The sequence below is a fragment of the Pinus tabuliformis genome, chromosome 5_1, assembly GCF_031772625.1.
Source record: "Pinus tabuliformis cultivar Carrire ecotype Pingquan chromosome 5_1, CPIR1, whole genome shotgun sequence".
Taxonomy (NCBI): domain Eukaryota; kingdom Viridiplantae; phylum Streptophyta; class Pinopsida; order Pinales; family Pinaceae; genus Pinus; species Pinus tabuliformis.
Window position 1 is genome coordinate 755,387,083 of NC_142305.1, and position 72,089 is coordinate 755,459,171.

Genomic DNA, 72,089 nt, shown 5'->3' on the forward strand with positions numbered 1-72,089 from the left:
CTAGTAGCGGAGATGGAACCAAAAAAGAGAAGAAAGAGAATGATAACAACTATGAGGCATTATATATGGTGAATTGATAAGGGGGAATTCCACAAAATAACGCCTCCTTGAAAGAGAAAGATAAAAAAATGGTATCAAATCCAAATCTAGAAAGTATTGATGAAAATATGTTATTGTTAGAAGAAGATCTAACACCAACACAACAGATGGTGGAGTCTTCTATGGAGGAGGAAAAATTCCTCTCCCCTAAAAACACCAAGATGGGGTCATCTTTTCAAAGTTCGGCAAGTGAAAAATTGGAGGCTAAGAAGGCAAAAGGACTAGAGAGGCTCTAACGAAAGGTAAGTTGAAATACTAATAGAGAGCTGAGATTGGAGAAATCGGAAAAAGATAAGGAAATGGGCACTCAATCAATTCTAGAGAGAAAAATCAAAAGATATAGAAACATCATAAAAGGATGAAATTATGCCACTTATCAAGGGGGAACTCATACAAGTAGTAATTAATGAAGGTTCTCTTTTGGAATTGCAGGGGATTAGGGTAAAAAAAAAGAATGGAAGAGGTTAATTCATTAATCAAGAAAGAATGACCCTTAGTTCTCCTACTCCAGGAGACAAAAAAGGGGGATTACGGGATCCTTAAAAAAACCATAAGATTTGAAATGGTAGTGGGACTATTTTTTCAAGAGGAGCCTCAGGTGGTGTGTCCACCATATGGAATCAATTGTTGCTTCATCATCAATGATTCATCCACTAGTTGGCTACCATCTTTCTTCATATCCCACCAAATTATGTATGCTCTTTGGTCAATATCTATATTCTAGTACAATTTTTAGAAAAGAAAGAATGTTGGGATTCTTTGTTGGCTCTTGGGGATTCCATTTTTGGCTTTGATTGCATCTTTGGAGGAGATTTTAATACAACTCTGCATTAGTGGGAAAATAAAGGGGGATCTCAGGTTAGAGATCAATTTCAAGAAAATTTGGAAGATCTCATCTAGAAATTAAATTTGTTGGACATAAAACCTTCCTCCAACAAATTTACTTGGAGAAAAAAATATTTGGATTGGGCCATATTTCTACTCATTTATATAGATTCTTAATAGCAGACTCATTCTTGTCTCAAAATATATTGGTCTATTCTCTAATCCTTCCTTGGAATATTTCAGATCACAGACCAATTTTTCTTGAAATCACTGAAAATATTGATTTTGGCACCTTCCCTTCCGTTATTTTCCAATATGGGCAAGAAAGATTGGTTTCATTCATTTGGTAAAGGAAGTATGGAGTGAATCGATTGTGGGTAGCCCAGTGATGATCTGGGAACAAAATATTGAGCGATTAAAAAGAACATTATAAAAGTGGGATAAAGAACAAAATATAGAGAAACAATTAGTGATACAGGCACACGAAAAGGTAAGGGAATTTATTCAATCCAGTATAGAAGATGTGCCTGTGATAAATGACCCTGTTAAGGAAGAAAGGGAATAATTTGCAGCTTATCATAAAGTGTTAAAAGAGGAAGACAAAATTTTGTGTTTAAATTCTTGGATTATTTAGTTAAAGGCAAGAACCTTATGAATACAATATTTTTCCATAAAAAAGTAAATAATAGACTCTGGCCCAAAATAACATTGAAGATATAACAAAAGGAGGTACTAAAATATCATACTTTCCTAAACTCAAGGATGAGGTAGTCTGTCACTTTAGTAATTTGTACAGTGCCATAGCCCTAGGTAGCTCTAAAGTGAAATTATCAATGTTGGAACATATCCCCGAATATGTATCTTAAGAGGATAACATTCTTTGATAAAATATCCCACCAAAGAGGAAATTTGTTAGGTAGTACTCTCCTTCAACCCAAAAATTTGTCGAGGACCAAATAGATTTTCTACACACTTCTATCATCATTTTTGGGAGGTAATAAAATTTTATTTTTATAGACTGATGGGTTACACTTTTAAGATTAATTGCATGGGGGGTGGAATTAACTCTTCCTTTTTAGTGTTGATTCCCAAAAGAGTTAATCTGTGATTCTTTTTCAAGATTCAGGCTTATTTCACTTTTTAATATTTCATTTAAAGTGATTTCTAAGATTTTGGTTAGAAGACTTAAGCCCCTTCTTCCAAAAATAATATCGAAAAATCAAGGAGGTTTTGTGCATCAGAGGAAAATATTTGATAACATCATTCTTGTTCAAGAGGCTATCAATTCCCATCAAAATTGGGGATACAAAGGCATTATTGTCAAACCTGACATGGAAAATGTCTTTGACAGAGTGAGTCATGAATTCCTATTTAAGGTGATGAAAAAAAATGGATTTGATTCTAAATTCATTTATTGGGTTTCTCTTTCAATCAAATCACCTTGGATTTCTCCCCTGGTTAATGGGAGAGTGGTTGGGTTTTTCTGTGCCTCGTGAGGCATTTTCTAAGGTTTCCCCTTATCTCCCTTGTTGTATATCATTAAGGAATATTCCCTTAGCTGCAAATTGGAATTTGAAAGAAGATGTGAGCACCTCCTATGAATAAGGCTTTTTAGAGGTATCAAGAGAATTAATCACTCTCAATTTGCTGATGATACATTTTTTATGGGTGGAACTTCCTCAATAATAACAAGAATATTCAAAAGGGTTTAGGATCATTTTCTTGAAGCTTTAGGAGGTTGAAAAAGTTCTGGGAAATATCATATTTATATATAGAATTTTCATTTAGAAAGTAAATCCAAATTATAAGAATAATGGGCTTCCAATCAGTGGAAACATTGAAAGAATTTAAGTATTTAGGAATTCCTATTTGCCTAAAATCACACTCAACCCAATCTTGGGAAAGTGTTCTTTGAAAATTCAAAGGAAAATTCATTATCTAGGGAGCTAGATGGCTCAATATTGCAAGACATGTTATTTTGATCAAAAAAATCCTCTCTGCTTTACCACTTTATCAATTCTCAACGATTCTTTCTCTGTAAAGCATTCTCTCTATTTTAGAAAAATAAATTTGCAATTTTCTATGGGAAGGAGGCAAAACAACTACAAAGAAATTCCATATGATTAAATGGGCTACTAAGAAACATCCTAAAAACCATGGATGGCTTAGAATTAGGGACCTTATGCTAATGAATAAAGTAAATGGGGAAAAAATGGTTTGGAGATTCATCACCCAAGAAGAATATTGGTGGAAGGTAGTTCTCAAGGAAAAATACCTCCAAGGAGAAAGAATAAGAAGTTTGGATTCAATTCAAGCCTCAAGAGGGTGCTCCTCGATTTAGAAATTATTTGTATCAATGACCCCTCTCATTCATTCAGGTCTATATTGGAAGCTAGGAAATGGGGAAAATATAAACTTGTGGACTGATAAAATAATGGATCAACAACCACTGGAACATTTCCAAGAGTTTCTTCCTCTAAGATAATTTTTATGTTCTTAAAGAAAATTCACCCTAGCAGATATTTCTAGTTGGAACGAGGAAGGTAATTGGACTGGATGGGACCTTAGAAATATTCCATATAATCTTCAACACATGGGCTTCAAGTTTCGTGAGTGACTAGTGGGATGTGAGCCATGGTAAAAAGAGGAAGCGAATCAGTTAGGTTGGAATGTGTGGTTTATTCAGTGAAGCCTCATATGTTGCTCTGCTCTTCCAGTATCGAGTGTCCCCAAAGCTCAACATTTGAAAAAAATATATAGAAAACTAACACCAAAGAAAAGGTAAACTATTTTTGTTGGATTATTGCTAATAGAAAGATTCTAACATTTGAGAAATTAAGAAAGAGAGGAAGTCATGGCCCCACTCAATCTCCTTTGTTCTTGCATCAAGCGGAACAAATCTCCCATATCTCTTTGGATTGATATTATACCAAAGAGGTTTGGATGGAATAAATTGTTCCACTCTCTAGAACAATGAAATGGCCTTTTGATTTTCAAGAATTATTCTCTTCTTGGACAAAAAATTATTCTAGAATCTTTTCACAGAATCCTCTCTTCATAAATTATTAGGAATCTCTCCCAAAATTTATATGTTGGAAAGTATGGTTAGCAAGGAATAATGTAGTCTTTAATAACATAAATATTCCTCCCCACGTAATTGAAAGCAATCTAATTATGTGTTGCGTTTGGAGCTCAAAAGATAAACCAAAACTCTTGTCAACAAACCTTAAACAAAATGGAATGGGATTGGTTCAAAAAGTTTATAGTGTTGGACAAATTTTCCCAAAACAAGGGATGGAACAAACCTAAAATAGATGAAAGCTGGAAGCTAAGACTGATATAGGCAAAATTAAGAGCATGGAGGAGCTTGTGACAAGGTTGGATTCTCTATTTTTATAGGGCATCCAAGTGAAACCCAAGGGTGCCAGGAGGAGGATGGGTACTCTATGGCCTCGATGAGGACAAAGTTTTTAGGTACTCATGGGCTCTTGGTCATATGACAAATAATCAAGTAGAAATATATGGTATCTACCGGGGACTTTTATTAGCCATAGAACATCAGGTGGACACACTTATGGTTATGGGATATCCTCTCCTAATCTTGCATCAGCTGGTCAAAGTCTCCCTCCCAAAGAAGAAATCTATGGAAAAAAATCATGAAAAGAATCAGAAAAATTGTGGAATATAGCCCATCCAAAGCATATTTACATGTCTTAAGAAATTTCAACAATGAAGCAGACAAGTATGCTAATAAGGGGTGTAATTTGAAGCTAAGTGAGTTATATGTTGATAGTCAAACCTGGCCTACTATAACTCCCTAATGGAGGATGAAGTCTATTAAAAAAAATCCCTAGTAGTGTTATGTGTTGTAAATTTGTGTTTTGTTGGGGCATTTTTGTAAGTTATTCGCCTAAAAAATCCCTCTTTTTGTTGCTCAAATATATTGTCCACGGGAAAATCATGTTCCTATTGTAAAGGAGAAAACAATTGGAAAATTTTAATGAATTAACTATATAATGCCTGATGTATTTATTGTGAATCGGGTGCATAATTATATAATACAAATACTCTTTTTGGTTAAAAAAAGTAATCATCATACCATACTTTATTCACCCATTGTTTTACAACATTTTTGTTATCCACCACCATACCATTTTCCATCAACCACCTATACAACATTTTTCCACCAACCGCCACTATACCTTTTTCCATCATTATATGGACTATCTTTCATCCATACTGTCACACATATCATATGCTTCAAACACCACATGAATTCTACAACGTACAATTAAATTAAAGCATCATAATATTAAATTTTATATTTTTAAATTAAATTTAAACTTTGTATAGTTAATTAAGTTTATAAGACAACCCATTAATTGTGTCATATAGATTTTGGATGATAAATTGTACAAGGAATCAAGAAATTGTTGTACAAGTCCATACGGTTGAAGTTCATCAACTAATTAATTCAAAATTTCTAAAAAATATAAGGGGAATATCAATACATTGTCTCAATTAAATTTGATCGAAAGAGAACTCATATAACTAGAAAAATTGTTAAATTAATACAAGTATTGAAAAACAAGAAAGAGATTCCAAATAGAATTACAAAAAACTTGAGGAAAAATAAAAATAAAAACCATGAACAAAGGGAAAAAAATTGAAGATCTTAAATACGAGTGAACACAATCTCAAATAAGATCACAATAAACATAAATAATGAAATGAGACAAAGCATGCACAAGATGTTAAAAGAAATGATAACATAAATCAACTTAAACATATTAGACAAAAGCAATTTTGAGATAGATATATTAGAAAATAATCTTTGGGACAAAGAATCATTAACCCACACAAACCTCTTGAATACAACTCCTTAAAAGCCAATCTCTTCAAACATCACTAACACCATTCTCACACAACCTAGCCCTATGAGTGAATCTAATATGCAACCAAGCATGTTTCCCAATGACTTACCATTGTTAATGTCAACCAACCAACACCATTTTCAACTCAACTAATTTTCAGATACCTAATGGAATAAAAACTAGAGTTAACCAAATTTGGCACAGATGAAAAGTAGAGTGTGGATTGGATCAATGAGGAAAAAATATACTTTGAAATACATAATGCTAACTTCAACAAGGAAAAATTAAAGTATGCTTCTATGTGACTTTAATGCCATGCACACAATTGGTACATTCAGTCACAAGTCTATGACTAAGGTGAGCTATTATAGTTTGGTCAAGATTTAAGAGGTTTCAAGATATGATAGCGAACACATTCTTTACATAAAATACCAAAATTCAGTTAAAAAGGTGATGTAGATGAGTACACTCAATGTAGTGTACCTGGGGGGTACTATGGGGTGCCTAGGGAGGTATCCAAGGGGAATAATAATAGAATAATAATGGCGGATGTCATTCAATGTAAGGTGGACTAGGTCCACTATATTATTAAACAAGGCCCATTATGACTAGTGAATAAATGTAATGGGGCCTCATTAAAGAGGGTCCACTAAGTAGTTAGGAAATTGCTATGATTAAATTTCTCCATAGTTATCTTGATAATTATAATTAGTGATGGAGAACTCCATATGGCGTGTGTGAAAGATTATTATCATTGGAACATTAGCTCATAAGGAGGTTTCCCCTTGAAGAGGCAAGTGAATAGGAGTGGATTCCTTCTGTAAAAGGATTATTCGTAAGGTGGTATCATATATTAAGGGTTTTCATATTAATGAATTATTGAGTATTCTTAGCCCATCGGGCTAGGCCAAATGGTGGATCTCTCACATCAAAAGGCGTTTTCCAACCAATATAGGGGCCCCACTCATGTTTGAAACTTGGTTTTCCCGCCTAGCATGGTTTGTGGGAAATTGCACTAGGCTCATAAGTATAGTGGCAATACCACTAACTCAATCCCAAGTCTCCTCGGTGACAAGTGGTAGGTCTACTGACTCTCCTGGCTAGAAAAAAAAATGAGTATTCTTGATATTTTGTATGAGATTCTATATCCAGATATTGGGTACTTAACAAATGGTATGAGAGCCCTTTCATTGGCCAAAGTGGGGCATTTTATTTTATCCATTTTGAGAATTTTTTCTAGCGAAAAAGTGTGGGATGTGACATTTAACTAAATTCTTATAATTTTCTTGATTGAGTTTGTATAAACTAGTTGCAAATCTAAAACCTTTATGAAAAATAATTAAGTAAAAAAAGTCTCAATCGAAGTTTAGGAGGTCAAGATATCAATAATTTTAAATTACCAATTTCAAATTTTCACAGAGTAGATCTAAAGATAGAATAGAAATTCTCTTTTAATACTATCAAACCTTTAAGATAGGGAAACACCTTAAATTTTATACTTTTATGGAATGAATCCACTCCTATTCATGTGCCTCTTCGAAGGGGAAACCTCCTAATGAGCTAATGATTCAATTATAATTATCTTCCACACACCCCATAAGGAGCTCTCCATATTTATTTACAATGATAAACACAATAAATTGGTAACTACCTAGTGGACCATATTTAATGAGGCCCCATTACATTATTCACTAATAACTACCATAGCAAACCTAATTTAATATTGTAGTGGACCTAGTCCACCTCACAATGAATGACCTCCACTATAATTATTCTACTATTATTCCCCTTGGGTAACTACCTATGTATTCCATATTTCCCCACCCAAGTACATTATATTTAAGAACGTGAAGCATTGGTAACATGAGTACTTGAATTATCAGATGAATAACCACTTTAGACGTATGTGTATGAATTAAAAATTTACATAATGGATGATTAGAAGTGCATAATATAAAAACCACGGATAAGACAAGATGTAAGAAATTTTTTTTATTATCGAAAATAAGTTAAAAAGGTCATCCCAAAATTTTGACAAGGTCACTCAAGACAAAAGCTGGTTTGAAACCCAAAGATGAAAAATCATAGATACATTCCTTCATCACATTTAAGAGAAGAGAACAATTACAATTTGGAAGCCCAACAATGAAGGGAGGAAAAATGCAAGTATTGTGGAGACAAGTGGCCACCATGGCACAAATGCAACAATGTAGAGTCATCTAAATAAAAAGATGAAAGAGAATTAGACACTTCCATTCACAACAACGATGACAAAGAAAAAAAAAGAAGGAAGTAATTGTCATAGATGTGATAAACGTTAGGTTCCAAGTTATAGATGTGCATCCAATCGCTTATATCACAATGAAAAATATGCATACTGTTTTTTGATTAAAAAAAGTTGTTACACTCTTCCAAGGATGGAAAATCATTGAAGACATCATTATTAATTATCATAAATAAAAAGAGAAGAATCAAGGATTTGTAATAAATTTATATGTTGAAAGGAAGAAATGTAATCATCTATAGTAACACATAGTTCACCTCATCTAAGAAACAATGGTAATATCCAAAACACGTGGGATGGAAAACCTATTTTATCGCTTGCGATAATTATAGAAAAAAGTTGAACTAAGAACATTAAAAATCACAGCAAGTATATAGAATAAAAATATCACTCTATTCCTCATAAATTCTAGAAACACACAATTTTGCGAATAACATATCAAAATAACTTAGCCATTTTGTAAACTTATAAAATATCTCATTGTTAAGATCAATAATGATCAAAAAGTCAAAAGAATAAAAAAGTGTCATAAAAATTTTGTACATTAACATAATAAAAATTACAAACTAAATATCATGCTCTAAGATAGATATGGTGTTAAGAGTGAATGATTGATACAATTATACTACAAATTTATAAAAACAGTTTATAGAATTCAAATAGCGAAAAAAATTTCAAAGCATATAGATTGAAAATCCTAAATAATTTGTTTAATAAACTCAAAAATAATAAAAAAAAACATGAAATTGAGATGACTCTCCACCATGGAAGAAAAATTCATCTAAAATAACTTTGAAAACAAAACATTCTTAAAGAAAAAAAGTAATATTCTATAGCTGAAGTCTCATGCTAATAAATACAATAAAAATAATAATGGAGGCAAATTACTATTATTACTTAAAATTCATAACATTTCATTAAGAGGTATTTTTGCTATATTTATGGTCGGGACCATTTAAATGTAATATATCTATATATTCAAACATTTTTTTATTCATTTCTTTTTTATACATCTTTTGTATCAAATTTTTTTGAAGAATATTACAAGTAATATATCTATTTTATTTTTATATGAATTTTACATTAAGTTTGTAAAATGTATAAAAAAAAATAAAAAAAATTAATATTTATGAGATTAAAGATAATTTATGGGATATATTGTTTTTCATATGAATGATGGCTCACAATAAACGTTGACAAATCTCTCGTTGTATAGATTATTTCAAGAGCTAGTTGCCAAAATATTTGTATAACTTTCCCTGTTGTCTTTGAAGGTCTCACATTCTAAAATGAAATGTTTTTTTGTTTCCACTTTTCCAGAAAAACAAAAAATATAATATTTTCTCCCACACTTCTTTCGGCGTTTTCCAATACCATATTATAAAATAATATTATAAAATCTTTAAATATATAATTAATATAATATAGAATAATCAATCACCAAATATTTTGCTGAGACATTTCATATTGATATTTATTTTACCGAGACATTTCATATTAATATTTTGTTGAGATATTGTATGGTAAAAAATATTATTAGTTCAAAATTTCAATAACACCAACCTAATTAATAGACCAAGTATAAATTTAATAGCATAAATGCCTATATATTACTCCATTTTTCAATGAAATAATTGAAAGACAATTAAATTTATCTTCAAATTTATTTTCATAAAAAGGATAAATGAAAGTTAATTAAATTTATATTCAATTTCACTCCCTTAAATAAATAAATAAAGATTCATATTTTAAATAAATAAAGTAAAGAAATAATCATCCTCCGAGAAAATTCAGTCTTTATGCATTTAATGGATAAAATGGATTCACTTTCGGATACTATCAAATATCAAACGAGGTCGTCAAAGTATGCATTTAATGGGTTCACTTTCAAATACAAATAAATATCGAACGAAGTCGTAAAAATATTCCAATCGTAACTAACGGGTATTAATGTGGGTATTGCCACATTCCAGGGTAAGTTAATAATAACCCCCCCCCTTGAAAATAAATAATTGTAAACAGATCCCATGCATTTTTTCCTTAAGGATGAATGATGAGTGTAGTTTTTTATTAAGGATTATCGAGGGTAGCTTAATGAATTTAGTTTAATTGTTTTAAGTTTAGGTTTTTGGGATGGTTTTATTTATTTTTTAATATATATTTCTGAATAATTTTGTTTGGGTAGAAATTTGTTACCATATCTATATGTATAGTTTATACTATTTAAATTTTTAAGAGTTTTTTTCATAATGTTAAATTTATTTATATATTAAAAATACAATTTAAATAATACAAATTATATTTGGAAGAAAAAATTGTATTGTTAAATTCAAACAAAAAAAAAGATCATAGACTATATTTGATGGTATATAATTTCTTAACATAAACAATTTGTTAACTAATCCTTCGAGATTGTTATTGTATAATATGTAATTAGTTTTATATTATGTTTTTACAGTTAATAAGTTAACGAGACACAACTATCTTGTACCTAGATTGCACATGTATAAATAAGTAATTTTATCATTAATATGATGCTTTTTCATTGTGCTCTTTCATTATGGAGTTTCTTTGGGCTTGTACAGTGGTATCGAAGCCCCTGTTTGAGTTGTTTCTAAACTCCATGTATTTGAAGTTTAAAGGAGATGTGGAGGATGAAGACTGTGATGATAGCTAAGTGCAGGGAAAGGATAGCCTAGTGGGACACTCAAACTATTGACTCTTTGTAAGTTTTATATCTTTCCATCATAATGAAAGACGATTGGAGAAATTTAGTGGTATAAAGAATTTTTTTAACATATCCTTGGAATTTAGAATACATGTTGGTGTTTTGAGTGCTTGTTGTTCCCAATAAAAATTGCAAATACCGAGTCGAATACCGATAATTGTTGGATACTATTTACATTCACTGCAAACTGAAGTTTTTACTGCAAGATTTTTGAAGCATACAAAGTTTTTACTTAGAAGATACTTAAAATAAAAGATATTTTTTGGTGGTTTGAATTAAATTTTTAATTGAAGAGTGGTCAATTTTCTAGTGATTTGAAATAACTGAAATATTTCTGAAGGCTAATAAGATTTGAACCTAGCTCTTTGCTAGGCTATTTTTGAATCTTACCATTAAACCACAAAGCCAACTTTGTTTGAAACAAGAGGAGAAACGAATTTATATTTGTTCAAAAGTATTTCATATATTTTGAATTTGAAAATATTTGAAGAATATTTGGTTGCATAACAATTATGACTTCAATAGTTTCCATAGTTGGAGTTGTTCTTAATGGAAAGGAAAATTATCAAGTATGGTTTAGAAAGCTTAAAAGTGCCCTTGTTTTTAATGATTTGTGGGAAGTTTGTCAATGCAAGAAGAATAGTGATGGAAAAGAAATTGCACCAGAGTCACCTTATAACGAGAAGCAGCATGCAATTTGGGAGACAAAATACAACAAGGCATATGCATTAATAGCTGCATCTTTGACAGAAGAGGTAAGCCGATATATCGTTTCCTGTGATACTGCATTCAAAGCTTTAAAGAAGTTGAAAGAACTATATGATTCACACTCAGAACTCGAAATTATTCAGTTATTGTTAAAGTTGTTTAATTTGGAGATGAAGGATAATGATCCTTTAAAGAGTGCCTCTAAAATAAAAGCCATTTTTCATGATATAGAAGCCACTGGAATTAAAGTAGATTTACAACTTACAACTTTTATAAAAGTCATTCACCCTGTCTATTCACATTATTTGGAATCTCTCCAAGCTAGTGGGCAGTTAAAAGACATTACATTTGATAAACTAGTAAGCAAAATAGTTGAGAGAGAAAAAACCATTGGGAATAAAGAGGCGCCACCTAACTCTAATGTAGAAACTTTGTGCCTTGCACAAAAGGATCAGAAGTCTCATGCTGAAACTTCTAGAGGTGATAAAAGTAGTAGAGGTCGTGGTAGGAGAAATTATAGAGGCAGGGGGGGCAAAAATAATCAGGGAGACAGACAACAAAGGAATTTTAATGATAGACTAGCTATCAAATGTTTTAGATGTGGTAAAATTGGTCATACTGCTGCTAACTGTAAAATCCCTTGGGAGAAAGTCAATGAAAGGAGAGAACAGTTGAATGAAAAGAAAGATCAACCACCACCAGATAAGGGAAAATCATCGGAGTCTTGCTCACTGTAATTTTAATATTAATGATGTTTTCAACACTACAATTTCTTCATGGCGAGATTGTTGGATTTTGGATTCAGGATCCACTTGTCATATGACATTTACACGAGATTTTTTTGAAACTTTTAGTGATGATATTGATGGTGTTATTTACTTTGCTGACAAGTCTCAAATTAAACCATTTGGAATTTGGTCTATTCGTTTGAAGATACGGAATCTTTCAGATTATGTTCTATAGGATGTACTTTATATTCCATAGTTTTAGTGAAATTTGATGTCTCTTATCCATATTTGGCAGCAGGGGCATTCTATTCATATATTTGATGGCATCATCAAGATAAGAAGAGCATCCGATCATGCGTTATTATGAATGGTGTGGAAGAAGGTATGCTTTTAAAGTTAAATGGTACTTCATCTACTAATTCTCGTGAAATTTCTACTTTTTTGGTGCAACAAAGTGATATCTTGTCTCGTAGCTTGTTGTGGCATGCTCGATTTGGTCACATGAATTATGGAAGCATTAGAATTATGAAAAAACAAGGTATTAAAGGTATTCCGACAATTTCGAGAAGGATTACACCTTGTGATGCTTGTATTTTGGGAAAACATTATAAGAAACCTTTTCATAGTTCTTCTTTTAGAGCTTCACGAAAATTAGGTCTTATACATTCAGATTTATGTGAACCTATGCCTGTTGCAACTTCCAATGGAAATAAATATGTGTTGACATTTATTGATGATTACTCGAGAATGTGTTGGCTATATTTGTTGAAGAATAAGTCACAAGTGTTTGAAGTTTTTAAAACTTTTCATTTGATGGTTAAAAGTGAAACTCAACAGAATATAGGCATTCTCAGAACTGACAACGGTGGCGAGTATACTTCTCATGTTTTTGAACAACATTTGAAGGAAAATGGAATCAAACATCAGACTACCATACCTTATAATCCACATCAGAATGGCGTTACAGAACATATGAATAGAAATTTTCTTAATATGATTAGATCTATGATGTTGTTTAAGAATGTTAAGTTGATGTTTCGGGGAGAAGCAGTGCTTTGTGCAGCTTATATTTGCAATCGTTGTCCTTCTTTTGTCATCAATAATAAATCTCCTTATGAAATGTGGTTTAATCTTCTTCCTGTTGTTCAACATTTTAGAGTCTTTGGTTCTCTATGCTATGCATTAATTCCTAAACATCAGCGCAACAAGTTGAGTGTTAGGAGTCACAAATGTATTTCTGACTCATGGGATATTCTGCTACTTCCAAAGCATACAGGTTGTATGATGAAGAAAAAAAAAAATCATTCTTTCAAGAGTTGTTATTTTCCTTGAATCAGATAAGGATTAATCCATTGTTTATAGGAAACTGTCTCATTTGGAGAAATTTGCATCTAAGAAGTTCTATTTTGAATCTAATAATGATGTTCCACATATTGAAGGGGAGTTCCCATTTTGGATTAGTCTGTGGTTTTTCCATCTTTGACTCATGAGAATGATGAGGATGTTACTGCTGGAGAAAACTTGGAGGATAGTGTTATTTCTGCAAGTTCAGGAAGTGTTCCTGAAGAACCTGTACTTCAGGATGAACAACTATCACAACCACTTCAACAACCTTTACAAAGATCTACATGTGCTCGAAAATTTCCAAGCGAGTGCGATGATTTTGAAACATGAATGTCTTCTAAAGGTGATTCAGGTAATGTTTCTCATGACTGTGAATTCAACCATTGTACAATTAGTGAACCCAATTGTTTTGAAGAAGCTGCTAATTGTGATCAATGGAAGGATGCAATGCAAAAGGAATATGTGCACATATTACAAATGGAACTCGGAGGTTAGTGGATCCTCCTGTAGGTGTCAAACCCATTGGTTGCAAATGGGTGTATAAGATCGAATACAAGGTAGATGGTTCACTTGATAAATACAAGGCAAGGCTTGTAGCAAAAGGCTACACTCAAAAGGAAGGTGTTGACTACACATAGACATTTTCTCCTACTGTAAAATGGGGCAAAATTAGAACTTTGTTTTCTCTTGTAGCTCAAAATAGCTGGAAGATACACCATATGGATGTTAAAACAACTTTTTTAAATGGCGATTTGAAGGAGGATGTTTATATGTTTCAGCCAGAAGGTTTTGCTGTCAAAGGCAAAGATAAAAAGGTATGTAAGTTAGTGAAGGCTTTGTATGGATTGAAACAAACATCTCGTGCATGGTATGAAAAATAACTGAACACCTTCTCAAGTTGAATTATAAGTTATTTGGTTTGGATAATGCAACTCTTTTTGTTATGAAAATTGGAAAGTCAGTTGTATATTTGGTTGTGTATGTATATGATTGGATGATCATAGGAAACAATGATGACTATATAGCGTCCGTTAAAAGAGAATTATTGAAAGTTTTTGGCATGAAAAATTTGGGTTTATTACATTATTATTTAGGGATTGAAGTTGTTCAGAAACCCAAATATATTTTCATTTCTCAGAAAAAGTATATTGGACAGGTATTGGATAGATTTGGGATGCATGATTGTAATCATGTCGCTACTCCTATGGAGAAGAATTTGAAGCTTACTTCCACTGAAGGAAGTGTGTTTGAAGATCCAACAAAGTACATGAAACTTGTTGGAAGTTTGAATTTTCTAACTACTACTCGACCTGACATAGATTATGTTGTAGGGATTGTTTCCAGGTTCATGCATAAGCCATGTGAAAGTCATTAGAATGCAACAAAGCGAGTGTTCAAGTATTTGAAAGGCACTTGAACATATGACATCAAATATTCCAAAGTTGCAGATTTCCATCTCACCGACTATTCATATTTTGATTTTGATGGAGATAAGGAGAATGGATTCTCTACTTCTAGTTATTTGATAAGTCTTGGATCAACAACCATCAGTTGGAGGTCACGCAAGCAATCCGTTCCTGCTGATTCTACCACCGAAGCTGAATATGTTGTAGCAGCTCAAGCTACAAAAGAAATCATTTGGCTTCACAAAATACTTGAAGATTTGCAGGAGAAACAAAAGGCTTCAAGTCCACTACTCGTCGACAACTCTTCTACAATTCAGTTGGCCAAGAATCCCAAGTTTTATGATCGAAACAAGCATATTAACACCAAATATCACTTGGTTCGACATTATATAGAGGCCAAAGTTATTCATCTGACACATTGTCCTACTTCAGACCAGATCACAAACATATTTACAAAGCCACTGGGACATGAAAAGTTTGAAAATTTCATAATGTTACTCGGCATGTCAGGTGTCCCTTCAAATTAAGGGGGGAATGTTAACTAATCCTTTGGTATTGTTATTGTATAATATGTAATTAATTTTACATTCCGTTTTTACGATTAATAAGTTACCAAGACACAATTGTTTCGTACCTAGATTGCACATGTATAAATAAGTAATTTTATCATTAATATGATGCTCTTTCATTGTGCTATTTCATTATGGAGTTTATTTGGGCTTGTACACAACTTAGATTTATCTAAATTCTGGATCTAAGAAGCACTGAGTAGGATCAAATCTCTTGAAGTGCAACCCTCTTTTAGAGTGAAAAGAGATTTCATCCCTCTAAGCACTCAATAGGATCCAGAGTTAAGATTAATCTAGGCTGGTTATATATATATATATATATATATATATATATATATATATATATATATAGGCGGACGAAATAGCTTTTTTCACCGGAATTCTCTAAAATCTGGCAATACAATTTCAAGATTTTTTGTTGTTCAAAATACATTTTTGACTGCATAAATAGATTCAACACCTTGAAAATCCCCTGGGGCACTAGAATTATGCAGTTTAAATAATTTAAACTCAAGTTTTTAAAAATATCTATCAAATTTTGTTTAAAATTAACAATGAAAAATGGTCAAAAATCTATATATATATATATACCATTCACAAAACCATGAGTTGTCAAATCCTGTAACCCAAAAACCGTTGATAGTAAAATAACTATTTTGCCTCAATTTTATTTTAATTATTAACTCTTTTTTATGATTTGACCAAGTCAAAATATTTATATAATATATGTCAAGGAAAAACAAACATCTCTTCGATATTAGGCTAAAGAAGGCCTCTTGACACAATGAAAGAAATTCAAATTAACTAAATGATCAAATATTAGGAAATTAAACAAATTAGAAAATAAGAAAACAATATTATTGTATAAAGCTAAGCTTTTAATAAGAGGAATTCTTGATGTAGAAGGTCTTAGTGAATATATTCAACCCTAGGCCAAGTTGGTTGAAAGTGTAGTGTGATTTCTTACTACTTGTTGGCACATGCATAATGTCAAATTGATATTTAAGAAGAAGATGGAACTTCACTCATTGATGAAGAAAAGTTTCTTTTGCATATCAAGGATTATTGAAGGATTTTTGACTCTATTCGAAATTCAACTTCAGTTGAGATATGCATAATATAATTAGTTGAGATATGCATAATATAATTTAGGAAGGATATTTATCTTTGTTATCATTTTTTTCCATGTAACTAATCACCTCATCTTCTAGCTTGTAGGAAAGTGTAAGATATTCTTCATCGTTAAGGTCATTCAACAACAACGTTGGAAGTCATTACACAATATACTTGATATGAGTTTAACATGTCACTTGTGGAAATTGAATGTAGGTAGAGAAGATAATAATTATTCCTTTTTGCCACTTGGAATAAAACCAATTCACAAATCCTCATTATTATACATATATGCCTTTGCAAGTCTCACTAGATCTCTTTTGTATGTTTCTTTTATAGGTTTTTTCTGTCCATTACTATCCTTAGGATATTGTGTTGAGTTTTTAGTCAAATCCATATTAGTTTGAATTTGACTAAAAAAATTGACAAAATTTTCCTAATTTAACTTTGCACAATAAAATTTAATATTATTTAATAACAATTTAATTTATTTTTTTTAATTTGATTGCCGATTAAAATGAACATGTTATTAATTTTGCACAATAAAATCTAATATTATTTAATAACTTTTTAATTTATTTTTCTGTAATCTAATTACCCATTAAAATGAACATGTTATTACTCAATTTATTAATTAATGAGTCAAAATAGACAGGCTCCATCATGCCAACCTACCAGATGCCATGACAAGAAAAGCATCTACATAGCACGGCGAAGATTATGGGTTTTTTTGGTGTCGCCGTAAATTAGTCGTCAAAGGTTTCATGACATTCAAATCAATTCAATTGATTTATTTGGACAGGCTACGACATTTCCAAATTATAATTATTGAGATATTGTATGATATTTTAAGTTACAGTATCGGCTATATGTCTATGTATATTTTTTAATTAATTTAATATATTTTATTAGTTTTATTTAAATTTGTTTGAATTTTTTTAATAATTTAATTGTTTTGGATTAGTTTTATTTAAATTATTTAGAAATTTATTATATTTATATTTTAGATGTAAGTGGTTTTATTTATAGATTTTGTTTACTAATTAAAGGAAAAATATTGATGTCATATTGCAATTTATAATAAAAAATGTATCTATTAAAAAATTCACAATTTATTAATTATATAAATTGTAATTGTATTATAAGATAATAAATAAATAAAATAAATTTATAAAAATTTATGGTAGCAGTTTAATTAGGGATAGTTATAGTTAGATATCAAGTATTATATAAATAGTTATAGTTAGATATCAAGTATTATATAAATAATGACTTTCATTGTTAAATTCCTCATGGGTTAAGCTAACAAAAAAAAATACCAAATTTAAAATGTTTAAATTAGTTATTATAATTTAAATTTCATTTTATTGAAAAATTATAGTATTTTTCAATTTTGTTGTTAGAAATTTTTGCAACTCATTTAACAATTGTTTTGTTTTAACTGTAGAAATTCTCTCAAATTCTCTACAAATCTCGCTCCTCTGAAACCTATGTAAAAAATCTGACTATAGGTTAACCCGATGTAGAAACTTTTTCTACAATTATCTAGCTCTGATACCATGTAGAAATTTTGAATAATTTAACACATATTCAATGGAGATTATCCTGATCATGTACTAATGCGGAAAACATACACAATACATAAGCTCCTCTACGTTGATCAAGAATATAGCAGCATCAATAACAATAAAACACCAAGAGCATTCACACATTAACACAGTATGTATCACGGGGAAAGCATCTCGCTAAAAACCCCACACTATCTGTATATTAATGATTGAGTCATGTAACATTACACAGCATAATACTTCTCACAAGTATCTCCACCTCTGTTACACACAATACAGCTCAGATCTGATCTCCAAATCTCTTCCACTGCTTGCCTGCCTCCACTGCTCAATACCTGCTCAAGACTGATGAGAATTGCTTCCCAAACTCGATTTTCACCTGCAAAATAGTCACTCACTCTTTGTGGACGTGAGCAAAGGCTAAAATGCGGGCCAAATACGTGAGCAAACTCATTGGCATACTCAATCCTTTTGATTGTGCAAGATCTGGTGCACAACTATAGTCACAACTGATAGCAATCTGATTCTCTACCACCTGTCCCTGTTGAACTGAACATGCACTGACATGCAACTGAGTTAACTGATGTATTCTTTAGTTGTATTATGAGTTAATAATTAGTTTAACAACTCATCATTAGTCTATCTGCAGTTAGACTAACTACAACCAGTTTAACTAAGTTAAACTGAACACAACTCCATCAACTGTACCTCCAGTCCACTAAACTCAACTCACTTGAGTTCTAACTGAAGTCATGCATGCAACAACTCAACTGACTCATAAGAAAAACGAATTTCCTTCTGACAGCTGCATGTGCCACTTCCGTAGCTCAAACTGAAGTGCTCCAAGAGAATAAGATTAAGTTTATAGTCCAAATATTATTGTGAGATAATAATATTTGACTTTTCTATTTTTGACAGCCAGTCTAAAAATAGACTTGATCACTCACACTGTGATCACTCACACTTTCATTAAAAATAGAAGTCCATCTATTTTTCCCAACTTGATCAATCATCCATAAACATAGACATGATCCATATGTCTAAAAATAGACATAGTCTAAAAATAGACTTGCGCCAAAAATAGCCTGCGGGCCCACTTAGTGAAGGCGACTCTTTTCACTAAGCTCCATCATCTTGTTGCAATCTCAACACTCCCTCTCGACAAGATATGGATTATCAGCAACCCCTATCCTGCCTCGGTGGTACTCGAATTTGCTCCTGGTGAGAGCCTTCGTCAGAATATCAGCATCCTGATCCTCCGTTGGAATGTACGAAAGTAACATGATCCTCCGCTGCACACAATCTTGATATGATGGTACCTGATGTCAATATGTTTAGATCTATCATGAAATACAGGATTAGCCGAGAGTTTAATGCAACTCTGGTTATCACAGTAAATCACAGTAGGATCCAAATGAGAACCGAACAAACCAACCAGGATCTTCCTCATCCATATAGCCTCGCATGCAGCCAAACTTGCTGCCATATACTCGGCCTCCGCTGAACTGAGTGCCACAGATCTCTGCTTCCTGCTGTACCAAGAAACTACTGTCGATCCGATACTGAAGACCCCTCCTGATGTGCTCTTTCTGTCTGTTGGGCTCCCTGCCCAATCTGCATCCGTGAAGCCACATAGCTTCACCTCATCCTCCTGTCTGTACCATAAACCATATCCCGATGTGCCTCTCAAGTAGCGCAATACATGCTTGCCCGCCTTCCAGAAGAGCTTGGTAGGCTTAACCATAGCTTGTGAAAGCTGGTTAACTGCATAGCATATATCAGGTCGTGTATTGACCAAATACATCAGCGACCCCACCAACTGTCGATAAACAGTGGCATCCACTTCTTCTCCCGAAGTGGCATCCTCCTTCCTCCAACCTCCAGGAAGAGGAGTATCAACAGGCTTGCAGCCATGCATGTTGAACTTCTCCAGTATCTTCCGAGCATACTTGCCCTGAGAAACAAACAGTCCACCACTGCGCTGCCATATTTCCAATCCTAGGAAATAGTGAAGGAGGCCCAAGTCCTTCATCTCAAACTCTGTAGCAAGATCCTTCTTGCATGACAGTATCAACAGCTCATCACCCGTTAGAATCAAATCATCAACATACAGTACAATGATAAGCAACTTACCCTCCACCACAATCTGGTATAGGTTCGGATCCGCCTCGCTCTTGGAGAATCCAAGTCCTGTGAAATAGCTGTCTATCCGTGTGTACCAAGCACGTGGTGCTTGCTTCAACCCATACAGCGCTCTCTTGAGCCTGCACACATGCGACTCGCTGCTGAAGACTTCAAAGCCTTCGGGTTGCTCAATGTACACCTCCTCCTCAATGACTCCGTTGAGGAACGCAGTCTTCACATCCATCTGATGAATGTGCCATCCCATCTGCGCTGAGAGAGCAAGAATCGTCCGTATGGAAGAATACCTTGCGACAGGTGCAAAGGTCTCCTCATAATCGATCCCCTCAATCTGTGAAAAGCCTCGGGCAACAAATCTTGCCTTGTACTTCTCCACACTCCCGTCAGCTGCCTGCTTAACTTTGTAGATCCATCTCGAACCCACCACTGATTTCCCTTCCGGTCTAGGAACAATCTCCCATGCACTGTTTCTGACAATAGAATCATACTCTTCCACCATGGCGTCTACCCATGCGGGATCCTCCACAGCTTCCTCGAAAGAGGATGGCTCAGTCACAACACACTTGCTCATAAGAGCCATGTATCCAGTGTACCGATCAGGTGACTGTCTCTGCCTGCGTTGGGCTGTAGGTGGTCCTACAACTTTCTCTGCATCTTGAGCCAGTCGCTCAGCTTCTGTCAAGCGCTTTCGCCCTCTGATGGTTGGCGCTGCATGAGTGGTCTCTTCCACTCCATGAACCTCGTCCTGTGGCTGATCCACGTCCTGAAGCTCATCCTTAGGAACTAATAGCTCCTCATCTGCATGCAAGTGTAGCTCCCTCTCAAGCGAACACTTCATGGCTTTCTCCTCCTGAAATTTTATATCCCGTCGCACAACAGTTTTACCACTGTCTGGCAAATACACACGATAGTTGTGGGGCGTATCAGTGTACCCCACAAATATCCCAACCTCTGCAGTCGGCTCCAACTTCTTTCTGGCATCCTTCGTCACATGCATGTAAACGTTAGCACCAAAAATCCTCAAATGAGAAAGATCAGGCTTCTTACCAGAATAAGTCTCCTCAGGTGTACTCATGCCAAGTATCCTATGAGGACAACGGTTCTGCACATAAACTGCTGTATTGCATGCTTCCGCCCACAAGTGAAGGGGTAGGCCCTGATCATGCAACATTGCCCGTGCAGCACCCACAATCATTCTGTTCTTCCGCTCAGCTACCCCGTTCTGCTGTGGGTTATGGGGAGCTATGAGCTCTCTACGAATCCCTTTTGCCTTGCAGAAATCCTTGAACTCGTCCGAGATGTATTCACCACCATTATCGCTCCTAAGAGCCTTCACCTTCTTCCCCGACTCCTTCTCAACCAGTGCTTTGAATTCACAGAACTTTGAATATGTCTCGCTCTTCTTCTGCATGAAGAAGATCCAGCACTTACGAGAGAAATCATCAACAAAAATCACATAATACCTGTGTTTTGCTGTCGAAGCAACTGAGAAAGGTCCACACACGTCTGTGTGAATTCTCTCAAGGATCGTCGTGGCGCGACTATCCTTCTCGTGAAAGGTGGCTTTCACAAACTTCCCCAAAGTACACCCCTTGCATTGATCTGACTGCGCAAGTGTGCCTTTAGGAAGCCCTGTAGTGATCTGCTGCAGTATCTTCAAGGCTCCATGGTGAAGGTGACCCAATCTCCTGTGCCACAACTCGCCATCATCCCGGCTCACCAATCCTTCTGCCTTGCCTGCCATTGCTGCACATCCATCTACATGCAACTGATAAAGGTTCCTCACTCGAACCCCTATCTTCCGGGTCTCACAAGTTGTCTTGCTGCGCAGGAAGGCCTTTCCCTCGCTGAAAACAACATCATACCCCTTGTCTTCTAACATCGCCACTGAGATGAGATTCTTCTTCAATCCTGGAACATGCATGACTTCCTTCAATACAAAGGGTTTACCAGACTCCCTCTCAAAGGAAATGGTACCGATACCGGTCGCACTGTATCTACCATCATCGCCCATCTCGATGTGCACTCCAAGATCTTTGTCCTCCAGATTAGAGAACAAATCTCTATCTCCCGTCATGTGAAAAGACGCACCACTGTCCAGAAACCACACTGATCCCATCACACTTGAAACCAAGCATGCGATCAATGAAAAATCAAGCTCAAACTGAGAAGCTAAAGCCTCTCCCCCTGCAGATCCAGCAGCTTGCTTGTTTTTCTTCTTCTGCGGACAATTTGTGGCATAGTGTCCATGCTGGTGACAGTGAAAACACTTCACCTTGGACATATCCTGCTTCTTGCCTTTCGCACCAGACTGAGAAGCTTTCTTGCTCTTCCCTTTCTTTGCTTTGGCAGCCAAAGCACAATTCTCTTCATCAGCTCCCTTTGACGAAGATCCGTCCCTGGTACTCCGCCTGATCTCCTCCTGCACAAGATCTGACCATAGTCTTTCCCATCCTGGCAACTTCTCCCGACCATTGACAGAGTCCTGATAGGAATGCCAACTCTTCGGAAGACCAAGGAGAGCCAAGCTCACCAAGTCCTCATCATCGACAGTAACCCCCACACTTCCCAGCTCATCTCGACACTGAGTGAACTTCGTGAGATACTTGGGAATACTGTCTCCCTTCTCGCATTTGATGTTTCTAAGTTTATCTTTGAGCGTCAGCTTCCTTTGATCGCTCTTGCTTTGGAATAATTCTGTTAATGATTTCCACATCAAATATGGAGTAGCCTTTCCATGGAGGCTGGACACAATGTGATCCTTCATGCCCTCCAACAGAATTCTTCGACATTTTGCGATCTTCTTTTGCCAAGCATCAGCTTGAGTAGCATCAGTAGGCTTTGGGATATCCGTATCTATGAATTCCTTCAGCCCGTTATCATCCAATACTGCCTCCATCCTGTCCTTCCATGCAATATAGTTTGAGCTGCCCTCAAGAGCATACTCCAATCGCAATCCGTTGAAAGACATTGTTGCGTTGTCACCAAGAAAACACTGCTGCAAATTCGAATTCCACCAGCAACCAACTCAACTGCTTCCGATCAACCCTCGCTTGATATCCTGTAAAAATCTCTTCTACAAATCAAGCTGCTCCGATACCATGTAGAAACTTTTTCTACAATTATCTAGCTCTGATACCATGTAGAAATTTTGAATAATTTAACACATATTCAATGGAGATTATCCTGATCATGTACTAATGCGGAAAACATACACAATACATAAGCTCCTCTACGTTGATCAAGAATATAGCAGCATCAATAACAATAAAACATCAAGAGCATTCACACATTAACACAGTATGTATCACGGGGAAAGCATCTCGCTAAAAACCCCACACTATCTGTATATTAATGATTGAGTCATGTAACATTACACAGCATAATACTTCTCACAAGTATCTCCACCTCTGTTACACACAATACAGCTCAGATCTGATCTCCAAATCTCTTCCACTGCTTGCCTGCCTCCACTGCTCAATACCTGCTCAAGACTGATGAGAATTGCTTCCCAAACTCGATTTTCACCTGCAAAATAGTCACTCACTCTTTGTGGACGTGAGCAAAGGCTAAAATGCGGGCCAAATACGTGAGCAAACTCATTGGCATACTCAATCCTTTTGATTGTGCAAGATCTGGTGCACAACTATAGTCACAACTGATAGCAATCTGATTCTCTACCACCTGTCCCTGTTGAACTGAACATGCACTGACATGCAACTGAGTTAACTGATGTATTCTTTAGTTGTATTATGAGTTAATAATTAGTTTAACAACTCATCATTAGTCTATCTGCAGTTAGACTAACTACAACCAGTTTAACTAAGTTAAACTGAACACAACTCCATCAACTGTACCTCCAGTCCACTAAACTCAACTCACTTGAGTTCTAACTGAAGTCATGCATGCAACAACTCAACTGACTCATAAGAAAAACGAATTTCCTTCTGACAGCTGCATGTGCCACTTCCGTAGCTCAAACTGAAGTGCTCCAAGAGAATAAGATTAAGTTTATAGTCCAAATATTATTGTGAGATAATAATATTTGACTTTTCTATTTTTGACAGCCAGTCTAAAAATAGACTTGATCACTCACACTGTGATCACTCACACTTTCATTAAAAATAGAAGTCCATCTATTTTTCCCAACTTGATCAATCATCCATAAACATAGACATGATCCATATGTCTAAAAATAGACATAGTCTAAAAATAGACTTGCGCCAAAAATAGCCTGCGGGCCCACTTAGTGAAGGCGACTCTTTTCACTAAGCTCCATCATCTTGTTGCAATCTCAACACCCGATAATGCAATATAACCAAAGCAAAATACTATAACCTACTTCTACTATCAATTTGCGGAAGCTTAAAGATTGAGCTAAGCAATATAACCAGAAGAAGAAGAATCAATGCACAATACACATGAAAATACTTTGGGGAAAGCCTCAGCTAAAAACCCCACTATCTGTATTATCATACAAGGTGGAAATACATAGGAATTATACAAAGCCTTAGCTCTGACAACTAGCCTGCTCTTAGTACAATCCTCACAGATGCTCACAGGCAATCCTGGTTTCTCTCAAGCCTTCTCCTCTGCCCTCCAAAGTCCTATTTCCTTGCGGTGTTCCTTTGGGATGATTCTCCTTCAACCAAGTGGAAAACTCTTATACCTGGTGGATGATCACCTGATCTCACACACTGTCAGAACTGCACAATCCTCAAGGAATTAATTCCTTTGCATGCATGAGTTTTCTTTATAGGAAAACACATGCAACTGATAGTACATTGTCCTTGTCTTTAATCTCAACTGGGTCTTTCTCAGAATAGACATGCATGAGTTTCTAATGAGGGAATCTTCAGTTAGCTGAAGTACACTGGTTGAGAGCATGCATGCATCAACTGATTGTTAACTCTCTATTAGTTCCTCAAACAGTTTTGGAACTAATTTAACTGGACTTAACTCAATAAACTGAGTTAACTAATTACAACTCAGGAATAACTCAATTTTATCTCCTTAATTTAAGGCTTCTCTCCTTAATTTAAGAGATAACTCTTGCATGACTTCAGAAAGACTTCTAACTTGAATTTCTCCAACTAATTAATCCAAAATGAATTAATCAATTATTTCCAAGTAGTTGTTAAGACTAAATTCGATTTTAATTCACAATTTAATTTAAGGACAAATTAAATTGGAATATTTTTGTTGCCACATTTCAACATTAATGATAGAAATTTATCTTAAAGTTTAGAAGCCTTCCCAAATCTTACTAATCCATGTAAAATGTTTGATAATATTTTTGTAAAAATATTAAAAAATTTAATGCCTTTATATAATAATTATAAAATATTAGCCTTTTTAAAGGTAGAATAATTTTATGCTATAAAATGTGGGTCGATTATTTAAAAGAAAAAAAGAAAACTAGCCCATCTTTTTTCTTAAAAATAAAAGTTAAAAAAAATGAAAATTGTATTATATATATATATATATATATATATATATATATATATATATATATATATATATATATATATATATATATACACACACACTAGTCCCACTAAATTAATTTCTATGGTTTTTTGCATTTGCCAAAAATGTGGGGTGTTGAAGTTTTAAAATATCAATGTTAAATCATTATTTACAGAAAGCATAACCTACCTTGGAAAATGTAGGGTACTTGGACTCCAAAATGGTCATTGATTAATGAATGGTTTTGATCATGTAGGACACTAAACACTCCACATTATATATACAAATATTTTTTTCAATTTATTACTTGATTTAACTATTTAAAAAAATTAAATAAATATTATTATATTCTATATATCATAGCCGTAGTCTAACCGGACTGCCTTTTTTGCCCTGAAAATATGGAAATTCTGGTTATATTATTTGTCTAAATCCTAGTTATAGTTGTTAATCTTCAATATTTTGGGTGTCCAACAAGTTTTTGGTGGTGCTGAATCCATTTCCACCATCAAAAACATGATTCAAACACTACTACTGCATATTATTTTGAAAATTTGGATGCCCAACAAGTTTTTGATGGCTTTGAATCCATTTCCACCATCAAAAGCATGATTCAAACACTACTACTGCATATTATTTTGAAAATTTGGATGCCCAACAAGTTTTGATGGCTTTGAATCCATTTCCACCATCAAAAACATGATTCAAACACTACCACTGCATAATTTTTTGAATTTTTTTTGCCCGGATTCCAGCCACTTTTCCCTGTTCGGGCAACCCCTGCGTCCTTCCTATATCATACAATATCTTTTTTATATATAGATTTATATGAAAATTGATATCACATGTTAAAATATTTTTGAAAAGTATAAGATTTAAACATCTTACTCACATATTTTTTGAAATTATATTAGGTCATATCAACAACTAATATAACATTTTTTTTCCTTGTTAATTATAGTGAACTATTTTCTATTTAAAAAATATTTTATTTTTATTTTTATTTTAATAGAAACATGTGAACCTTTAATCTCAATAATAATTTAAATATTTTATATAAATTTAATCAAACTATAATTTTTCTAAAAAAATCAATTTTTATATACATTTATTTTTATTTTATTTAAGTATCCTATATAAAATTAATTTTAAATCAACTCATCATAATATCTATTTAATTTTAAAAATAATTAAATAAATTAACGAATCAAAAAAATATTTATATATATAATGTGGAGTGTAAATGTTTATATCTATAATGTGGAATGTCTAGTGTCCTAAAAAATCAGAACCATTGATTAATCAATGACGTCTAGATACCCTACATTTTCCAAGGTTATTCTTGCTGCAAATACAATTGATTTAACATTGATATTTTAAAACTTCTAACACCCCATATTTTTGACAAATGCGAGAAACTATTAAAATTATTTAATTGGGGCTAGTAAATATATATAAATACAATTTTCATTTTTCCTTAACTTTTATTTTTAGGATAAAATAGGCTATTTTTTTTTTTAAATAATCGATCCACATTTTATAGTATAAAAATATTCTGCTTTAAAAAACATTAATATTTTATAAATATTATATAAGGTTGTTAAAGTTTTCAATATTTTTACAAAAATATTGTCAAATATTTTATATGGATTAATAAGATTCAAGAAAATTTCTAAACTTTAAAATACATTTCCATCTTTAAAAAAAATGTTTATTAAATGAATTGCAAAAGTTTCTAACAACAAAAATTGATACTATAATTTTTCAATAAAAAGACATTTAAATTATAATAACATAATTTATAAATTGTAAATTTAGTGTTTTTTAATTTAACTCGTTAGAAATTACTTACTGAAAGTCATTGTTTATATAATACTTTCATATCTAGCTATAGCCATCCTCAATTGAACTACTCTCCTAAATTGATTTTTTATTTATTTTTCATCTATATTAATGAATTGTGACTTTTTTATTATAATCTTCAAAATATAAATAAAATCAATATTTTTCATTAAATATTTAATAAACAAAATCTAGAATATAACACTTAAATCTAAAATACAAATATAATAAATTTCTAACTAATTTAAATAAAGTTGATAAAAAATATTAAATTAACTCAAAAAAATATACATGAACATAAAGCGAAAATACTCTCCAACATCTCAATAATTATAATTTGAAAATCTCGTACCCTATCAAAGTAAATCAATTGAAATGATTTGAATGCGCTGACGTCACGAAACCTCTGATTGATTTACGGCGCCACCAAAAAAATAACCTATAATCTTCGCCTTGTTATGTATATACTGGTAAACATCGTTAGCATTCCATGTCTTTACTGACATGTAATAATATTATAAATTTATATGATTTTTAATTGTAAAGTGCGTGCCTTTACACTGTAACAATTAGTGATAAGAGTTGTTTTAATGAGAATTTTTGGATTTTAATTTGAAATGAAATTTTGATTTGTTTTATTTAGTTTGTTTTTTATTATATGTATGGATTCGGTATCTTGAAAAATTTAGAGAACATTTGAATTGTGCAAGTGTTACACATCAAAATTGTGATTTTAATAAATTCATATAAAATTTTAAAGATTTTTTTAGATCAGAAAAACTTCCAAAAAACTATATCCTTAATTTATTTTAAAAATTCTGATTCTAAAATTAATGATTCTAGAAATTATCGTTCCAATGCTAAATATTTTTAATTAACAAGTAATTTTTATCTTACAACCTCTCAGGCTGAGAAATTTATATCACATACAACCATAGTTACCAAATTCGCCCAAATCGAGCTAAAAAAATTCGAAAATTCGCCAATTCGAATACCATATTATTTGATGAAATTCGATTCGGTTTTCAACAACGGTTAAATGAAAAATTAAACGCCTCAAAATCTGTGGTTGGTGGTTTACTAGACGGAGCACATTGTTCATTCACTACCAAAGAATGTGAATGGTGGAACAAATAGTGGTAGGATGGCATCCGTGCCCAAGGAAAGAAACTGGAGAATCAGAGTGGAATATGACAATTTATAATTTCTAATTTTATTATTGTTTTTATGGGTTAAAAAGCCAGTAAAATAAAAAAAAGAAGAATCTGTTCACTGAATTGGTAACAGTTTGTTAATTTGTAATAGATGTTAATTTTGCAATCACTGATCTTATGGAATTTCAGATATTTTTAAAAATGATTATATTTATTGAATTTTAGATAAGTCAGTTTTAAAATTAGAAAAATATTTTAGATTTAAATTTAGAAATAAAAAAGTATGGAAGGGAAGTGAAGTTTTTTTTGGTGAATTGTATTTGTAAGGTTATTATATTATCTAGTTTATTGGATTTTATTCAAAATTCAAAATTAATTTAGAAAAAATGGACTCAAAATATCCCATTACAACAAGAAATTTTTTAAAATGATAATTTTTAAGATGTATAGTGTCCAATTTTTTTCGAATTAAAAATTTTGTATTCGAATTTTTATCGTATCGTATCGAATTTGAATCGAATATTCAAACTTAATATCTATACATACAACCAAAATTTCATACTCTAAAATTTTGTCACCGTCAAAATAAGGTTAGAGAAGAAATGATCTCATAAATGACCATTACATAAATTTTGGAAAATTTCTTGACACTATCGAGACTCCGCGTTGTACCAACTAATAAATCTGACCGAATTGATTGGAAAAAACGGGCCTGTTGATCTCTGGTTGGAGTGAGTACCCAACTAATAAATCTGACCGAATTTTTGAATTTTTGTTTAGGTAGGAGAAAGCGGGCCCGTTTATCCAACTTTGATTGGATAAACATTTCAAAGCTTTTTGAACTTTGTACGTATTAAATTCACTTCAATGCTTTTACAAGCGGTCATCTTACATTGATAATAATATTATATTCTTAATTTTTATATTTTGGAGGGTTGATAATTTGATTTTTATATTATCTAAAATATTAAAACAAATAATTAAACTGTGTTTTTTAAAATATTTTTTATTATGAAACAAAGTAAATACCAGTAAATATTATTCTGGTCACAATTTAATTTCCAACTGTTACATAAATATTTGTGGAAAATTTTTAAAAATTACATTTTTCATATATATTTTTTAAATGCATAAAAATTCAAAAATTTAATAAATATTAAAACAACTAAAAATTTGTTACTAAATAATAAAATATACATATATATTTTTTATTATTATATTTATATATAAATAATATATATAACAAATATACAAATATATCTTTTACTTGTGTAGAATCCTCTCAATATTTTTATTTCTCAATAATATAATTAATAAAATAACCATAATTATTAACTAATCAATTATAAATTATTTTGGAACACTATAATAAAGTAGATAGATTAAAGAGAGTATAAATTTAACATGAAATTCTTACGATAAACATTTTAATGAAATCACTCTTTGACTTAATCATGAGAATGAGTTATGATGGATGAATTCATATTTCAACAAATGAAATTAACAACAAAGTTGTTCTTACCTACAAACAATACATAATTACAATTAACAAAATAACCCAATTTACTAATCATTAAAACTTAAATTAACGGGATTCTAAACTTTAACACTAACTTGAATTCAATATTTTTGCTTTAATTTAGATATATTTAAACTAAATGGCAAAGACAACCTACTCCATAACACTTATTTTATTTTGTTGATCATCTTTTATATATTTTGTAATTTTTTTCTTTTCATGAATTAGTGTAGATTATCTCTTATATAATTTATTTTTGTAATTTCCTTCCTTTCATGAATTAATTTTATAACCATGTTTCATTGCAACAAGATATGAAAAGTGAATTCTACAACCTTATATCCAGTGGATTGTGTGATATGCATGCTTAATGTTGATATGACATATAATTCAACCCAATATAACAATTTTTTTAAATAACAACTTTTATCAATGAGATATTTTAGAATACAAAACATTATTATTATTAATGTAACCAATCTAAAAAGAAATTAAAAAAATAGTATATATATATATATATAAACTAAGGAGTATTGAATGTTAATGTTGTTGGGAATTTAGCTCCGAAGTTATGAGTTATTGTTGTAGTTAGCCGTTGAGTTGTCCTCTGGTTAGATATTTCAAGAAAAAGAAAGATTTTATAAAAATTATCTTGGAAGATATACATGGACATTATTTTACCTGTGAAAATTTGGGATATGATGGATCTTTTATCCCTAATATGGATGGCCTTATGATTAATATAGATTAAAAGATTTTCGTAAAGGGTTTGGGGAAATAGTTTCTTATACCTGCTTAAAGGTAGGTTAGTATATTTGTGATATTGTTTTTTAAGTTATTATACTTGTAATATTGTTTTTAGTTAAAAAAATTGATTTTCAATTAGTTTTGAAATTTCTAAAAAGATTTTATAAAGTTTATTAAAGTTTTGGAAAAAAAATATTAAATTAAATATTTTGAAAATCAAAAATAAATTTTTAAATTTTTAATTTGAATTTTTAAGTTTTGAAAAAAAAATAAATATTAAATTAATGAAAATCAAAAATAAAATTTGAAAATTTTTAAATTTGAATTTCTATTTTTTGATTGGTTCATTTATGCAATGACTAATTTCATGGTGTTTAAAATTAAATTGTCAATTTTTTTATTTATTTAAAAAACAAAAAAAAAAAAAACAAAAAAAACAAAAAATTCTTGTATGCAACCAAGTGCCATAACAACATCTATCAAATCTAAATATTTATGAAAATGAATTGTCATTGTAAGAAGTACCAAACCATCTGTCATAACATTTATCATAACATTTAATAAAGAGTACACCTATCAAATCTAGATATTTATGGTCAGTAATTTATTTTTACACTTTCACTTTTCAATATTTATTTTTACTATATAGTTTTACTAATAAAAATGTATAAGACAATAAATATAGTTATTCATATATTATATTATATTATTTTTAATTTGATAGTTTTTAATTTTTTAATTAATAATTGAATAATGAATTTAATATAAAATAAATAACAACATATTTTTAAGTTACAATATTCATTTAAATTAATTTATTTGTATAAACCATTTAGATTTATTTGTAGATATAATTTATTTAGATAATGTTTAATTTATTTAATTTTTATGTTTTTTATATGAAAAATATTGATGTTGCATTTCAAAATTTATATATTTATAACTTTTAATACAAATTTTTAAATAGTAATATTAATAATTTAATTTTAGGAGATATCAATATGATATTATATGTAAGACTATTTAAAATTAGGGTTTATGATTATTATGTATCATACTTTATATGTACATGGTTTTGGAGGCTTTTAACTTTATAAAAATTTAAATTAATCTAAAGTAGCTATCAATTACATAGTTTTGTGGGCTTTTAACTATAAACATTTAAATTAATCTAAAGTAGCTATCTATTATTTTTTACATAAAAATAAGATACTAAGTAGCAATGCTGTAAATTACACTTATTTCATAAAACATAGCCTTAAACCTAATGTAAGTTTCATAAGGAAGATATTTTCAACTTTTACATGTAGTTAGAAAAACTAAAATATTAACGCTCAATTTTTTTCCCTTAGTAATATTATTGGTAAGGTGTTATATTATTTGCATTTTTAGCATAAAATATAACATAGGGAGTTTACAAAGTTATCTTTTGATTTAAAAAAAAATATAATTATATATTTTTTTAATATTTTTAAATTAATGGTTTTTTAATTAAGTGTAATATAATTTTAATTAAGGAATCTATTCTATGTTAAAATATTAAGATTTTAGATGTCATGGAATCTTATATATTATATTGTAAATAAAAAATTAATAGAATGAAAATTGGGTGTAACGCTATATATTTGTTAGTTTTTTTTATTAAAAATTTCTAAAATAAATCTCTGAATATTGTGTATGAATGTTATTATTTACTTTTTGTTTTATAATTTTTTTATGTATTATATTATTTTGTATAATAAACTTGACAATTATATTAAAAAATATATATAAACAATTACCTCTTTCATTATTTAGATCTTCTATATAAAAAAATAAAAAAATAAAATTATTCTTTTGTTTAAAAAATATTAATATTAATACTACAGATAAGTAATCCATAATTTTAAATAATATCTCTTAAAATTTGATTCCTTAAAACGAATTCGAGTGAATAATCTGTAATCCATAATTTTAAATAATATCTCTTAAAATTTGATTCCTTAAAACGAATTCGAGTGAATTTGTATTTACAAGAAAAGCTCTAAATCTTTAAAGCATAGAGTTTGATAAATTATATAATTATATAACCTAATAATTTGGATCAATTTAAAACAATAAAAATAGCATAGAGTTTGATAAATTATATAATTGTCATAACCTAATAATTTGTATCAATTTAAAACAATAATTTTTAATCGTCTAACTTGCATATATAACCTTGCATATATAACCTTGGTAATATTTTAGTTGACTATGTTATTTTTTACATAAATAAATCATTTTTTTAAATATTTTTAAGTATAGAAAGTCACAATTTTTTTAATATTTTTAAGTATAAAAAGTCACAATTTTAATTTATATCATATGTGTAATATTAATTTTAAAAAAAATATTTAAAAAATGATATATATATATATTTATATATATATATATATATATATATATATATATATATATATATAAACCTCCATCTCAGACTTAAAATATGATCATATTTGTTGGATTTCCCAACAAGAGATGCTCAAAAGAACTAAAAAGAAAAAGGATCATGATAGCAATCAACATAATAGAATAAAGACTAAACTAGTGAATTTTTAAAACAGAAATTAGAAACTTGAACCTCATAAGAACAAGGAGGTGTCCAAATTGATAGGTTGATTAGTTCCTTTGTTACACGATGGTCTGGGAGATCCTAGAGGTGAACTAGACCAACCCATCTTCGAGTTGTGAGTTAGACAACCCTCCATATCCAACAAAATCTCCTTGAGCTCATCAAGTTTATGCTAGAGGCAATCATGTGCTTCCTTTCTATTGAAGAGGAGCTTTCCCACTATAATCTTTACATGCAAATAGAGACACTATTTGTAGACAGTGGTTCTGGTTGCCTCTAGTATCCAAAATCCATCCAACCACCCCCTCCATAATCATTGAATCTAAGATCTTTTGTCACTCCTGACACATGTCAACTTCAACCTCATTGATTTCATAATGTATTGCAAGGTGTGTATGAGTATGGTAGTGACAAGCCAAGGAATTATCTTGAAATAAAACATGAGAGCCTCCAACAACACTTTGACCACTACTCCCTCGATGGCATCAGGCACATTCTCACTACCTAACCATAGTTGTTTAGGGGAGGAGTAAACTGGTGAAATTGAAGAAACACTTAGGGATAACGATAATAGAGACCATCGAATAAGAAAAGTTTGTCACCTTGTAGAATGTCTGAAATGACTAGCTGCAAAGATGAGCCCCCTTCGTTAGTTGTAGCTTGCAAAGAAAGGAACATAGTGAGTAGAGGGAGATTGAACAAAGGTGTCCATGACATAAGAGGTTTCGACCAAAACTCATGCTCGTTGGAGAAAACACGAGGAAGAAGCCAAAGTAAATTGGTAACCCACACCATGCATTGAAAAAAGGAGAAGGCCTTGGAACAATCTTGGAAGTGATGGCATGCAGGTGATAAATAACCTGCCTCAAACGTTGTGGGTGGCACTGCATTCAACATCCCTCATTAATTTGATGTGATAGCCATGGTTGACGTGGGAGGGAAATGGTTCCAAGCTTCATTATTTCCCACATATCAACCATTTTGTGTTTATGGTTTTTATCCCATCAGGGATGCGATATTGTGGTGTGCTAGCCTCAAGAAATCCTTCTTGAGCTGAGACTCTAGGAAAGTTTCCCATGACTGGTTGTCTAAAGAGGAGGGGTAATTGGCTCCCTCTTTTTCCAATCTAATAACAATTTTATTGCCCCATCACAGGATGTGAGAAGAAATAACCATAGGAACTTGGTAGAGAAGGGTAGAAATATGCTCCAAAAAGTTTTCCAACTTCCAACTATGAGCAATCTATAGACTATCAGGACGTAGCTCCATTTAACATCTTGCTGACTAAGAAGATAACTAGGTGAGAATCTCCCTCAATGCATAATTTGGTGAAGTTCCTCATGATGACCTGCCTTAGCCCAAACTCTAGAGCTTATAACTCAATTGCATTATTATTGTTATGGCCTATGTAGCGTACATAAATATGGAGAATCTCTTTAGAGTCAAAGTGAAAGACCCCCCAAACTTGACTAGCCCTAGATTACCTTTGGAAGAACCACCAAAGTTGAGTTTTATAAAATCAGTTGGAAGACATGACCAACACTATGGAGACGATGGAAGAGATCAATAAGAATTGTGAGAAGACAAGCTAGACCTATATGATAGTTGTATATCTCTTAGGATTTGAGCCTTGAAGCCATTTTCTTCCCAATATAATTGTGCCCAACAAGAGATGAGCATGGTTTCTTTGATATGCTTGAGAATGATGGACCAAATATTGGAACTCAATGTTTGGGAGCCATGAAGATCCATTGGTTGCAATCTTTCCAAATGATCCACAATAAGAAGCTAGGAAGAGGAGTCTAAGCCCTTTTGAGAATGTGATTAGAAAAGGGAGAGGAGCTCCAAAAGGATATAGTGTTGAGGATGCTGGAAGGATCTCTATTTATTTGCTTGAATAGTGACATTGAGCAATTCCATAACTATTCTACCAGGGGACATAGGTTGAATAATTTCTCACACATTTCCTAATATTTGTGACATAGAAAACATGGTGATGACCCTTCAAATCCCTTGAAGAGTAGTTTACCCCAAGTGAATGAATTCTTGTGTGCCAGGAGCTAGAGCAAGTGAGAAAATTTTGGCCATAATTTGTATCCCTATATTTTATTCCAAATATGATGGTGAAGAGTTTTAGCTTGATTGGTTTCAATATGATAGGCTTCTTTGACTGGAAATGTGCCACTAGGGCTATAACCTCGCCTAATCTAATTAAGTTCTATTAAGAAGGGAATCTATCACTGTTGTAAAGTGTCATCGGGATTATTCCAAGTCATGTCAGCATGAATGAATCCCCACTCCTCTTGATATTTCGACATGTACCAATTTGTTTCTAGTGAGGTACCATTTTAGTACTCATCCATGGGCACCTATTAATGAGATGACAAGAGTACGTGAATGTCTTGGAACTCTAGTTGAGAGGCTAATTTAGGAAATTATTTCCATGAAACTTCTCAAAAACAAGTTGTTTTTCCATCCCTTACTTCCCAAAAACAATGATTAAGAATCAAACACTTACCCTTGCACGCAAGGTTCCATATGGAAAACTCGAGAGGAAAGTGTTGAACTCTTATGCATTGTTGAACCAAAATGTGAGCACTATGTTTGTGGCTTTAGATTTTTCTCAATAGCTCACGTCCTCCTTGGAGCCACTGCCACCAAAGTTTGGCTCCAAGGGATGTGCTACTTTTTTTAGGGTCGTGCAAACCCAACCATCCCTCAGACTTGGGGAGACAAAGTTTAACCCAAGATACCAGAGCCCACTTTTTTCTTTCAAGGCTTCTCTACAAAGAAACTATTCATGGAGAAAGTGAATTTGGCTCAAAATACATTTTGGGGTTTCTAACACAAAAAAAATACACGAGGAGCAACTAGAGTATGAATTTTAGAAGCATTCAATTTCAATCAATATTTAAGGAGTGCAAAGTCCAATTGTCCAATCCAGTTGATATATTTTGATTCAGAATGATCTAGACTTTTTTCTTGAGAGAATTGGCTGTGATGGGAGCCCATGTTCTTAGAAGGGAGGGTACATTTCAAATATTTGAGGAACAATGTGATGTGGTCTTGGGCCTAGGAGGAGCATTGAGGAAGAATATTTCTGGTTTGTGAAGATTGAGTTGAATGGTTGGAGTGGCCTTGAAGTCATCCAAAAGGTTGTTTAAACCTAATGATTCTTTGACAATAGGAGTTATTTTCAGCATAATGTCATAAAAAAATTTTGGGAGGTAGGGATAGCAATACCAAACAAGTGGCTTCATTTGATTTTCATCTCCATAGCAATTGCTTTCACTATTCACCCTAACCCTTAAGCACCTCGAATGAAGAGGAACAACAATAAAGTATCACCTTGTTTTATGCCATAGGAGGGATTGAAAATAGCCAAGGGGGGAACCATTAACCAAAATTGAGAAGAAATATAATAAGATGAGGGTATGAATCCAAGATGTCAAAGATGCAGAGAATCCAAAAGTGAGGAGAATTTTATGTAGATATGACCATCTTAGATTATCAAAGGCTTTATAGAAATCCAATTTAATTATCATACCTGCTTTCTTTGATTGATGGATGGAATGGATGACCTCATGTGCCACCACAATGCCATCAAGGATTTGCTTGCCTTCCACGTAGCCTGACTACTCTTCAAAGATGAGTGAGGTCATAATTGGTTTTATGTGATTGACTATGACTTTGGATATGATCTTTTATATGGTGTTGCAAAGTGCTATGGGTCAAAATCCTCTCGGATCATCCACCTTTCCTTATTTATGGGATAAAGTAATAAAGGTTGCATTGAGAGCTAGTAAAACATAGGTCATTTGTTTGGACTCTTCCAACACTTCCCAAATTTCTTGTCCAAGAAAATACTAGGCCACATGAAAAAATGTAAAGTGAAGCCATCTGGTCCTGAAGCTTTGTTTTTTGGCATGCTCAACACTGCTCTCTCCATTTCCTCCAAGGAGATGGGTCACATCAGGGCATCATTTTCATATGCACCCACTAAAGAGGGGATATGACATGTGATCAATGAAATAGCTTCATCACAATCCCTTTAAGGCTCAGAAAGAAGAGCTTTGAAATATCTGACTAGCTCTCCCTCAATGTCCTTATGCTCTAGTAGTTTGGTGCCTTATGCATTCCTTCATGAGTAGATTTAGGTTTTGCTTCGATGATTATCATAGAATTATGAGATAATTTGTTGGATTTCTCACCTTCTTTCAACCAATGGATTTGAGGCTTTTGATGCCATGATATTTCCCGCTATATATGGTGATCCTTTAATTGGTTTATGAGAATGATTTCTTATGCTACATAGGCATACTGTCTACCTTCTATTATGATCTACTACTGTAGGATAGCCATTATTTTTTCGAGTTTTCTATGGGCTTGGAAGATGTTATCAAACTCAATTTGATTCCATATTTGAATACAATATTTGAGATACTTAAGTTTCTATGGAAATGATTGAATTCCTGATAACAATAGACATACCAAAAGGAGCCTTAGAGGTCAAACCACAACCCACATTTTTTTTCGTTGTAGGTTATTTTTTTTTTCAAACTTTAGGGAAGGTGAAGCAAATCACCCTTTGCAAACTCGATTCTCCACAGTCTGGCTTGTCTCCCAATTCAATGAATGTTCTCCACCTGCCTCTCCTCATCAAGGATCCACCCTCACTTAAGTTGGCGTTCCAAGTTCCAATCGAAAGAATGAGTCATTGCTTATTAAAAAAGAGGTGTTGCGAAGATAGTTTAAAGGGACGTAGTAAATGGGACACTCACAAATAACCACAACTCAAAGTCTGATTTGGGAGGCATATAACATTTCAGGAATGGTCACAACGAATGATGAAATTAAAATAAATATATAAGTAGTTTGATTGGAAACCAGATAAGAGAAATGTAGGTTTTAACCCTGTACAGAAATTACTTGCAAATGAATTCTTAAAATAGAAAATATACAATAGGAGAACATAAAACAAATATACACAGATATTTTCCCTGGATCCAAAATTCGGAACTACCAGATTGATTTTCCCATATATATATATATATACATGTCAAAGCATTCATAAACCCCAATCCATTAACCGTGGATTATGACATAACCGTAGTTCCCTTTACCAGATCTACAAAATATCATGGGAAGAAAAACATCATGCCCAAAACCATGTGCAAAACCCATGCACAAAACCATGGGTAGGTATTCCCACCATCTTTGGGTCTGCCCACCATCCTTGGGGATAGTCGTGGAAAGAATATAACACATACCCAACATTCTCCCACTTGTTATTTTCTTTCCACATAGGGGGTCACAGGAGAGATTTTTCATTGGTCTAGGCCTGCAACGCCCATTGTTTTTCTACACCAAAAAAACTTCTCAGTGCTCACTGACTTCGTCAATGCATTTACAACATTCTTCAAAGTGTCCACCTTTACCAACAACACCTTTTTGTCCTCAACCATATCCCTCACAAAGTGATACTGAAAATCAATGTGCTTTGTCTTCAAATGATAAGCAGGGTTCTTAGCCAAGAAAATTGCACTTTGGCTATCATAGTCTATCCTTATAGCTCATTGCACCAACCCCATACTTGAACACAATCTCTGCAACCAAACTGCTTCCTTGCTTGCATGAGTGGCTGCCATGTATTCAACCTCTGTAGTTGAAAGTGCCACTACAGACTACCTCTTACTCATCCAACTGACTGCTCCTCCAAATAGGTTAAACACATACCTACTTATAGATCTTCTTTGATCCAGGTCTCCAGCCCAGTCTGCATCAACAAAGCCACGAATTTCCAAAACTTTGTCCAATCTTGGTCTTCCTTGGTAACACAAACCACAATCACTAGTGGCACACAAATACCTGAAAACATGCTTCATTGTTGTCCAATGCTCCTTCCCTGTTTTCGACATAAACCTACTTAATACTCCCACTGCATGTGTAATGTATGGTCTGGTGCATACCATTGCATACATTAGGCTACGAACTGCACTCACATATGGAACATAGGACATGTCCTCTTCCTCTTCCTATGCCTTAGTATACTGTTCAACAAATAAATTTACACCTACAAGAATAGGAACCTTCACTAGTTTACTATCCTGCATTTGAAACCTTTGCAATATTTTCTCAACATACTTCCTCTTATTTAACCAGAGCTTCCTCTTTGCCCGATCTCATTTAATTTCCATGCCCAAAATATAATTTGCAACACCAACATCCTTCTTGTCGAAATTGGAGGACAATTGGGTCTTCAAATCATGGATAATTTCTTTGTCATTTCCAATCAGCAACATATCATCCACATACAAGAAGAAATAAATAACACAATCACCAATTAATTTAAAATACACGCATTGATCTGCTTTTCTTTTGGTGAAGCCAAGTCCCCGTATATCTGTATCAAATTTCTGATACCACATCCTTGGTGACTATTTTAACCCATACAGAGACTTTTTTAACCTGCATACCAGTTCTTTCTTACCCTTCACTGCAAATCCTTTAGGTTTCTTCATGTAGATTTCTTCCAAATCCCGTGAAGAAAATTTGTCTTCACATCCATTTGTTCTACCTCAAAATCAAAAGTAACAACAATAGATAAAAGTAATCTAATAAAAGCTAACTTGGCAACATGAGAAAATTTATCACCAAAATCAATTCTCGACACCTGGGAATAACCTTTTGCTACCAATCGAGATTTTTGTTTCTCCATATTTCATTCTGCATTCATCTTCTTCTTAAACACCCATTGTCTTCCAATGGGTTTCCTTCCAGTCCGAAACTCCACCAGATCCCAAGCCTCATTTTTGTTCAAAGATGCCATTTCATCAACCATGGCCTCTTTCTAGAGTTTGCCATCCTCTAAATCTACTACCTCCGTGAAAGTTTTGGGATCATCATTAGTAATAGATAAATTAAAAATTGAATAGAAAGTAGATGTACTATACCTTTCTAGATGCCTTCTCTCTTGAATTGATCTTCTCAAAACTAGAGTTTGTGGCTCTTCCTCTTCTGATTCCTGTTCTGTTGTAGAGTCGGATTCTTGCTCCTTTAGCTCAAACTCTATCTTCTCAAGTTCCTTTGGTATGACTTCATGTTTAATAACATCTTTCACTTCTCTATACACCACATCTCGGATGTACACAACCTTCCTTGTTTATGGTTTCCAAAGCTTATAACCTTTTAAACCATCCTTATACCCAATAAAGATGCATATTTCAGATTTACTATGCAACTTGGTTCTTTTCTCCTTTGGTTCATGTACATATGCATCATAGACAAATACCCTCAGATGTGAAAGAGAGGGTTTCTTACTAGTCCATACCTCATGTAGAGTCTTATACTCTGATGCTGATGAAGGTGATATGTTAACTAAGTAACATGCAGTCTCCACTGCCTCTTCCTAGAATTCCTTTCCTAACCTGACACCACTAAGCATGCTTCTTGTCTTTTCTATCAACGTCCTATTCATTCTTTCTACAAATCCATTTTACTGAGGTGTGTATGGAGTATTCTTTTATAGTGCTATACCACACTTCTTACAAAACTCTCCACCATAATCTGTCCTCAACACCTTGATTTTCTTCTCTATTGATTTCAACTAGAGCCTTAAATTCTTTAAACCTGTGAAAGAATTCAGATTTCTTCCTGAGGAAATATATCCATGTATTCCTTGAGAAGTCATATATAAATGGGACATAGTACACAAAATTACCTAGTGATGGAACCGATATAGGTCTAAACACATCACTGTGCACAAGCTCTAATATCCCTTTCGCCCTCTTAGCACCAGAGGGGAAACTCACCCGATTTTTCTTCCCATATACACAATGTTCACGAAAATTGAAATCCAAAGAAAAATTATACATAGCTTCTAACATACCTTTACCATGCAGTATTCGAAGGCCCTCTCTCCAATATGTCCAAGCCTTTTATGCCATAGCATGGTCTTTTCTCTAGAGACCACTAGTTTTTTGCTCCATTTTCAGGAACCATAGAACTGTTACACCCATCAATAACAATTCTACCCATAAGTTTTTACAGAGTTCTAATCCGAACTCCCCACATCAATACTAGTGCTCCCCGAATTGTCTTGCATGTATCTTTCTCGAACACTATTTTTACACCTGCATCATCCATCTTGCATACAAAAATCTGATTTCTGGCCAATGTAGGAATATGTAGAACACTAGGAAGTGTTCATATCCTTCCACCTTGCAACTTCAACTTGATTTTTCTGCATCCGATGATTCTGGCCTTCCTGTCATCCCCTGAGAGTACATCACCACCATCATATTTCCCATACTTGCAGAACCAATCCCTATGGGGAATGAAGTGAAAGGATGCACCTGAGTCAATCAACCATGCCTCATGATCTACATGTGTGCTTGAAGAAGAAGCCAAGTTCACATCCCCACCTTCATCTGAGGTGGTTTTCGCCTCTGCAGAAGGAGCATCATCAAATCCATTTCCTTTATTAGGAGCTTTATATCTAAAGTCCCTTTTGTAGTACCCTTCCTTTTTGCATTTCCAACACATCTTTACAGATTTTCCTAGAGATTTAGATCTCTCTCTAGATTTATATCTCCCTCTCGAGGACTTATTTTTGTTTCTATTCTGGGATCGTCCTCGTACAAACAAGGCATCTCCATTCTGGCTCTCCATATTTTCCTTCTCATCTCCTCCAACAACAAGGATGAGATGATTTCATCAAAATTCAAGGTAGTTGTATTACTACCTATTGCAACAACCAAAATATCCCATGAATCTGGTAGAGAACACAACAACTCTGATACAAAATGTAGGTTTCAACCCCATACATAAATTACTTGCAAATGAATTCTTAAAACAAAAATATACAATGGTGAGAACATAAAAAAAAATATACACAGAGATTTTCCCCTGGATCCCAAAATCGGGACTACCATATTGATTTTTCATTATATTCCTTTCAATATTAAAATACATATATATACATGCCGAAGCATTCATAAAACCCAATCCATTAACCCTGGATTAGAACATAACCATAGTTTCCTTGACCATATCTACAAAATACCATGGGCAAAAAACCATCATGCCCAAAACCATGTGCAAAACCCATGCACAAAACCATGGGTAGGTTCGCCCAACTATTATTGGGTCTGCATAAAAAAAATAAATTCTTGGGGTGTTTCCCCCCTGTGAACCCCCCAACAGGGGGGGCTACTTCCCCCCCGTGACCCCCCCCCCATCGCACGTGAGGCTAGTCGTGGAAAGAGTATAACACATACCGAACAAGAAAAACATAGATTTATGTAATAATAAACAGATGCAGAACCTTTCTTTCATTCACCTCGATCTTACATACTTAGAGGCAAGAGAAGAGATACTACTCCTCCCATTCAAAGCCTCTTTTATTCACAAACTTCAACAAATGGTTCGTTTCCCCTTCCCTCCCAAATGAGGGAAGTCAAATAGAAAATTAGGTGAGAGAATTATTACACTGGGAAACAAATCCTAAATTCTAAGTCTTTGAATTACTCCAATCCTACACTTAAATTAAATATTTAGGATTCTAGAAAAACAACAAAAATAATTTTCTAGCCTTAACATGTGGCCAATCCACCACATTGTTAAGATCTTCTCCATTTCTTTGTCTCTTAAGCTCAGTCTAATGCACCTGCATCAAACTCCCCAGGAAGGAAAAATTCATGAGCTCCTACTTATAAGGTCCTCTACATAGCAACCCACTTTCTGTAGATATGCAACACTCATCCATGTAGAATCCTCCCTCAGACAGTCCTTCCACTTCACTAAAAACTCCAGATACTCTTTTCCCCTTGTGTGCTTTGTAACTCTGTTGTCCAAATTTTTTTCAGCCTCCAAACCGTCATAGGCATCTACTTCATCCAGCTCTGTTTACTAACTTCTCCATTGCTCTCATTTGCTGTAGGTGCACCTTCATCACCAACTCGATAGGGATATAAATCAACCACATTAAAAATATGCAAGATTCCTATGCCCTAGGTAAATTGAATTCATAAGCATTTGCATAAAATTTCCTAAGTATCCTACAAGGTCCTATTTTCTTCATCTTGAGTTTGTTATATTCTCCTCTTGGGAATCTTGATTTTGTTATATTGTCCTCTTGGGAATCTCTCCTTTCTCAGGTGGGCTAAGACCACGTCCCCTACCTCAAAGTTTACTTCTCTTCTTCTTAAGTCTTCTCTTTGTTTGTACTTGTGGTTATTTTCCTGTAGCTTTTATTTTATCTCCTCATGTAAGTCACTCATTGTTGCTGCAAAATCTTCCCCATCAACACTCCTCTGCTCAAGTTTTCCCAAATCTCTCAATTCACAAACTCCTCTAGGGTGCATTCCATACAAGATCTGAAACTAACTCTTCCTCGTGCTCCTATTTGGTGAATCATTGTATGTAAACTCAGCTTGAGCTAACACATGATCCCATTGCTTGGGATGCTCACCCACAAGGCTCCTCAATATGTTTCCAAGAATCATGTTCACAACTTTAGTTTTCCCATTAGTGTTATGCTCTTAACCTGCAAAAAGATACCCAAATACAGAATATGCGAAGAAAGATACCCAGAACATAGAATAGTGAGAGACAACAACAAATATTTTGTTGTTCAGAAAGCAATGTTCACTAGCCTCTTTGAGGGGGCAACCTCCAAATAATGCAGAGCTCGATACAAAAATAAGACACAATGCTCCTCGCAGGGAGTCTCTATCCTTTATATATGACTCATACATGCAATACCAAGGATCAATACCATGGTTTTATTAATACCATCTATCTAATACTACGACCCATTTGCAACTAACTGTGGTCCCATCATTAATTGCGGGTTAACCACTAACAATTATTAATATGGGCTTTATTGACTCTTGAGTATGACTCGATCCCATTACATAAATAAGGGGGTTAGAGTGGGACCCTAACATGCCCTCCCCCTTAAGACTAGCCTTGTCCTCAAGGCTAAAGCTGCGGAAACTGCTGAAGAATAGTGGCTGGTTCCCATGTTGCATCTTCCAGAGAGGTGTCTTTCCACTTGACGAAGACTTCCCTAATTATGCGGCCCCGCAGGTGCCTGTCTCATGTGTCTAGGACCTATTCAGGTTGGAGCCAGATTGACCCTTCTTCTTCCAATTCAGGTAGACTGGTTTGAATTCTGCAATTGTTCCCAATCACTTTCTTGAGGCATGAGACATGGAAAACTGGATGGATTTTTGCAGTAGGTGGCAAAGCCAACTTGTAAGCCACTTCTCCAATGCGCTGAAGTACTTGATATGGTCCGTAGAATTTTGGAGATAGTTTCTGACAACCCTTGTCTTTGAGTGATGTTTGCTTATATGGTTGCAGCCTCAAAAAGACCTGATCCCCTTCTTGAAATTGGCGCTCTGAGCGATGCTAGTCTACCTGGTGCTTCATGCGGTTTTGAGCTTGATGAAGATTCTATCTAAGATGGGCGAGCATGGTTGCGCGGTGTTGTAGGAGTTGATCAACTGTTTGTACCTTTGATCACCCCTTGAGATAAGAAGTAGGGGAAGGAGGGAGTTGACCATATACTGCTTCATAGGGAGTCATTTTGGTGGTGGCATGATAGTTGGTGTTACACCACCATTCAGCCAGAGGTAACCACTGTACCCAAAGATGTTGCTTTTTTGAAGTGAAACACCTAAGGTAGGTTTCCAGAAATTTATTGATGGCTTCAGTTTGACCATCCGTTTGCGGATGATAGGAAGTACTGAGTTTTAGTTGAGTGCCTTGTAGCCTGAAGAGTTCCTGCCAAAAATTACTGGTGAAGATCGGGTCGCGATCGGACACAATAGAAGTGGGCATGCCATGCAATTTGAAGATCTGATCCATGAAAGATTGAGCGACCAAAGTCGGTGTAAACGTGTGGGGTAAGGTGCAGAAATGAGCATACTTCGAAAGTCTGTCCACAACCACCATGATGACTGACTTGTTTCCTGACTTTGGAAGACCTGTAATGAAATCCATAGAAACCTCCGTCCAAATTGATGCCGGGATGGGCAACAATTGTAATGTGCCTGGTGTGTTGATAGTCTCCCCTTTGTGGCGTTGACAGACATCGCATTCTGCTACGAAAGTAAGGATGTCCTTTTTCATGCCTGTCCAAAAAAATGATCTTCTGGTGCGAGCATACGTCTTCTGAAAGCTTGAATGTCCTGCAATGGGGGATGAGTGCAATTCTGCCAAAATGCGACTTTTGAGGGTGGATGTTGGTGATATTATGACTCTGTCCTTGTAGCGAAGAATCTCATCCTGCCACGAGTAGGCCTTGGTGGAATTTGGATCTACCTGCAATTGAGAAATGAGTTGGGAGAGCCCAGGATGTGAAAACCATTCCCTGCGAGCCTCTTCAATCCATTTTGGAATGGGGAGGGAAATTGCTAGCAGAGTACTTTCCTCCTCAAATTGGCGAGATAATGCATCTACTACACTATTGTCTTGCCTTTTCTTGTAAATGATCTCATAATCATATCCCAGCATTTTGGCAAGCCATTTATTTTGTTGTGGGGAGGATAGGCGTTGCTCCAAAAAATATTTAAGACTGTGATGGTCTGTGCGGATTTGGAAATGTCGCCCCAATAAGTAAGGTCGCCAGGTCTCTACTGCATGTAAGATGGCCATCATTTCCTTCTCGTAGGTAGATTGGCCCAGATTCTTCCCACTTAGTTGCTGGCTTGTGAAGGCCAAAGGTCACCCTTCCTGCATTAAGACCACCCCAATACCTGTACCCGAAGCATCACATTCAATGACAAAAGATTTGGTGAAGTCAGGTAGTGCTAAGACTATAGTGGAACACATGGCATTTTTGAGAGCTGTAAATGCCTGTTGTGTGTCCTCATTCCAGAAGAATGAATTTTTCTTCAGGAGTTGAGTGAGGGGCTTCGCTATGCGACCATAGTTGCGGACAAATTTACGATAATAGCCTGTGAGACCCAAAAATCCTCTCAAGCTCTTCAAGGTCTTAGGTTGAGGCCAATCCTGCATTGCCTGGATCTTTTTGGGGTCCACCTTGACACCTTCACGCCCCACAATGTGGCCCAAATACTCAACTTCTTCCATGCCAAACGAACACTTGGAAATCTTGACAAATAATTTATGCTTGCGGAGCAGTTGCAAGAGTAGATCTACATGCTGAAGATGTGTGGCCCAAGTGCAACTATAGATGGGGATGTCATCGAAGAAGACAAGGACAAATTTCCTGAGATATGGTTTGAGAATGTGGTTCATAAGGCTCTGAAAAGTAGAGGGGGCATTACAAAGACCGAATGGCATGACCAAGAACTCATAATGGCCTTCATGAGTTCTGAAAGCAGTCTTTGGAATGTTGACTTCCTTCATGCGAATTTGGTGGTAGCTCGAGCAAAGATCCAGCTTAGTGAAGAATTGAGCCCCATTGAGTTCATCCAGCAAATCGTCAACCACCAGATGGGAAATTTATCTTTGACTGTCAACTTATTGAGGGCCCTGAAGTCTGGACACATCCGTCACTCCCCATCTTTCTTGAGCACCATGACCACCGGTGATGAATAAGGACTAATGCTAGGACGAATGACACCTGCTTCCAAAAGTTCCTTGATTATTTTTTCTATTTCATTCTTTTGGGTGAACGGATATCTGTATGGGCGCACATTTGGGGGTTGGGCCCCTGGAACCAAGGTGATGCTATGATCGTGTTCCCCTCTCGAGGGTGGAAGCTCATGAGGCTTGTCAAAGACCGACAGATGGTTATTTAAAATCTATTGCATCTCAGGATGAATCGGCAGAGACTTGGTTTCGATTGCCTGGATGGCATTAAATTGAACTATAACTCCATGATGGCCCTTTTTTAGCAATTTTCCATCCTATGCGAGCTGATGATAGAGGGAGCTACCGCCTGGAGTCCATGGAGGGTATGTGTGGAGTTGTTCTGCTTAAAACTCATATATAAATCTTGGAAATCCATTGTGATTGGCCCAAGAGTGCGAAGCCATTCAGCACCGAGGACAATGTCGCACCCTCCCATGTGTATGGCAAACATGTGGGTCTTCAACTGATAATCCCCCATTTGAAGTTTGACATTTTCACAGCAGCCTTCACATTTCATTGTGCCCCCATCCACAATTTGGACTTGGAAGTTAGAAACTGCTCGTACAAAACAATGCACTGCTTCCGCGCCTTTTTGATGGATGAAATTATGTGTACTTCCACTATCAATCAAGACTACTACTGGGCGATGTTTAATAAAACCTCTGATTTTGAGAGTTTGAGGTGAAGAAATCCCTGCCAAAGCATGCAGTGAAATAACTGGTTCGTCAGGGACATTGTCCTTCTGGTTGTCCTCTTCCACGGCCTCATGTTCCTCTAGTGGTGGATCTTCCTCCGATGAGCTATAATGAGTGGCATCAATTTGAAAAAAATTGGGCTCCTTGCATTTATGACCTGGGGAGTATTTTTCATCACAGTAGTAACATAAGCCTTGCTTTCTTCTTTCGGCCATTTCTGCAGGTGACACCTTTTGAACCTTAAGTGTTTGAGTCGTGCTATAAGCCTGTGGGGGGCGACCCTTAGCGGTGAAATTTGGGCGATTATACTGGGCTGCTAACGCACGTTCCACATTACGAGCTACCTTACAAGCCTCCGTCCATGTGGGAGGGTGGTGCAGTAAGACGTGGGCTTTTATGGCTTCTTTAAGACCGCTGATAAAACATTCCATGTAGAACACATCTATGAGACCCCTAGTGCGGAAGGCTAAGGCTTCAAAGGCTGTAATATATTCATCCAATGTGCCAGTCTGTCGAAGCTTAGTAAGACGACGCAAAAAATAAGATTCCTGGTCAAAGCGTTCTGTAAGAGCTTTTTTGAAGGAGTTCCAAGTCCTAAAAGGTCCATTGCAACGTTGATGCCATTCCCACCATTGCCACCTTTCATTGTCCAAGTACATGCTCCCCACCATAAGCTCAGTCTCATTATATAAGATGTTATTCAGATTGAAATACTGCTCCATTTGTGCTATCCATGCTGCCGGGTGAGAACCATCAAATTTATGCATATCCAACTTGGGAGGTCGCGGACGGGATTGTTGGTGGGGGCCCCTGAGGTGAGGAGAGTGGCTAGACTCACCCTCACTGTCTCCATTGCCAATATACGCCTCCTCATGGGCTTCCTCCTTGCCCGTCGGGATTATGCTCGGGATCAGGCTATTTAGTCGGTCAAGCTGAATGTGGAGGGATTGCAAGGATTCTTCAAGTTTGTACATCCTTTCATTGGCCATAGCTTGAGCTCTAGTTTCTACCATGCACCGACCTAATGTTTTTGAAAATTGGGACCGCCTAAATTTTTTTTTTCACTAAGAATTGAATGGTACCACCGTGCTCAGCTCGTCGTCCTGATTCTGATGGGCTAGATCACCAATAAGTACCCCGGGAGATCTCAAACTTTTTTTTTTCCTAACGGATTTTTACTCCTTCCTTATGAATACTGCAGTCGCCAAATCCTCAAAATGTCAATGCGGCCAAAAGTCCTGTGAAAATTATACCCCGGTATAGGAACCCCACACAACTACTCAGATCTGGTGGATCTGAGAGATCTGAATGGCGGATCGGATAACTCTGGGCGGCTGAACAGACTGCTGCTGCGGATCTGATGGATCTAATAGATCAGAATGGCTGGTCTGCTAACTTGGAACTGCGGGATTGATGTCTGCTGCTGCTGCACCTCTTTGCGCGCTGATCTGGCAGAGATGATGCGTGATCCCGAGATAGAAAAGGGAACTATGGTCTCGAGGAGTGTCAGGTGCTACAGATTGCAATATACATAAGGGTCTGACAGTAGTACTCGGCCCAATGTTTCAGGGCTCTAACTAAGGAGGATCAACCGTACCCTTAGCCGTACAACCCGACTACCTTATCGTACGGGCGAGTAATCTCTCCGAGTGCTGTTCTCGGTGTACTGTAGTAGCAAGACGGCCGACGGTTTATCTATGGCGAGGTTGCAGAGGAGCTAAGGGGCTTCCGATATACCCAGAAGGTACTTGGAAGACAGTTTGTACGTGGTTCTGTCTAATGCGCTACTACTCGAAGGGGTACCCACAGGGGTTACAAGGGAGTCCAACAAGCGTGACCACCTCTTATATTTCCTACGTGCATGCCTCCTCAAATCCACAGGTTTATGCGCTCAACGACAGATCCCGTGGTTTAAAGACGCCGGAACACGTCTCTAGCCAAAATTTTTTTTTGCTAAGAAATGGAGATCCCACTGGCCCTGGAAAGTGCTCTGATACCACTTGTTATGCTCTTAACCTGCAAAAAGATACCCAAATACAGAATATGCGAAGAAATATACCCAGAACATAGAATAGTGAGAGACAACAACAAATATTTTATTGTTTAGAAAGCAATGTTCACTGGCCTCTTCGAGGGGGCAACCTCCAAATAGAGCAAAGCTCGATACAAAAATAAGACACAATGCTCCTCGCAGGGAGTCTCTATCCTTTATATATGACTCATACATGCAATACCATGGTTTTATTAATACCATCTATCTAATACTACGGCCCATTTGCAACTAACTGTGGTCCTGTCATTAATTGCGGGTTAACCACTTACAATTATTAATATGGGCTTTATTGACTCTTGACTATGACTCGATCCCATTACATAAATAAGGGGGTTAGGGTGGGACCCTAACAATTAGACTGTCGATGATAAGCTGAACTGAAGTTCAATTTTGTTCCAAGCTTCTTCCACAAGGTCCTCCAAAAATTCCTTGTGAACCTAGTGTCCCTGTCAAAGATTATACTCTTTGGAAAGCCATGCAATTGGACAATCTCATTGAAAAACAATGATCCACATGTGTAGCATCACTAGTCTTTCAACACTGGATAAAATGAGCCATCTTTGTGAATATGTCCACAACTACAAGTATAGATTCCTTACCTCACTATGTCCTTGGTAAATCCAAACCAAAGTCCATACTCACCAAGTCCCATGGTCTGCTGGGAATGGGAAAAGGAGTATATAGTTGAACATTTTGACTCCTCCCTTTCGCATGTTGACACACTCTGCATTTGCTCACATATTTCTACACATATGCCCTCATCTTTGGCTAGAAATAAAAATGTTCTAGCTGCCCAAGTGTCTTGTCCACATCAAAATGCCTAGCCAATCCTCCATTGTACTTTTCTTGTATTAGGTTCTCTCCCATTGAGCAACAAGGAATACATAATTGACTATTCTTGAACAACAAACCATCCTGCAACATAAACTCCTTCCATGGGCTTCTATCTCTGCTCACGGGGTTCTTGCATGCTTCAAAGGCCTCTTGAAAATCAACATCATCCTCATACAAGTCCTTCAAATAATCAAAGCCAAAAATATGTACATGGAACTCCCACATGATAAAAATTCTTCTGCTCAAAGCATTGACTACCTTGTTCACCTTCCCACTCACATGTTTCAGAACAAAGGTGAAAATTTGTAGGAATTCTACCCACTTGGCATGCTTATGGTTCAACTTGTGTTGCTGTATTATATATTGTAATGTAGATTTGTTTTAGAATAGAACAAACTCCCTAGGCACCAAATAGTGTCTCCAATGCTTCAAAGCTTGAACCACTGCATAATTCCTTGTCATAATAGGAGCATTTTTTGTTTCGAATAATTCAACTTATCACTAAAATATGCAACATGTTTATATTCTTGACTCAACGTTGCTCCAATGGCTATTACATTGGCATCACATTTGACTTGGAAAAGCTGATTGAAGTCAGGTAGTTTCAACACTGGTTTCTTGGTGATCTTCCTCTTCAAGAGATGGAAACTTTTCTTTGTTGTTGTTGTCCAACAAAATGGTTGTCTATATTTCTTAATCATTTCAACAATGGGTGCAAAAATACCATTGAAGTTCTTGATGAAATTCTGATAGAAGCTAGCTAAGCCATGAAAGCTCCTAACTTCAAAAATTTTCTTGGGTGAAGGCCAACTTACAATTGCCTCTATTTTCTCTGGATCCATTTTCAGTCCATCCTTTGAAATGACAAAGCCTAAATATACCAACTCATACCTCATGAAAGTACATTTCTTTAGGTTAATCAACAATTTCTCTTGCTGCAACCTTTCTAGAACATACCTTACATGCCTAAGGTGTTCTTCCTTTGTTTAGTTTAAAATCAAAATATCATCCAAATAAACAATAACAAAATTACCAACGAACTCCTTCAAGACCTCGTTCATCAACCACATGAAAGTACTTGGTGCATTTGTTAGTCCAAATGGCATGACTAGCCATTCATATAGTCTATTATTGGTGTTGAAAGTTGTCTTCCACTCATGCCCTTCTCTGATCCGGATCTGATAGTAACCACTCTTCAAATCAACCTTTGAAAAGTAGGCTGCTCCCTTCAAACAATCCATCATGTCACCCATCCGTGGTAATGGAGATCTATACCTAATTGTGATTTTGTTGATTTCTCAAGAATCTATGCACATCCTCCATTCTCCATCTTTCTTTGGACTAAATACCATAAGGACAGTGCATGGACTCAAGCTCTCCCTTATCAACCATTTGTCCAATAGTCCTTGAACCTATTTCCTCATTCTTCTCGGGTGTCATCCAATAAGTAGATTTATTTAGAAGGCTTGCTCCTAGTATCAGGTCTATGTGATGGCTAATACTTGTCTTAGGTGGCAGCTTAGTTGGAAAATCATCTACTACAATGTCATTAAAATCATGGAGCATCTCTTGAATCTCAACATGTAAATATGCAATTTCAGTGTGTAGAAGTATTACCTTTGGTTTGCAGACCACCGCATAACTGACCTCTTCTTTCTCCATTTGTTGTAGAATTTTTTTCCTCCTAACAACAATGCTTTTGAGCTATTTTTCCCAATTGTACTCTCCTCCTTCAATGGTACAAGAGTATGATTGATACCATCCTTTTCAAACTTGTAAGAGTTTTTCTCATCATCATGCACCACTTTCCTATCAAACTGCAAGGTTGACCCAAAAGGAGGTGATAGACATCCATTGGCATGATGCTACAAATCATCTTATCCTTATATATGCTTATCTGGAACTCCACTTCGCTCTTCTCACTCACGAACAATTGGTGACCTTTTTGCATCCATGACACTTTATATGGTGTTGGGTGCTTAAGCTTCTTCAATCTGATTTTCTCCACCATTTGTGTGGAAACTAGATTGTTAGTGATTCCACTATCAATCACCACTTTGCAACACTTTTCTTCAGCCTTTCAAATTGTCCTAAACAAGGCTCTTATTTTTGTTGGTTCAACAGTCTCCTTGGTTGGCTTCAACAAGACTTTGTTCATCATTAAATTTTCTCCCATCTCTAGTGAATTTTTTGCCATAGGTGCATGTGCTTTTGCTGCTTCTAGCTAAGCTACATATGCATCTCTCTGCCCTACTTTCTCATTCTTAGGACACTCAAAAGATTTGTGACCCAACTTCCCACATTTATAACATTGATAGACAGTCTCTTTGCCTTTTCCTCTACCTCTACCTCTCTAGTAAGGTCTTCCTCCTCTGGATTCACCTTCTCTCTCTTACTGCTCTTGTTATATTGGGTTACTTGCATCTTTCATTTGAAATGGAATCTTCCCCCTTCCAGTTGTTTGTCCTTTTCCTCTAGAAAAACCACGACCTCTACTTAAATTTTTCTTCCTTGTTATCTTCTCTTTTGCCTTCAAGGAAAATTGATATGCTTCTTCCATCATTCTGGTAGAAAGCATGTTGATTTCATCTTGAATCTCTAGCTTCAAACCATGGTTGTTTTCTCCAGGGTTTCTTCTACATAACTTATCCTCAAATTCACCTTGTAAAACTCCTCGATATACTCTCTAACTATTAGCATTGTTTTCTTGAGGTTATGCACATGCCTGTAGAGGGATAGCTGATAGTATTTCAAAAAACAATTCCCCTACATCTTCACTACCATCCTGTCCCAACTCGTTATCAATGGTTTTCCCTGTTTCCTCCTTTGAGCTTGCACATTGTCCCACCATAATGTAACATGAAATTTCAATCTAGTTACAACAAATTTTACCCTCTTGTCTTCTTCAATCTCCTCATACTCAAAATACTGGTCTAATTCACTAATGCAATCCATCAAATTATCGGTTACCAGGCTACCATCATAGGTAGATAATTTAGGCTTTGGTCTTAAACTTGAGCTTAACACCGACATCAATAATTTAACTTCCGGAGCTTCATCGATAGGTACCGCTCATTCTTCTCTAGCTTCCTCCTTCGATTTGTTGTCATCTCTGGCCTCAGGGTCACACTGCCTACCCAACTCCATGTCCTCTAAGAGAGCTTGCAGCCTCTATATCTTCTTGGAGTTACACATTAGCTACGTGTCTGCCTCCTTGACCTCATGTTCTTCTTGCTCGCATAGTCATCTCCCTATGTTGTAGACAACAACACCAATGTCAAATGTGGCTCTGATACCACAAATTGATAGCAATGGAAAATCCAAAAGGAGCCTTAGAGACTAATCCATAGCCCAATTTTGTTTTCTATATGCATTACAAAATGATTGCTCTGATACCACAAATTGATAGCAATGGAAAATCCAAAAGGAGCCTCAGATGCCAATCCATAGCCCAATTTTGTTTTCTATATGCATTACAAAATGATTGCTCTGATACCACAAATTGATAGCAATGGAAAATCCAAAAGGAGCCTTAGAGGCCAATCCACAGCCCAATTTTGTTTTCTATATGGGTTATAAAATGATTTCGTAGTGCTTTTTTAAAAACTTGTAAGCACTACACAATGATTTCTTAGCAATCTAAAAAATCTGTTTTCAAACTTTAGGGAAGGTGAAGCAACTCACCCTCTGCAAACTTAATTCTCCATGGTCCGACTCAGGGAATGTTCTCCTCCCTCCTCTCCTCATCAAGGATTCACCCTCACTCAAGTTGGTGGTCCGAAATCCAATCAAAATAGCGAGTCATTTCCTGCAAAAACAAAGGCGTTGCGAAGATAGTTTGAAGGGGCACAATAAATGGGACACTCACAAATAACAATAGCTCAAATTCAGGTTTGGAAAGCATATAACATTTCAGGAATGGTCACAACGAATTCTGAAATTAAAACAAATGTATATGCAGTTCGATTGGAAACTAGAGAAGAGAAAAACACAGATTTCTTAGTGATCTACATACTCAAAGGTAGGAGAAGAGTTACTCCTCCTCCCATTTGAAACCCCTTTTATTCACAAAATTCAACAAATGGTTTGTTTCCCCTTCCCTCCCAAATGAGGGAAGTCCAATAAACAACTAGGTGAGTGAATGATTACAATGGTAAATAACTCCTAAATTCCAACTCTTCGACTTACTGCAATCCTAAACTTAAATTAAATATTTAGGATTCTAGAAAAACAAAAAAAAATCATTTGCAAACCTTAACATGTTTCCAATCCACCACATTTTTAAAATCTACACCATTTCTTCATCTCTCGAGCTTGGTCTAATGCACCTGCATCAATTTCTAAAGTCACTTGTGGAGTGGCTAAGGTCCACAAATATTTTTCCTTGCCAACGAATACAAGGTCTTGAATCTAGAAAATATCAAAGAAAAAAATTATTCTTTGGGTGCATCTCGATTTCAATTATTAAACACATCAGTTGATGCTCTAAACCCCTACATGGGAGAATTGAGACTTTAAGTAATACATCTTTTTCTAGGAGGGGTTATGATACCAAGAAACGATCTAGGTGAGAGGCCTCTTGATGAACACCACCATTTTGATTATTGCAAACAAACACCCCATTGATTGTCTCTGTATCCACCACTTTCAACGTATGTATTATATATTTGAATTGATTTGCATTCATATCTACGTGCCAAACTCCCCCACTCTTCTCCTCCAAATATTTGATCAATTTTAAGTCCACCCCCAACAATTCATGGGCGCCTGAGCATCAAGGATTTAGAGTTGTTGAATGAATGGAGGAAGCTATGTTTTTCCATTGGAAATATATCCTTCCTCTGAAGAGTTTACAAGTCTAAATTTCTCGATCAATGTTTTGGGGGATTCCAAAAAATCAGAGAGATGGACCTCTTTATGGTTCCAAAGAATTTTTAGCCTACCATCTTTCCCATTGGCATCAATAGCTATACATTGAGCCCTTGTCCAACATTTGGACAAAAGAATTGATATTCTAGCACTTGAGCATTTAATTTCTTGGATCAGAGTAATGTCTCGTTGATATTGACAAATTCTACATTTAGCTTTACAGATGAGGCCTCTCATATTCTAGGATATTATCTTCATTAAGAAGGAGGATATGGGGAGGAAAAATATATGTAATTAATGTGATTGTTCCTAAGTTAATGAGCATTTCTCCAAGCTCTTAATCTCTTGTTGCTTCTTTTTCCTCTGCATCTTTCTTTTTTAGTTGGTTGTGGTTGGTCATTGAATTTTGTAGGTTAATGCCTAAATTAAAGGAAGACATATTTTTACCTAGAGATTTTGAGGGTTGGTGTGGCTTGGATTTAAGTAAGGCTCTCTTAATAATTTGGATCTAGTGCTTTGGGATGTATTTAGGGTCTTTTCCTTTAAATTCTGCCACAATGGCTTTAATATCTATGGAATCAAACTCCATTTCATTAGATCCATCCTGTGAATAATAATGCATGGATTTTGTCATAATTATTTTAGTATATTTGATTAAATCAATGATTGATCATTCTGAGGTGGTTGAATATGATTAGGTATTTTGAGGGGTTTTCCTTTTTTATTTCAATATGTGCCACTGAAGGATCACCTGGCTCTATAATAGAGCCTTCCCCCACTTCCCTAGTCCTAAGTTCCATGAGGGTTTCAAATGAGTTGTGAATAGGGATTACCAAATTTGGTGTTGTTGGAGACTGGGTTTGAGAGTGCTTGTGTTGGAAATTAGGTTGCACAAAGAAATCCTTATCTTTAGGTAGATCTGGCTTCTATCATAGATCTAGTTGTAATAGGGGACAATCTATGAATAGGTGGACATGTTCATGAACTCTCCTGTAATGGAAAAGGATATGATCATAATCCAATGCTTGCTTCCATAATTCATCTTGATACTATATATCAATGGAGGTTGGTATAGGTTGGGAGATGTCCATAGAAACACAAATTTTGGTGTATTAGTGTATCATCCTCACCTAGTAAGCTTGGGTACCTTTACATAATGACCTAGCACGTTCCCAATTCCTTCTAGAATTTCTTCCTCCCATAACTCCCTAGGGAGGAAAAAAAGATGGATCTAGACAAGCGCTATTATGATTTTTTTTTCTATTGTGGCTAAATTGTTTCATCTAGAGGTGAAGGTTGAGCCCTGCAAAGTTGAAAAATATGGACCTCCATCAAATATCTCTTTCCAATCTTCCAAAATGGGAAAAATGATCATAAATAAGCCCTTAGACCCAAGATCTAGATATTTCTGCAGCTTAAGCTTCAATTTGTTTTTGATCTAGGTGATAAGGGGTTAATTTATGAACTAGAATCCTAGAAATTTACTATTCAAGGCATGATATTGTATGATTTCGATGTATTGGGCAATTTTTCTAGATTTGATATCAAATTTGGGTTCCTTTGCAACCTTGGAGAGGCATCTTCCAAAGCAACGAGATTGCCAGGTTGTGTTAGCTAGCAATTTACAGGAATAGCCAATATATTGCCGACCATCTCCCTAGAAAATCCTGATTGAGGATCAAGGTTGTCAACACTAGACGAGATTTTGATCCTGGCATTACCCATTATCATATTTTGATGGGAGGGGAATGGACCCCGTCCCTGTGCATGTCGCATGTGTATTCAGAGTCCGGGAAAGCAATTAAACCATAATGTATAGAGATTAGCAATCAATATACTCTTCTTGAAAAATATGCTATCATTAAAAATAAAAGCTAATAATTCTATCAATATATGATGTTAATCATAGTTCAATGCCTTTTAAAAAAGGAAAGATAAATATATTGAGATTTACGAATATGAAATTTTAAAACTTAGAAGTTTTACTCTTATTCTCTAAATTCATGATATTTTTAATCAAGTAATTAGGAAAGTTTTTCTAAAGTTTTGGGTGAAAACTCTTATTGTTCTTATTTTGAAAATGGGTGAGAAAAATAATCCTTCAAATTATAGGCCTATTGTGATAAGTCCTTTGCTTCCAAATTTGTGTTAGAAAGAATATTATCATGTGAATTGAAAGTCATGATAATGGAACGGAAGGATAATTTGTTTTTGAAGTTATTATTAAATTTTATACCATCTAATTTCTCTTAGGATTATTTTTGAAGATTGTTGGAACAAGGTTAATCTCCTATGTTGTTTTTTTACATAGTCCCCATAAATAACCTTTATGAATCCTTCACTTTGGTTGAGCCACTAAATTTCCTCTACTATATGGTCAAGTGGCATGGAACCTATTGACAATAGGGATATCAAGGAATGCGGTTTCTTGACCTACTATAGTAGGGACTATAGTAGAAAATGGAGTGGAATAGATTCACTCTCCCAAGTAAGAGGTAGAGGAACATATGAGAGGCTAGAAGATGTTGGTGTCCCTTTTGGGTTGATAGGTATAATAATATGGTTTTATGTGAGAGCTCATGTCAATTTTACAAATAACAAGGGTTGGTTAGGAGTAATCATTTGTAATTAGAATATATGTTATATAGTCCCCATAAATAACATTTATGAATCCTTCACTTTGGTTGAGCCACTAAATTTCCTCTTCTATATGGTCAAGTGGCATGGAACCTATTGACCATAGGTATATCAAGGAATGTGGTTTTTTGATCTACTATAGTAGGGACTATAGTAGAAAATGGAGTGGAATAGATTCACTCTCCCAAGTAAGAGGTAGAGGAACATAAGAGAGGTTAGAAGATGTTGGTGTCCCTTTTGGGGTGATAGCTATAATAATATGGTTTTATGTGAGAGCTCATGTCAATTTTACAAATAACAAGAGTTGGTTAGAAGTAATCATTCATAATATAGTGGTTAACTAAGGTTTTCCCTTGTTGCATACCATTTTTGGTATCTATATGACAAGTTAGAATAATTTTTGGAGGGAATAGGATGTGCTTTTTAACATCCTAGAATTTATTTTGATCATAAGATAAATTGGAACTACAATGTTGAAACAATATTCAATGGAGGTTGCAAAGCTAATTTTGGTCTTAAGAATAGTTGCAAAGCTTCTAAGTTTTGGTTTTAGGAAAAAATAATATATATTTTTAATACACTTGATAACCAATGATTTTTTCCTAGTGAGGTTTGAGGTTGTAGTATTTTCAATGGGACTTGGAGGAAAATAAAGCAAATATATAATTTATTTGTAATTGAATACTTTAAAACTAATGGTAATACACTTTATGCAGTCCTCCTTTCAAAATATGGACTTCCACCCTTTGAGAGTAGGCGTATGACCATATATTTAATGTATAAGTACAAGTTAATTAACATGAAAAATGATAGGCTTCTTATTATTTCTTCAAACATTAATAAAAGACATTCAAAGCTTAAAATTAGGTTGGATTAGAAATGTAATTTTTTTTCTAAACCATTTGGGCATAGTGGAGGAGAATTCTCTTCAATATATCAATACCATGAGAAGAATTATCATCACTAAGCTTAAAGATAAAGTGTGGAGTAGTAGGGAGATTGAGAATAAGAGAAAGTTGATTCATTACAAAGTAGTCTTTCGCCCGAAGTTAGAAGAATGAAAATTATATTTCTATTATTTTCAACTTAAGAAAAAAAATAATATTATGAATATAAGAATAAATTCTCACCAACTTCATAATTAAATGAGGCATTGGAGAAGACTTAAAACACCTTGGAACTATAAAATATGTAAAATTTGTGAGATGAATAAATTAAAGGATGAAAACCACTTTCTCTTGGAATGTCCAACCTAACAATACCTTAGATCTAATTTTTTAAATATTTGTAATAAGAAAAATATGTAACTTAGTAACATATAAAAATCAAAACAAACTTATAATTTTCATTTCCAATTTATTTAATTATAGAAAAAACATGACAAATCAAAGTAATTAATCTATTTTTATGGGTCCAATAAATCAAATGTGTTCTAAATGTGTATTAATCATTTCATCCTCATCATAAATGGATAGTGTATACATGTATAAACACACACATCATTAATATATATGTGTTTTACATTGAGATCTAGTCTTGGGAAATTTACATTTACATTTTATTTTAATCTATCTTGAGGCCTAATAGATTTGAGTTTAAGGTGAATCTATAACTATTTATGAGTTAAATGTATCAATATCATTTCTCAAAAGCCCCATTTTAGATAATAATTGTTAGGGATTTTATATGTTTATATTAATTTCCCTTCACTAAAGTGTCAACCGAGTTTCGTAATCTTAGAGATGCAAAATATAACTGGTCTACGTACACTTAGCAAACCTATTTAGAATATAATACTCTGTTATGGAAATTTCACCAATTTAATTCACTCTGTTTCTCTTAAGAATCTGTAATTGATTTCATTATCTACCTAGTACAAAATTAAGTACTAGACTCATATTTTTTCTTTAACTCTTAATAAAAACCATTGAAACCCTTTAATCAAAACTTGATGAAATGAAGAAGCCTATTAACCTTATTTTCAGAAATAACACAACATCATAAATCAAGAAGAACTAAGTTACTCTACCAATACAAAATAATTACAATACTAAAAAATATAACTCATTCAATCTACTAAGGATTACACAGCTCAGTATCAATCTAAACCATTTACTCACACAAATTCGACAGAATGTAACTTGTCTTATTTCTGATGTTAACTAACCAAATCTAATCCAATCTCAATCAAATATTAACTTGAATAGGTCTAACAATAGAAGGATTCCACTCGCTTAGAATTCTATCTATTTAACCAGGAATTAATGTACCAAATCTTCCTTTAAACCTCGCCTCTAACCGATTCCAATTCTAACTCAATTCCTTACCATTTATCATGTAAGACTAGGGAATGTTCTTCAACTTAAAAGAAAACAACAATAGATCAATCGAAAGCCATGAAAACAAGTGTTGGATCTAAATCAAAAACTACATAAATTTGGAACTGGAGATGAAAACTACAAAAATTTAGTACTTAAATAAAGCTACAAAATTTCGGTACGTACAAAAATTCAATACTAAATTTCTATCTAAATCTAGTTGATATATCTTGGCTAGGAGAAGTGGTGGGCCCTTGCCACGACCTGTGTTAAGCTAAGTTAAACACATTAAATTAAATTACTCACGGGACATCAACGATTAAGAAATAGAAGTTGAAATATTATATTATGCAGTCTTTAATAAAGCATGTACAACATAGCTCCAAGCTTCAAATTAAAACATAGTTTTGAGATGTTCAGATATAGTATTGTCACTATGCTCTTGCTTCGTTTTCATCCTCTCCCTTTTTCATATAGAAGTCCTCTTTTAAAAGAGAACTGATCTGGTATAATCAAAACTAAAATTAGCTCATATATGAGCAAATAAACCCACTTTGGCTAAAACATAGATACGTTACTTCAAATGGTTAATACACTAATTGCTTGGTTAAGATGCTTTCGTGGATATATGAGACAAGATAAAAACAACACACAACCATCTTCTCGAGCCCATTAACAATCTTCCATTCCAGCTGGAAAAATCTGTGATTTCAGGATCTGGTACCTAACTAGGTACCAAAATTCTAGAAACTACTGAACTTATGGACGCTGTTGAACTAGTACCGAACTAATTACTAAATTTTTGGAAAATTCCAAACTGGTACCGAACTATTGTATATGGAATTTGGGTTTGATTGTAACTTTGAATAAGGTCTTGAACTTCATATGTGGGCTAGGTGCGATCTAATGAAAAAGCCATCCATAATCATATAGTTGCAACTCATGTTAAGAAGTGCTAATGTGTTAACCTTTTCTTGGTGCCGAACTTATATAAGTACTAAATTATCAAATTCCAGTATTAGAACTTGTTGTTTGGGCACATAAACATATTAGTAAACTATCATTGGAAAAACCACATTAAAAACTCATTTAACCATTAAAAATACAAGAAATCATTAATAATTAACCACAAGGTAAAATGAATGCATTTAGTGAAAATTGGTAATATAATAGTTACAAAATATGTTGTAAAGGTATGAATATGGCTTGTAAATGAAAAGTTTGGATAGCCAATATGATAACATATCTGGGGCCCAACATCCCCCCATGCCTAAGACTTTGCATGCCCTCATGCAAATAAAATATGGACTAGGAAGGGATGGTAGATGATATAAGGTGATGATGAAGATAATGGCTAAATAAATATGGACTTGGAAACTTGTAAAACCATTACTCATTTTGTGGTCGTTTTCTCAGATAAGCAACATTGAATTCATCCTGTTATTGACAACATTCACATGATGACTTTGCGAATACTTTATGATGTACAAGAAGAAGACACTATAGATGTTTCTTTGTCTTCATGTAACACAATTATTTTTTCATTCTTATGGTCTTACTAGAATATGCATTGATGGATTTGAAAATGGGGGTTTAATGGTGGTTTAAGAAAGGTGAATATTTATGGAATAGAAAGTGGTTAATCATCAAGATTCCTTAAATTTTAATGAGTTAAAGAGTCTCAACATGTTTTACCTCAACTATACCTTTTGAATTTCGATTTTTACCACAGGCTGCAATGGAAGTTGTATGAAGATGAAGATGAGGCAGAGTAAGATTGAAAGTATGGAATGATTGGGAAGATATAGAGTTGATGAGTGCCAATTTGATATGCTAAAAGAAGATGAAGAGAATGAAATGAAGATGCTGAAAAGGTCCCAAAGGTACCAACAACCACTCCCTCATGCCTGAGGTTTTACATGTCCTCATGCAAATAGGGTGAGATACTGAAGAAATGAGGAGGGATGCTAAGATGGCTCTAGCACAAAGGAACCTGAAAAACAAAACAATGGAACTAATGAGATGAATACTGAATAAAATAATTCCTCTAAAACTAACACTAATCATAAAATAAATTCCAAATCACTCATTACATATGATTTCATCAATCTTTAACAATCTTATGCTCAAGAAATAAATTTAAGGAGCTCTCCTTCTTCGTAGACAGAAAAGAAGGACGCTTATTATGATCACAACAAATGATGAAGCAATGAAAAAATAGTTATTACTAACCAAATCCAAAAGTCTTATAGTTATCCAAGTATTACAGATAAGCTTTGCAGTTGAGTTTTATTAATTCTCTGTGATCATAGGTCCCACTTCTAAGGTAATTAAATCTTAGATATAGTATGAAAAACCAATGACAGAGGTCTCAAGGTTACCTTAAGGCCATTCTTTAGTAACAAATTTATGGAGTTCATTTTTCCCTTGACTTCATCCACACATGCTTCCTTTTGATTGTAACACTATAGAGTAACCATCATACATGTAGACAAAAACCCTGGTTTGGTTGACACTTCTTTAGGTAGAATGCCCCATTTCCTGCGAGCATCCATAACCCCCATGAGTTTGCCTAGTGGTATCACATATCAGTACCAGCTACCAGCAAGCGTCCATAGCCTCGACGAGTTAACCTCTTAAACCTATTTTACACTGAAGGATCTAGTCCCATGCTTCCTACCATTTTAGGTTTAGATTATGGACATTGCTTTTTCAATTGGTAGATGGGGGAGCGGCCTTAGAAAGCCCCTTAAAGGCATAGGATGATACCTTTCAGAGTGACTTTGATTACCTACATAATGTCTTAGAAGCATAAGGTAACTTACAAGTACTCAAAGGACATATCATGAATGAGCCATTTTAATGTGAGATGGATGAGGCTAATCAAAGAATAACCAAAATACACCTAAAGTCCTACCAATCATATTTTTCATGTATGATTTCACTTTTTAAAGTAATGTTACAATATGACCAGAGACTTTAGTAACTCTTATGCAATTCTTAATAAAGATAATTGTATATCATGCATTGGTGTTATGGTTATAGTATTTAGGTTGATTTTTTTCATTGGTATCATTGTATGGACCTTTTAACTTGGGGTTTAATCCCCTTAATATCCTTTGGTAACTATACTTTGAGAAACTTCTTCGTATTGATAATCAGAAATCTATATGCATAAGAAAAATGAAATTCAAAAATAGAAATGGTATATCAACTATGAATAGTTTGGAATTATCATTCAATTCAACTTTTATGAAAATAATTGCTTATTCAATAATCTTTGTGAAATATCAATCTTAAAACATATAAGTAATGATAAAGCATGAATGCATCATTTTTAACAACTTATGGAAAAAGGGAAAATGTTATCAAGTACTCCCCGAAGTGTTCCATTCTGTTGATGAAGGTATTTTTTGCTTTTGAAAACATTCTTCCAGTATTTAAGCATCAAAACCAACAAGATCCTTGAATCTAGCTTTGTCTTGCAAAATAGCAAATTTGTACCAAAATTATGGTACTGGTCGGCTGAAATATGGTACCAGAAAGTTAGTATGTGATGCAGCCCAGGCCACCCAGGCCGCTTCTACCAGGATCCTCCGATCACCATGCATATGAAAGCGTTATAATCTCATGATTTACAAAACCCATGCTTGGAATTAAATCCAATTCACAACTTAAATACTTCGAACATTCACATAAGCGATCTCAAAATATATATGGGTTGGACTCACTCAAAGAGTGCGCCTTACCTTCTAATTGACCAGAGTTCAAATACCAATAACACAACATTATAAATGTAATTTTACTATGGGCCGCAGGCATATATATATATTGCGCCGGGAATGGATATACATATATCTCCGCTCCTCCAACCTTCTGCAACTGAAGTTATATAGCTATAGCAGTCACGTTTTGTAAGTTGAACACGCGCACAACCGGTTTATAGCGTCGTTTTTCCTCGGTCATTAAACATACATTAGATATACAAAGGACGAACCTTCAATTTAAACCTGCGCATACATTGCTATATCTAAGGGCTACCACGCCTCCAGCCCACTTACGCAACTGGAATTGCATCTCTATAACAGTCGAAGTTGTAATCCTCGGTAATTAACCACACAGCAAGCATATAATTAATGAATTTTCAATGGTTATTAACATCCGCATACCCACCTTTTACGCTGGCCGATTGACACATATATGTATAAGCCTTTTATAGTACAAAGGCCGCGCTTCCCTTCTTCTGATCCACGGTCTAGATGACAGACATAACCACGGATTATAACGGTTTCTAATTTACTCTCGGTCCTAGTTACACCACGATTCCTTTCATAACCGAAAGACTTGAACACTATCACCCCGCAAACAGTTCTAAGGTTTTTCGATGCTGGTTGTGGCTCAACAGGAATGACAACCTCCAGGTATCAATTTAAGTATAACCAGAGATGGAAAATTTAAGAGTTCTGCGAGGCAAAGATTTAACACCAGGCGGATATCATTAGAAAAGAACACCTGCATAACTGTAATTCAAGGCGGTCTATCACCATACGAAAGGCAAACAGATTCAGAATTTGACACACATCAATTGCGCATTGAACAAATAAAAACCATAAGCACTTCATGCGATTATATAAACACCAATTTCGGCCATCAAGCACAGAACCATCTGAGCATTCATTAAGACAATCATGCTCATAAAGAACTCAATTAACATACTCATATATACATAAACAAAACCATTCCCACAGAGTTTTCTTCATGGCCAGATATGCAAATCTATGGCCCTTTTACAAACTGCCCGAAGGCTCCCAAGGAGAACCCTTGCTCACTCCTCACACTCACTCTTCACACACACTCAATGCCTTCCATGCCTTTGAGCTCCCTAATTTATTAAACTTAGCATGATAAAAAATCCTAAAATCACTCAACTAAAAGCTCTAAAACTCTACATGCAATGCATACACATGGCAAAAGCATCTCTTCAGCTTTATTCTGTCTTTTTCCCTGTCATATCTTGGATTTTCCAACCAATATTCCAACAATGCAATTTCTCTATGGCATTGTTGAAGCATATCATCATCACCTGCATTCATACGAACTTCCTCTTGTGCTGTAACAATTGCACAAGGTTGCACATCCTCCTCAGTAAAACCTGTAATCACATCACAATTGTCAGCTACAAAAATACATGGTTTTACATTATCCATTTGATCTAGATTTGCGCAATAACTCAAGAAATCATCAATGATATTCTCCTCTGTTAACTGCATGCTTATCTGTAAATCTCTTCTCTGCTGTAGCCTCTGCCACTTCACTCTCTTCCTCATCAGTAAACCATGTCTATGGTATTTCTCATTTTCCCGTAACAACTCCATCAATAGCTCAAGCTGAACTGCTATCTCGACTTTCTCTTTCTCATACTCTTCTTGAGTCAACTGCTATCTTATGCCATTCGCCTTGGCATATTTCTTCTCTTTGTTTCTGTGGCCTCTTTCTGAACCTCTGCTCTCTCCTTTATGACCTTCAGTAGTTATCTCCTTCGCCATAAGTTCCTCACCTATGAGTTGCATGAAGCTTCTACCACAGCAAACTCTCTTGCTGCCACTTACCTCACCAATCCTTCCCTCCGGATCTGGTCTTTTGGTAATCATTGGTCCTCTGCTGGAACCTTTCGAGCATCCTCTACTGCTCCTGTAAGCTTCTCTCATCTGCAACTTTACTCAACCTCTGTTGAATCTTTAGGTTCTGCCACATTCACTTAGAATCCCTTTCTGGACTCCTTTATCACTGCACTCCAGCTGTGATCTACTTCTTCCTGCTGAGATTTCTTCCCTATTCCTGTAAATCAAATTATCAAGCATAACCTTTAGACCAGAGATAAATAATACCTGTCGGCTCACCTTTCAAGATCCTGTTGATCTTGTTTCACTTCATCATCCGCACTGCATCTCTGTGCTGCAATATTCGTCAGTTCCAAAATCCAACATTCATTCATCACATGCAATTAACTGAACTTAAAAAAACTTGAATCTTCAACCAGAACTATTCTAGCTCTGATACCACCTTATGTTAAATCTTTGCCTCGCAGAACTCTTAAATTTTCCATCTCTGGTTATACTTAAATTGATACCTTGGGAGATTGCAGAAGAAAGAGTTCAGTACAGTGCACGAGAGCAGAAAGATATCCTGGAGATAGATGATAAGAAGGCAAGACTAGCTGACAGTCTCATGATGAATAGAATCAGCATACTGATGTGCTGACAGAGAAGCTGGGAAGAAACTCAGAGCAGCATACTGAAGTGTTGCCAGAGAAAGCTGAGGAAAAAGTTGCAAATGAAATTGCAGATGAAATTGCAGGTGACAAGCAAACGAATGTTGCAGAGGGACAGGAAGTTTGGGAGGCAGCAACATTCATAGTGACAGCTAGAGCAACATGTGGGGCGACATTTATGATGGCAGCTGAGACAACACTAGCAGCAAAAGAGGCACTGATGCCTTATATTTTTTATTCTAACAATTGTTTTGTGAGTACAGGTCTTACTGAAGAAGCTGGAGAAAATCTGCTAGACAAAGAAATTGAAATGATGAGGCGGATGATGATGAAGGAATTCCGGAAGAGACCAGCAGCAGTGAAACAAAAGAGAAGCAGCAAGAGGAAGACAGCAGAAGATTGTACAGCTAGTGGAGCAAAGCAGCATAAAGTGTGGAGACCTGGAGAAGAACAACAGACAGAAGCAGCGGCAAATGGAAAGTTAGAGTACAAGATATGGGATCTAGGTAAACATAGAATTGAACACATGATCAGGAGATCATGAATTTTTCTACCTTGGGAGTATGATGCGGAGCATCCAGCCAAAAAGGAAATTATTGTAAATAATAGAAATAAGGGTCATGCATTAGTTAATTAGATATTCTCAAATAAAACTAGGAGAGCTTTTAGGCATAAAGGAGTGGATGTGGACCTTTAAGTGATAAGGAAAGCTTTTCTATTTTAGAACAGGGAAAAAGATGAAAAGATGCTTTTGCCATATGTATGCATTGCATGAGCTTTAGTTGAGTGATTTTGGGATTTTTTATCATGCTAAGTTTAATAAATTATGGAGCCTCATAGGCATTGAAGGCAGGGAAGAAGGAAGTGTGAGAGTGAGGGAGTGAGTGTGAGAAGTTCTCCTTGGGAGCCTTCGGGTAGTTGTAAAAGGGCCATAGATTTGTATATCGGGCCATGAAGAAAACTCTGTGGGAATGGTTTTGTTTTATGTATATATGAGTATGTTAATTCAGTTCTTTATGAGCATGATTGTCTTAATGAATGCTGAGATGGTTCTGTGTATAATGGCAGAAATTGATGTTATACAACTTGAATTTGAATGAGGTGCTGATGGTTCTATTTTTCTAATGCGCAGTTGCTGTGTGTATCAATTGTAGCAATCGATTCCCTTTCTTTTATGTTATTACAGGCTTGAACTCCGGTTGCATGTATGTCTTTGTCTACACTTGGAATTCTTGTGGCTTTAATGGATTTACAATTTTAAAGCGGTCTTGATTCTTCAATGGCACATATGGTTGATATCGTAATTGTTTTGGCGATTTACATTTGATGGTTTAGCGAAGAAAAGGTCTATGACCATAAGCCGCAACCTCGTGGTTATGATATATGCCGGCATAGTGCTCTGTTTATAAAGACCTGTGGCGGACAAGAGGATAGCGTAATAAAAGGGCGAGTTCCAATTTGGAACCGAACAATATAAATTGTGTTTATATAATTCGGGGGAATCCGGCATCGCATGGATAACATTACCACCTGTATCGAATAGCGAACCATGGAGTTATGAATTCAGCGGATCTAAAACGTATTGGTGCAGGGTAATTGTATAGAAGATAATTATTTTAAAGACGCTTCTGGAGGCGCGTGATTTCCTTCGGCAATCGTATTGACATATCAGAGGTGAGAAACCGTTAATTGAATCGACCAGCGCAAGCGGAACTGGCGACATATGCTGCATATAAGTGGATCGGTCCGTTGGGAAGACCACTGTTGAATCAAGCACCGAGTTGTGTATGCGTCAGTGGAATTTGTATGGAGGGTGCAGAGATCTAAATCGCAGAAAAAGAAGAGAACAGTTGTATAGATAACGAGGCTTACATATGGTAAGTGCATACGAGCCTTGTCTTTGGTGATCATGCCGTGAGTAGATATATAGATAAAGTGGATATAGATGTTGTGTGAGCTATTTCCTTTAATTTCCCTCGAGAGCCATATATATATGAGCCTGTACCACAAATGAGTGCATATATATTTTGAATGCGCATGACCATTCTCAGTGTGGTGTTCCTTTTAAGAGTTTTATGAAGAGCGCGTGAGTTAAATTCAAGCTCGGTTTGTGTTTAATCATGAGATTACAAGCCATGAATCAAGCTTTATATGCTTGATGGGAGAAATATCCTGGTAGTAGTGGCCTGGGAGTGGCCTGGGCTGTATCAGTATGAAGTAGTAGTCGATGTTTCAATGCAATCATTTCCAACTTCAAATAAGATTCCAAACATAATGGTCATAGCTTACTTTATTGAAAAAAACTAGAAACAAATCTAACTATAAAAAAGAAATGATAAGTGGGAAAGAGAAGTAATAGTTGAACCATGTTGCTGTTGGAAATAAGTTTGAGTGGTAATCTTCATTAAAACAATATGCATCTGAAAGAGACCTCAACAAAAATATGCAATAGGAACATATATCTCCCATTTTCAACTAATTAATTTTTAATTGTTAACATCCCCACTTACACAAATCAAATGAGACGATGTTGCACTACATTTTATAACTAAACTAACTAGTATATATAACATTTATTTATTTATTTATTATCCTACTCTACTTGAGAAAAAAAATCATTTCCTCAAGTATAGGAGTATTTCCAATGTAACTATGTGTGTAACAGATACAAAAATGCATTCATACTCAAGTTTAAAATGCAATATTCAATGCATATAGCTAGGTGTTTTAATGATGCTTTCAAGAAATAAGGAAGAATGAAGGAGTGATATGGTCTTATAGTCGCTTGAAACCAATTTTCAACAAAATCAAAATGCTCTTGGTTTACCTCGTTATTTGGCTCACTTAGCATATCCTCCTTTATCGTGCCATGTAGATCTTCTAGGTTAGATGAATATCCTTTTGTGTGCTTAGAGGATCCATATAGAGGTGTGTTAAAAATTCTTCAATCTCAGGTTCTAATGGTTTCTCTCCATTAGATGTGGTCCCTAATTCTCCAGATTCATCAGCAAGTTTGCAAGGGTGAAGATATTCTTGTGGATTTGGTTCATGGAGTTGTTATTCTTCTATCTCTTCTGGAGAGGCAGATAAGTTCTTGACTACTGTTAAGATTTGTTCTTCTTGAGAATCATAAATCCGAGTTGCTGTTAGGATTTGAGAGAGTTATTTCAAACTCTTGATCATCCTTGAACATTTTTTTGTTGGTTGTTAATCCTCGTTTCACACATGGATTAGTGTAGGGGGTCCTTACTAAAAATCCTAAAGAAATAAGAAGGAAAGACACTTAAAATAAATGCAAGTAAACTAATCATGTACTCGAAGCACCACCATGCTACTAAGATCCTGTTATCACCAAGTTATCTGTTCACACAAGTTAGGATTCTTTTATTTTCATGAATTAATCTAAAGGAAAACACACTTGCAATGAAGAATAAGGAAACAACGAGCTCTGGAACCTACCTTTAATTCCACATATGAAAAATAAACTGGAAAATAAATCAAATACAACTATACTTTGGAGCGACCCCACCATAGTGGATGCGTGGTTCTTCACTCACGTCTTATCGTACTTTCTCCACCCTCTAATTTTCCTGCAAATCTTACCACAAACATTAATCTACTGAAACTCAACCTACCAAAGCAAAATGTTACCTAGATTGTTTGCAACTCCCCGACAATGACACCGAAAATGTTAGGGGTTTTATATGTTTATATTAATTTCCCTTCACTAAAGTGTCAACCGAGGCTCACAATCTAAGAGCTGCAAAATATCATCGGTCTAGTTACACTTAGCAGACCTATTTAGAATACAATACTCTGTTCTAGAAAGTTCACCAATTTAATTCAATTTGTCCCTCTTAAGAAACTGCAATTTATTTCATTATCTACCTAGTACAAAACATTAGAGGAAATTTTAGCCTAAAAGTGCCAATGAAATTTCAATGTCATAATATGTAAACCAATCAAAATCCTTTAAATTTAAAATAGGTATATGTAAATATTTTGGAGGGAAAAGAAGAAAAACTATTTTATTTTAATTGTATTTTTGGCTTATCTCCTTATAGGTTTACTCATATTTCATGTGTAGACACTCGTTGGATATGAAATTAAATTCCACATCCTATGAGTTCCAATGATGCATACTTTTGAGAAGACCTACATTGATAAAAATTAAAGATACATTAAAAAATCATGTTCACCACGTTTTTTTAATGTATCTTAATTTTCTTTATCAATGTGGGTCTTCTCAAAAGTATGCATAATGGGTGCTGGTTGGATGTGGAATTTAATTTCTCATCCAACGAGTATCTACACTTGAAATTTTAGTAAAGCTATAAGGAGATAAGTCAAAAATACAATTTAAAAATAGTTTTGTTGTTTTCCCTCCAAAGTTCATAACTCTTATTTTATTATTTTAACTATTATTTTATTATGTTAACTTAGGAGGCTACTTTCAGGTTGAAATTCCCTCTAATGTTAAGTACCAGACTCATATTTTTGCTTTAACTCTTAATAAAAAACCATTCAAACCCTTTAACAAAAACTTATTGAAATGAAGAAGCATATTAACCTTGTTTCCAGAAATAACATAACATTATAAATCCAGAAGAACTAAGTTCCTCTACTAATACAGAATAATTATAGTACTAAAAGAACTAACTCATTCAATCTACTAAGGATTACATAGCTCGGTATCAATCTAAACCATTTACTCACACACTTTGACAAAATGTAACTTGTCTTATTTTTTATGTCAACTAACCAATTATAATCCAATCTCAATCAAATATTAACTTGAATAGGTCTAACAATAGAAGGATTCTAGTCACTTATAATTCTAGCTCTTTAACCAAGCATTAATGTACCAAATCTTCCTTTAAACCTCACCTCTAACATTCAACGCAATCAATTCCAATTCTAACTCTATTCCTTATCATTTAACATGTAAGACTAGGGAACGTTCTTCAACTTAAAAGCAAACAACAATAGATCAATTGAAAGCCACAAAAACTAAGTGTTAGATATAAATTGGAAGCTACACAAATTTGGTACTCGAGATGAAAACTACAAAAATTCGATACTTATAGAAAGC